Genomic DNA, 72089 nt, shown 5'->3' with positions numbered 1-72089 from the left:
CCGGTCGGTTACGGTTTCATCTTTGAATTTTTCACATGAAACCAACCAACCATTAATATTATTAACCAGCTGGTTTCTCCTCACACCCTTCATTCAACAACCTCTTCTCATAACCATCCATTTCGTGACGTTTCATTTCATATATATATCCTCCGTATTTTTGTCCTCTTCTTTAACTGTTACACATTTTTCTCTTTTTCATGCATTTCTGTACTTTAATACTATCTCTCTTTTGCATCTACTCCAGATTTTATTTAATTGCTTTTGTTTTTTTACATCAGCTTTTTTTACTCTGAAGAGTAAAAGTAAATTTTCTGAATTTTACTTAATTTAGAAAGCTAGCTAGTTTAAAATACTAGAAATGTTGAGAATATACTACTACTACTAGTAGTTTATTTTTGAGTATGTGTACAAAGATCTTTTATTATGTGACGTTTGACAGTGATTTTTTCGTACCTGTGAAACTATGAAAGTGATTTTTAACATTGAAATGGAATCAAAATAATTAAAGAATAACTTGTGAATTAAGTTATTACCGATCTAATACATAGCTAGCGTAGAACGGACAGAAGCTTAATATAGGTATATGAACTTTTATGGATTTTTTTAATATTTGTTTGTAAGAGATGGAAGAAAGGCTTTGAGAATTGAGCTAGAGTAAAAGTAACTGGCTCTTCATTTCATGGTTACAAATTTTTATTATTGATTTGGAAAAGATCTCGTAAATATTTTATTTTTTATTTTAAAAATAATTTATTTTTGTAAATTAATTAATAATTTGTAAATAATTTATCCATCTAGATGACTTTATATACTTAAATTGTTTATCAAATAATTTAAAACATGTCATTGATTTGTTTTTCATAAAAGATTTTTTTTTTCAAAAGAAGTAATTAAAATTACTGACTTTTAAATGATGGATAAAAACTGAATGAAAGAATAAAAGTAGAGGGTAATTTTTTTAATGGATCAAATCTGTATGAAAGAATTAAAGTAGAGGATAATTTTTTAATTAAAACTCAAATTAAAATATAGTTGAAATTTTAAGAGAAAATAAGTGATGTTTGTCAATCAATCACAGTCATATATCTAATTACTTCACATTTTAATTTTAAATTTTTTTTAATGACATGTCTGATTGTTGGTTTACTATTGACTTGAATGACATTATAAAACTATTTTACACTCTTAGTGTTTGTTCCTTAAATTCAAATTTTAATATGAAAGTGTAAATTATTAATTTAGAGTTTAATTTTGTTGACTGTATTTATTTGTTGATATTTATAAAATTAATAAATATATTTATGTATTAAAATAAAATATTTATATATTAAAATATATGAGTAAAATATTTTTTTTAGATAATAATATTGATATGGTATAAAAATTAATGATTTGCTTTAGATATTAATTTAATTTAAATATTAAAAAATTTATATTATTTATTTGATTTTCAAACTTAAGAAACATTTTTGTGATGGTAAATTTACTTACATGGTATGGAAGGTAAAATTGAATGAATATTTATATTTATATTTTATATAAAATGTAAAAATATAAATTAATAAACAGCATTATCCTTTTCCTTGATTTGATACTTTAGTTCAGTGAACTGAAACTGAAACTGTTCCCCAGCAATCTTTTTGCACTTTTCATTTCCCTACGCTATAAAACCTCACTTTCAAACCCATCCACAACACACAGAAACACCAAAAACTTAACCAAAAAAACAAACGGCTCACACAATGGCTAGCCACGCCTCATCTTTCTCGAGCCTCCGAGCCTATCTCCGAGCCGTCTCTCAAACACCGTCTCGCTTCGCTCGGCGCGGTTTCTCCGTCTCAACCTCTTATGAAGAAATGAGCCGCGTTCGAGCCAGGTCAGGCACCAGCATGCGGAAGTCTCTCCGATGGTTTGACCTAGTCGGCTTCGGAATCGGCGGAATGGTCGGTGCCGGAGTGTTCGTCACCACCGGTAACGCTACGCATAATTTCGCAGGTCCCGCTGTTGTCCTATCTTTCGCCATTGCCGGTTTCTGCGCTCTTTTATCGGCCTTTTGTTACACTGAGTTCGCCGTCGATATGCCGGTCGCCGGTGGTGCTTTTAGCTACCTCCGCGTCACATTCGGTAACTTAACTTCCTTGACTTCCTTTTGACTGCACGTCTTCATCGTCATTGATTTCAGCAAATTTTCATTACTCACGTTACGTCATTTTCAATTTTACAGGTGAATTTGCGGCGTTTTTAACCGGAGCGAATCTCGTTATGGACTACGTTATGTCCAATGCCGCCGTGGCTCGAGGCTTCACGGCGTACGTCGGCACCACAATCGGTATCTCCTCCGCTAAATGGAGGATCGTAATTCCTTCTTTTCCGAAAGGTTTCAACGAAATAGATATGGTTGCTGTTGCGGTTGTTTTACTCATCACAATCGTTATCTGTTACAGGTTCATGATCATTGATCCATAATTCATAATCAATTCATTAATTAAGCTTAATTTCTCTTTAATTACTAACGTTTATTTTTTCTTCTTCTGTCAATTTTTCAGTACGAGGGAGAGCTCAGTGGTGAATATGATATTGACAGCTTTGCACATATTGTTCATAGCATTTGTGATAGTGATAGGTTTTTGGAAAGGGAGTTGGAAGAATTTTACACAACCGGCTAATCCGGAGAATCCTTCTGGTTTTTTTCCCCACGGTGCCGCCGGTGTGTTTAACGGCGCGGCAGCGGTTTATTTAAGCTACATTGGTTATGATGCTGTTTCAACAATGGCAGAAGAGGTTAAAGAGCCTGTGAAAGATATTCCAATAGGTGTTTCTGGATCTGTGATTATCGTGACGGTTCTTTATTGTCTTATGGCAGCTTCTATGTGCATGCTTCTTCCTTACGATATGGTAAATTGAAAATTTGTCTTGTTCTCAATTATATAGTCTATGTATCATCGACACCTCTGATCCTAATCAAATGGTGTTAGTGTCATGTATTTGTACGCATATGTATATGGCATATACATAACACTAACACACGTAATTATATTTATTATTAAAATTATAATTGATGTCGATGGATCAATAGTGCTGTGTCTAGTATCTGTGTCTAAGTAGTTTCCAATACGAGGTGATATTGATTTTGATCATGTGTGTAGATTGATCCTGAGGCACCATTTTCAGCTGCTTTTAAATCAGACGGTTGGGGATGGGTGTCAAGAGTGATAGGAGTGGGGGCCAGTTTTGGAATATTAACATCATTGATAGTGGCAATGTTGGGTCAGGCTCGTTATATGTGTGTAATTGGACGTTCTAATGTGGTCCCTGCTTGGTTTGCCAAGGTCCACCCAAAAACATCTACTCCTGTCAACGCCTCTGCTTTTCTTGGTATGTTCCAATGTGCTTTTTTTCTCTTGTTATCTATGATAATAGTGATTGATATCAATTCATTGTATAGGCTTTTTCATTTGGTTGTTGTGTTTTAAGTTTCTTGGTAACTTGTGTGGATTGTGTGAAATAATGCTGTGGGGATATCATTAGTGTTTTCTGAATGGTTTTTCACCTTCCTTCCGAAAGGAATGGGACCCACTTCAACAATATAGCTCTGGCTGAGATTTTTTCAGGGGATTTGTGTGGCTTTTCTGTTGGATTGTGATAAGATTTTATGTTTCCTCATTAATGTGTCTTAATGGGCGCACATGAATCACATTGAATGTCATTTTGTATCGACAGTGAAATTGAGAGAATCACAATGACCTATATCATGTCGTAAAATTGTTTGACTGAATCATAAATTACATTGAATGTCATTTTGTATTGACGGTGAGGTTGACAAAATCACGATAACCTATCTGAAGTCGTAAAATTGACATAATCACGATGAGTATGACCCTGTGAAATTGTCCGAATTGCTGTGAAATATTAATATGTTGTGGACACACCAAATGTGGTGTCTCTTTTTGATAGAAATTTAGTAAAGATTAATTCCTTTCTTTAGACTTAACCATAGTTAGTAGATTGGGGCTTTAACATTTATCAATAAAAGGTGGCTAAAAGAGAAGTGCTTTTAAGAGTCAAATAAGCTACTTTTCACATGGATAATTGTGAAAAACTGTAGTTGCCATAGTATAGAATTACTACTTTTATTGGAAGTGAAACTGGGTAACGCACTTCAAAACAGTGGTCAAGTAGAAAACGTTATCATTTCATATAGTGTCACATGTTTTCTAGTGTGTTTTCCTATTTCTTGTAGTATTATAATATGGTACAGAACCCCCTCCACCTCGGTACAAAAACAACTGTGTTAAGCATGTTGCTGTGAATCATTCACTGATTGTGACACTTTCTTTCTTATCTCATTAGGAGAATAATAATAAACCATTTGAGGTGGAAGATAAAGATATTGGTGCTAGTTTTTAATTTTAAATTGATTCTATACCTTCACTTGATTTATTCCTCTTGATTAGAATCATTGACGAATGATTTTGACCTGACCTTACCTCTTTGATGTACTAGCTACTTAAAGTTACCTCAATCATGGACTTGAATTTCAATGATTTTATGCTATGTTATACATTTTGAGTTTTGACTTTTCACATTCTACTGTTATGAGTGGTTGCATTATTGTGCTTTTTTATGATGGTAACATTTTTCTCATATCATTTCAGGGATATTCACTGCAGCAATTGCACTTTTCACTGATCTTGATGTTCTTCTCAACCTTGTATCAATTGGAACACTTTTTGTTTTCTACATGGTTGCAAATGCTGTTGTTTACCGACGCTACGTGGCTGCAGGGACAACGAATCCATGGCCGACCGTGTCGTTTCTCATATCATTTTCCTTCACTTCCATTGTGTTTACTCTTATATGGAAAATTGTGCCAACAGGAGTAGCAAAAGCCGGGATGTTAGTTGCTTGTGGTGTGTTTGCTATAGCAATATTACAGTTTTTCCATTTCACAGTTCCTCAAGCTCGAAAGCCGGAGTTTTGGGGTGTACCTCTAATGCCATGGATACCAGCTATGTCAATATTTTTGAATTTGTTTTTGCTTGGATCACTTGATGGAAAATCGTATATTCGATTCGGAGTGTTTTCGGCTGTTACAGTGCTGTTCTATGTCTTATACAGTGTTCATGCTAGCTTTGATGCAGAAGGAGATGGTTCTCTTGATCAAAAGAGTGGTGAAATCCATGTGGAATCAAAAGAAAATGTGGACCAAAGTTTCAAAGTGTAGTTGAATAGAATTATATATAATTTAATAATAATTATTAATTATTATTATATGTTTATGAATTTTAATTCAAATTGACTTGAACCTTTTTGGGTGGTTAATCTTCACTAGGAACAAGTGGGAGGAAGAATTATGTGACATGAATATTAAATTGATTAGAATATTAGCATAGGCTGCAAAGTTTATAGAAGTGGCGAATTGTATAGTTAAAAGGCAGCTTAGGTGATAATCTCTTTTGTAAATTCTTTGGTTTATGTCATCATTCCAAAGAAAAGAAATCTTTGCATATCTTATGAACACTCTGACTGAGATATTAGAATCTTTGTAACAGCTTAATTTATAAAAGAAAATGGAAATAAGAATAGATTATCGTCTATACACGAGTCTCTGGTTATCTATGATTTAATCGTGACCAGACAAATTTTAAGCATTATACAATCCGTTTTGTACGCTCTAAAAAACGGTTATGTTTACTACAATAATAAAATCACAATGCAACCATGTTAACTTTGATGGTTTCTTTCCACGTGTATCTTGGTTTCATTTTTGAAAAAGTCAAAAGTGATTTTAGAGATGTAAATTGATTTTAACGTGTTTGATTTTTCTTTGAAAAATTGATTTTACCTTCTTCAAAATTGCTCCACTTCACATTATAACTTCTAAATGCTAGTTTAAAAGAACAAATGGATTGTGCAATCTATTTCCTAAAAAACAACATTGTGCCACATTGAATGCAAGTTGTCATATAGATTTCTATGGATCTTCTTCACCATGATTAAAGATGTAAATGTTATCTTAATAATCCTAATAGTGGAGAAAGGATTTGTGCCAGATGAACACAAATTGTGATGCTAGATTATGTAATCCTCATTAACATGATTAAGGGTCTAAATGGTATCATATCATAATAATCTCAATAATTGCATTTGGAATTTATATAAAGGACCATTATGCTAGGGTCATGTGGTCTATTTTAAGTTATAAAAAAAATCAATTAATATAACACAAAGTGGACTTGATGTCATTCTTAAAGAAGAAATATATTTAAAGGGATATACTACTATTTAACAATTGATGTATATTCATTCCTCATTAGCAACATACATTGTGAAAATTGAAATTTAAAGAAGAAATTTTGATAAACATGAATTATGTTTATCACATATTGTGTAGTCACATCTTGTATGTAATGGCAAGCATTCATAAATTATTAGTTATATTAATTATGATTTGTCATATTTTCTTTGATAATTTGAGGATTAACACAAAAAGAAAGAAAATCCCACTAAAATATTTTCATAACTTTTTCTTGTGAAAACTTTATTATTTTAAATAAAATATAAGTATTTGACATAATAATAGATTAAAGGCAAAAAATGGGAACTTTCTCCATCACTAATGAGATGTGACTCCTTCCATTAGTGTCAAGATTTTTCAATTATATCAATTTGTGCTGTAAACCAGAATCTTGAGAACGAACAGAAAGGAAGTTGAATGAAAATTGCATACATATCATTAACATGATTAGCTATTGGCACTGATTTTTCATTCACCAAATGATCCACTAATCTTTCTCTCCAATTATTTTACCCAGATTTCCAAGATTTCCAAAAAAAAAATAAATTGTTAAATATGAATCTATCATCACAAAGGTGAATGATTCTTTCCAATTCAGGATTGGTCAACTTAAATATTGTGTTTACTATTATTGACTTAACGACTAATACATATTTAAATAATTGCTCGAAGAAAAAGAAAAAAATGATGATAATCCGATTTAAATTTTGTAAAATTGTGTTAGACTAAAATGTTATCGGAATATATCTAAGAGTATTTGAATGAGATAAAATTATCTCTTTTACCTTAATCAGAAGTCTTCGGTTTGAATTCAAATATAGACAAACTGCAGTGTTAAACTCCCTTAAAGGAGATCTTTGTCACCCATTATAATTCTCTCAGGTTCGAAAAATTAGTCTATACAATTATACAGAAGAAATATTGTTTCGTTAAGTCGACTTAATTAGTATTCTTGTAAGAACATCAAGTTACACGTAATTTCTAAGAGAACACAATATTATCAAAATCTACCTAAAATTTGTTATTATACGTAATTTCTAAGAGTAAAAAAAATGCTAATAAAGGATTATTAAAATGAAAAAATAAAAGTGTAAATATAACATAAAATCTACAAAATCATGAGCACAAGAGAACCACACCTTATTTAAGTACTAGTTGGTAAGTTGTATGATAGTGTTGTCTAACAAACAAAGTAGGTATAAGGACAAAATAACATGGGCCAATATGTTGGTATCATGTTTTTCTTTTGTATACTAATTGAGAACTCTCTTTGTCTCCTGCACCATTTGTTTTGTCCCTTCCATTTTGTTCTTTTTTTTTTTTTATCCTAATTTTACTTTTTCATCTTTCCATGGCCCCATCTTTGGCCGGTGGCATCTTTTATTTTTGAAGCCGCATTCATGTCTGCTATTCCATCACACTGTTACTCCAACCATCAAAAGGAACACATAGGGATAATTCCAAGTAAGGATCATATAATTTAATGGGACTAAACTGTTGCTTGTGGAGTAATCCACATCAATTTTCCATTCATGTTGTGAACTATTGGAAGAGATCAAGAGACTTTTTTCTTCTTGATTTGAGAACTATTAGTGTTGGGTTTGTGAGGATATAAAGACTCTCATCTTTGTTTCTTTGTTCCTTTTTCTTTTTCAATTGATATGTCAACACTTTTCATTAATCAAAAGTTGTACTTTAAACGCCACTATTTAGCTATTATTTAGTTTTACTTCAAATTGAGTTAAATGTAATTTATGTTAACATTATTCATATAAAATTGAATTTAACAATAAATTCAAATTAAAATATTAATGGTAAAAGAACAACGTTGAAATTATTTTTTAATTTATAACTAAAGAGGAAAAATATTTTTTATTTATTTAAGTAGATTTAAATTTAAATATGTTAAACGCAAATGTTTTGTCTTCCATGCGAATCTTGTAACCTTTTTCAAGCAATTGGCCAATGCTTAGAATGTTTCATTTGATTCTAGGAATGTGCACTACATATTTGATCAAGGAATGTTCACCATAATTTTTCATGATCAAAACATCTCTGATCCCATCGATCGCTAAAGTGATGTCATCCACAAATTTCACTTTTTTCTCTGTGGCTTGATTGGTTTTGATAAACCAATCATTCTTCCATGTCATATACATACAACAACCAGAATTCAAATATCATTCTTCACTGCACTGAACTCCTTCTCTCACAAACATTTTCTTTCGCAAACATTTCTACGGTGTTCTCGAAACTACTAGAGGAGTTATGGCCAAATTAGTTCTTGGCCAATTCTTGCCCCTTGAGTTAGCTTTTAAGACACCCACACTTGTACATGCTCCGTGATAGTAAAGTAAATTTTTGCTTCTAGCAGGCATGATCTGGGCCTTATTTCTTATAGCACCACATAATAGTGGCAAGGCAAGATCATAGAAGATGGTGTCATTTTCTTACCATGTTTAAGTTATAGGAATTATGAGATAAAAGAGGAGAGAGGAAAAGTAAATGAGAGAATAGGGACTTTGTATAATGGAACTTTATAAATATTGTAAATATAATTCTAACAATAAGTGATGTTTATTTTTTTCAGGTTGGCTATGTGAAAACCATATGTTTTTTTTTTTATGTCTTCTATTCAAATATGTTACGGTGAGCTCTTTTTAATGTTTAAATCTCAGTGATTCCTATTGGTTGGATTTCAAATTGAGTTTAATTGTATTTGCTGCGTTAGACATTTAGATGTGATTTAATGCATTTGATAAAAATGCGGACCTTAATGTCATGGACCATCCTATTCTAAATTTTATTCATTACCTAAGTTTAATACCTAGAACATCTTGTGTACTACTCCCTCCGTTCCTTTTTAAGTGTCGTTTTAGAAGAATTTTTTTGTTCCTATTTAAGTGTCGTTTTATAATTTAATGTTATAATTTGTCATTTATACCCTTATTTTCTCAATAACTCCACCTCAAACTTTTTAATTAGTTATTGGAAAAAGAGAGTGTATGATTGAATTTATTTGGAAAGAGAAAAATAAATAAGGGTATAATAGAAAATGTAACTCTAATAATCCATTATCTTGGTTGAAGAGCTTTTTGCTAAAACGACACTTAAAAATGAACGGAGGGAGTAGTAAGTTTTGTTGTTCGATGCATAATTGAACTTTTCTTTCGCGTCGTAGGTAAAAGAGTGAAAAAATTATATGCCATTGACGTTGGATAGCTTGTGAGCTCTTCTAACTTAGTGTAATTTGTGGTGGTTTCATGTCTGTATTTATTATGTGCAAGTCTTGCATTTATGTTACTATTTACTTGTTTTTAATTTGACTGTAATACCTTTTATTTGTATATATACATATAGGATTATTTTGTGACTATAGAATTTTTTTTAATGCTACAAATTAAAATTATTTATTATATTATATATTGGTGATGTTTGAATTAATAGAAGAATAATTTTATATTGACTCACTCAAAGAAAAAAAAACTAGTGTTTTTTAGAAAAGCGATATTAAACAGAAATATCAATAACAACGTTTTTAAAAAAAAAACGCTACTAAACTAATGCACCTAACATATCGCTATATCGCCTTAAGTGGGGCAGGTGGTCCGTTTTGTCCCTCCTAATTTTATAATTCTATCTAAACCATAAAAATCAAAATAAAATAATTCAATTTAATATTTGGATTTATTTAAAATTATAAATTATAAAATAATTTATAACTACTTCATCTAAACACACTCTTAAATTTAATAAAATATTTTAAATTTATTTTATTTAGTGAAAATATTTTTTACTTTTATTATTTTAAATAAGTGCTCATTTTAACTCCTTGATAATTTAAATCATCATTCTTAAGTCATAAAAAATATCATATTTGTGCGATTCTTAAAAACAAGATAGGATGAGTTGGTTTTAATAATAAAACTAATATTATTTACTAAAGTATTCTTATTAGTCATAGTTAATAGAGTAGATGAATGAATTGAATGTTAATAAATATGAGTATAATAGTATATAAATAATAATAGATATTACATTGATATTATAAAAAGACAATTATTTTTTTTTAAAAAGTACAAATGAAATAATTTTTATGTTAATAAATATGAGTATAATAGTATATAAATAATAATAAATATTACATTGGTATTATAAAAAGACAATTATTTTTTTAAAAAAAGTACAAATGAAATAATTTTTAACTTTAGAATGTTAAATTTAGTTATTACAACTCCTTAAAAATTAGTTTAAGTGAGTTAATGGTTAAGGCATTAAAGAGTATTTATTCATAAAAAAATTTAAACATAGGAAAATTTGTCGATATATAAATTAACTCCTTACTAATTGTGTCATATAATTTGTTTATTTTTTTTAAATAAGCACAAATTATTTTTTATTTTTATAAAAATAAACGTTTTCACAAATTAAACAAATCCTTATAAAACCTGTCCGTTTTGAAAATTTTCCAAATTTATCATTTAAATTATCACATAAAACCATATTATCTTAAAAAATTAATTGATCCAAACAAACTTTGATTAGGCTGCTTTAGTAATTTCAAGTTCTTTTTTAATTCTTTATCGTACAAGATTTGTTTCACATGCATAATATGAAGACAAAGTTATCAAGTAGTAGGTCCAACTAAAAAGATCTCACCAAGAACAAAACAAAAAAAACAAAGTCACCATTGAGATAAAAATAAATAAATATATATATATATATATATATATATATATATATATATATATATATATATATATATATATATATATATATATAGGGGACGACTCAAGTGAGAACACTTGGTTATTATGAGAAATGAGAACAATAAATCACGACCATTAAATTTGATTTTAATGGATTGGATTGGTTTCTCTTTCTAAGATCCTTAATATTTAATGGACTGGATCTTAGAAAGAGAAACCAATCCAGTCCATTAAAATCAAATTTAATGGTCGTGATTTATTGTTCTCATTTCTCATAATAATCAAGTGTTCTCACTTGAGTCGTCCCCTATATATATATATATATATATATATATATATATATATATATATATATATATATATATATATATATATATATATATATATATATAATTAATCCTCACGTAGCTATCTATTTATCTTATTATTATTATTTTTGCATTTTAGTAAAGTACATTCCAAAAAATATAGGTATATAAGAAAAAAAGGAAATGAAGTTGAGAGAAAGAGAGTGAATGACTTGTTTGTTTGTTTCAACTTTTAGTTAGTTAAGATATTGTTTGATCATATGAAAAGACTTCAAAGCAACTTGAGTATGACTTGGAAATTAATTAAATAATCGATTTTAAAAATAAGTTGAAGTTGCTCATTTGTCTACTCACCTTTAAAAGATAAGGATGTGATTGTGATTGAAATTGTGGTCCACAGCTCATATACTTCATTTTTGTTTTTGTTTTTGTTTTATTTATATCTTTTTACATTTTGTCATTTTTTGGGAGTAAAATTATGAAGCTACGTATTATTCATGTCGTATATATGGATCATAGTTATTGGTTTAACATTACTTTATGTCTTTATATTAATACAAAATAGAAGAAAATAAGAAAGTCAATGATGTGCTGGATAAAAAGTTCAATGCAGGTACACCCATATTTTATAATGTTTTTGTTTTTTATAGTCCATTGTGGTTTGCCATCTAATAAAACTTTCACTATTGAAATTGTTTTCAAAATAAGTTTTAGAATTGTATTGTAAAAGATTTTTAAATTTTATCTTTGTGATTGTTATTTTTCCTTTCTTTTAAAACTGGTATCTAATTGTTTTTTAAAGTATTAAGAAGATTTTAAGTCATGTTTTCAAAATAGTTTATATAAAGTGACATCTCTCATCTTAAGAATGCGTCAGACCAAACTTTAATATGTTGTCAGAGCTTCGCAGTTAAAAGTATTGGACGCAAGGGGGTGTATTAAAAAAAACCAAATTCTACATATCGATAATTTGAGCCACTTATCGTTTATATTCATGCACTAAGCCCAATAGTCTTGGGCATGATAGGGTGTATTAAAAAAATCTCAATTTTCACATTGGTTAAAGATAGAGCCCATAAAGAGTTTATATAGAGTGACACCCCTCACCTTACAAATCGAATGTGTAAGGATAAGTTAGACTAAACTCTAATATGATCGATCGGACCATAGACCGCACACCGTTAATATCCACGCACAAGCCCAAATGAGTGTTGGGCGTGAGGGAGTGTATTAGCTAGGAAGATCCTAAGTCCCACATTGGTTAGACATAGAGCTTGAAAATAGTTTATACAGAGTGGCACCCCTCACCTTACAAGCCGATTTTATAAGGATAAGTTAGGGCAAACTCTAATTCTATCATGGTATCACGAGCCACCCACCATTTACATATGTGCGCCAAGCCAAAAAAAAGTGTTGGACGCAATGGGGTGTATTGGAAATAAACTTTTGTTTGATTTCCCTTTTGACATGCATCACATAATCTATCTTTGACAAATTTTATCTTAGATAACCCAAAGACAATATCATGTTTGACTACCTTATTCAAATGCTCCACATGAATATGTGTTTTCTTTTGTGCCAAAGCGATGCATCATTATTTTTATTTACCATAAGACACTTAAGTTTCAAATATAAGTCATCCAATGATATCATGAATATATTGTTGATTCTGTTTCCCACAAGCTTTATTTATTGTGAAATTTCACCCTCTATAATGCATTATTCCTTGTTGAAATTGATCTTTAGTCCTTTGTCACATAGTTGACGTATGCTTAGAAAATTATGTTTCATCCCTTCAACATGTAGAAAATCATCAATTGGAGTAATTGGAGGAGTCACAAATTTTCCAATACCAAGGATTTTTCCTTTGTTGTTGTCTGCGTACGTCACAAATCCTTTAGATTTTAGAGTAAGGGATGAAAACTTCGATTTTTCTTCGGTCATGAGCTTATAACACTCACTATCTAGGTACTACATGCTGGTTATGGTCTTCAGACATACCTACAAAACAAGTAAAACTTTGTTAGATACCTAATGTGCTTTGGGTAGTTGTTGGTAAGTTCCTTTCGTGACCCACACATATTCACCATTAGGAGCATCAAAGTTTCTTATATAACAAGAATTATGGGTATGATCTTTTGAATTGCAATAAAAATATGTAGGTTTTAATAAATGCTTGTTTTTATAGACAAGTGAATTATTCTAACATAGACCTTCATAGCATGAATTACAAATTGAACTTTCTTTGGATCGATATTGTTGAATTTATTTCTAACCTTAACAAAGATAATTTTACTAGTACTGAATTATCAAATTTAGAGTATGCGAGTCCACATTGATCTTTAAAGTACCTTAGTTTGCTTAGCACATTTTATAAACCAAATTGTCCTTTCTCATATTTCTTTAAGACTCTGCTTAATTCACAAAATTTTGATTTGAGTAATTCACATTGATTACATGCTAAAATTTTGACTTTGTCTAATTCCTATTTCATGTCATTAGCCTTACTTTCTAAAGATAAGATTATTTTCTTTTGTTTTGAACGTGTTTTAGAAAGAGTTAAACATTATGCATGTAATTCAAGAAAAGCATTTTACAATTCATTATATGATGGTTTACTATTTGTTTCAAAATCACTAACCTTGTTTTCTTCATCATCAAAATGGTGTGAAGCCATCAATGCGAAATTTTCTCTTTCTTTATTTTCTGAATCGGAAGATGAACTTATTTCGTTGTCCTCCCATGCATTGTTGGCTTTCTTTAGTTTGAAGTCATTTTTTCCTTTACAGTTTGAAGAGACACAAAAGAGAAGATGATGGTTCTGACTTGAAAATAGAATATACTGAATATATTTCATTCTTGGTATGAGAGAACATAATTAAAAAAAAATTGTGAGTTCATAATAATTTTAATATGGGTGCACCCTTTTTTTTTTATTTGAATTTATTTTACTCTTATTTGAGAATGTAACAAGCTTTTCTCTGTTATTTGTTGAAGAATTTAACTAGTTGTCATTTTGGTGATATGCTTTGTGGTTATTAGCTTCTATAAAATGGGCCAGGTGAATTAAACTAGATATGGGCTTGAACTGATTTCAGATTAGATTATAGTTATACTACATAAACCCGTGGTTTTTTAGTTTTATAAACACATACTTCCCTTCTTCTCTCTAACCAATTTTCAATCTGATTTTTAATGTTTGAAAGTCCATAGTGATTAGCCAGCTCCTAATAAATTTTCCATTATAGCATTATTTGTTTAAAAAAATAACTTTAAATTTTTAATTTAAAGGATTTAAAAAAAGAAGTAATTTTTCTCTTTCAGAATTATTATCTATTTTAAAAAAAAAACAACTAGTTGTTGATATTCATTTTTTTACATATTCATTTATTTAGTATTGATATCCATTTTTTAATCAAAATTTAAGATTTTTACGAAAAATTAAAATGTGTTTAGATTATGTTTTTGCTTTTCTTACTGTAAAACTCTTGATGTTTTTTATTTATGCATTGTGATTTTGCAGTGAGATGTTAGTTTATAGTCTATTGAATAATGTTAATAGACTCTATATTTTTAAACTTCAAGCAAAACAAGTCTAGGTATTATGTTTCACAATAAAAATAACAAAAATGAGAGAAAGAGACAAGGGGTTAGGATTTCAATTAGAGAACACATTCAATGTGAAAATAATGATTATATATATATATATATATATATATATATATATATATATATATATATATATATATATATATATATATCGCGTGTCACTCGCATCAAGAACCACATCATACAATCTTGGTTGTGTTCGTTCAATTCTTCTAACCACAAATTAAGATTTTAGAATGACTAATTCAAATCCTATTTTAGAATGATTAATCCAGATCCTTTGATGTAATGAAAAATGTCAATTTTAATTGTCTCTCGACTATGTATTTTAAACATCTCTCAATCAGGAATTATACAATAATAACTACAATACACATCACAACAACGATATTGGTCGCGATCTCAACACCTGCCACAACATTTGTGGCCGCAATCTCAATTTGAAATCATGTGTGACTGCTTAATTGCTATGAACTAAAGTTCATCCCTCAAACCCTTCCCTACTCGAGTCATTATGTACTTAGATGAACTACTCAATTATTTATCAACCCTTATGATTTTCTTTTTGTGAAATAATATTTAAAACATAATCAATTATGTAATTTATCAATGTTGTGTCATCTAGGACAATAAATATAGTTTTTAATAGGATTTGTTTTTCCATCCAAAAGGGAAAGCGGCACAACTTGTTGCTCGTTTACCCGCTATTTCTTTATAATCTTGATAGCGAAATGGTTGACAATTTGATTTCCCGATTACTGGTGCATGAAGATATATATTTTACACGTATTACTGTTCGCACCTACTCGTCTTAATGTTGGCATTTTGTCTTGACTTCATTGCAACCTCCAACACCTTCATTGTGTAGGATTTGAAGGATGGATTTAGTCCCACATTGCTCAAAGATATGACTTGTTTTGTGCTTATAAGTGGGAACAGTCCTCACTTTACAAGTCGATTTTACAAGGATGAGTTAGGCACAACCATATTTTTTTTATCAATTTAAGTAAAATAGTGGTATTTTGGAGGATAAAAAAAAGGAGGAGAGAGCTATTTAACAATTTGAAGAAAAAAATAATTTTATATATTTTGTAAGCATATTTAAGACAGACTCCTTAACAAAGATTAAATGTAATATTATTTTTTAAGAAATTTATGACAAATTAAAATGTACATTGAAACATGAATACATCATTTATGCGTCTACAAAGAAAATTATTGTAACACATTTTTTTAGTGTACACGTGTTGTAGGTTGAAGTAATGTGCAAGCAACAATTGTCATAGCCATATATAACAATCTAAACAATAACAGATAATAGTGCGGAAGTATAAACTAATATTTAAAGGATGCTTATGTGTTAAAAACCATTAGCTAAAACAAAATATAACAACTATAATAGAATCAAAATAGTTATATCCAAATTAGAATGCTAGTTTTATGACAAGATTACTCATTGGCGTGACAATATATATAAAGCCGGACATTCTCATTATCAATCACACACATCAATATTGATCATTTCTCTGTTTGCAATTAAATCATGAATATTTTCATTCTTTTTAGCATCACATTAACATGTATTTTTCTACAAAATGTAGTTTTAGATGCAAATTGTCTCTCATATGAAGCTTTCTTCAACTTTGGTGATTCTATAAGTGACACTGGAAATGCTGCGACTACATTTCCACCTATGTCTAGCAATAGTCCTTACGGTTCAACTTACTTTAAACATCCATCAGGGCGTTTGTCAAACGGACGTCTTATCATAGATTTCATTGGTATTTTTATATATTTTTCGAGTATTTCAAATAATTTTTCTTCAATAAAAATATAAAATAATAAAAATGCAAAACATACAATCTACAATATCATTATTTTATATATAATGTAATTATTTAATGAAATTGAGTGTATTGCATCACATATGGAGTATGATTTAATGGCTCCGCGTAAAACTTGTATATATATGTTGAAAATGAGGTGTTAGAAAGTTTATTATTCCTATCTTTTAAAACCGGTGAGTCATGATTAATGAATATATGATTGTTGATGCACTAACATGTGATCATTTTAATTATAGCTGAGGCATATGGATTGCCATTTTTGTCACCCTATCTCAATATTAGCAAAGACCAAGATATTAAGAAAGGAGTAAATTTTGCATTTGCTGGTGCCACCGCACTTGATGTTGAATATTATGTCCAAAATAGGCTTCCCGTTCCAGACACAATTAACTCATTGAAAGTTCAACTTGGATGGTTTAAGAAACTTAAACCCACCCTATGTGAAAGCAAAGAAGGTTTCGTTATGATAAATACTTGATTAATTTCTCTATGAAATACATGACACGTTTTTAATATGGCTGACAAATTATATTTTATTCTATTATAGATTGCAATGCCTACTTCAAGAAATCATTGTTTATAGTCGGTGAAATTGGTGGGAACGATGTTTTCAAACACATGGTGAAGCATAAAACTGCTATAGAAATTCGAGAAATAGTTCCCTTTATAGTTGAAGCAATTATTAACACCACAAATGTATGTTTCATCACTTTAACAAATTCAAATGTCATTGATTGGATTGTGTGCATGAATAAATGTGTAAATAACTTTGTTTCCATTTTTGTTTTAGGTGTTAATTGAAGAAGGAGTTGTGGAGTTAGCCGTTCCAGGAAACTTTCCATTGGGGTGTAATGCTGGCGTATTGACATCTGTGAATAGTAAAAAGAAAAAAGACTATGATGAATTTTGGTGTTTGATTGCTTACAATAATTTAGTCGAGTATTTTAATGAACAACTAAAAAATTCTTTAGAAACTCTGAGGCATAAATACCCTGAAGTTAAGATAATATACTTTGACTACTACAATGATGCCAAACGTTTATATCAAAACCCAAAAGAATATGGTGAGTAGTATTTTATATCATTACATTATTGGAACGATTTGACTGTTAACTTTATTATGAACTATTCTTTATTTTATTTCATCTATATGTAGGCTTTATTCGTAGTGATATCGTCAAAGTATGTTGTGGTGGAGGAGGAGGAGGACCATGTGGAACACCTACTGCAAGAGTTTGCTCCGACCCTTCAAAACGTATAAATTGGGACGGGCCTCATTTAACTGAAGCAGCTTATAAGCTAATAGCAAAAGGACTAGTCGAGGGTCCATTTTCAAATCCATCTCTTAAACCCTCTCTTTTCAAGATAGCTTAGATTCTTCTATTATAAGAATTTTTTTCATTTAATGTTTCAACAAATATTTTTTTTTCTATTTTTTAGAAGGATTTTTTTGTATGTATTGAATATCATGTGCACATAAAGTTTTTCCGCAAATCTAACACTAATCTATTCACGTAATTTAATTAATTTTAATACTATAAAATGTATCATTGTATATAATTCACTTATACTCAAAATAGCATATTTATTTTCATGCATTTTTTTTATTATTGTTATAATTTATTGGAGTAATTGTTTTTTGATTTTCACATAATAGAATTAGAGGCAGTAAATGTCATAAAGAAATAAAATTCGGGGTGGAAATGTGGTCTTGAAGATTGATATCAAAAAGGCTTTTCATACGCTAAATAGGGTTATTTCTCTTGAAAGTCTTAGAAGCATTTTGCTTCAATGAAACTTTCTGAAATTGGATTAGAGAAATTATATTTTTGATAAAATTGCTTGTTAGGTGGAGATAACAAATCTATGAAAATAACTAGGGATTTCAAAATCCAACTCATGCGGTATACATATGTTATCATGGTATTTTTTCAAAGCACAAAAGATTACATAAACAGGGTTCTCAAATTGTTCAAAGATTATGGGGTAGCCTTGGGACAAATTATTAATAAGGATAAAAAAAATTCTACTCATGTGCAATGACCACGTAGAAAATAGGACTCGTTAAAAATTGGTTAGGTTTCAAATAAGGTAAAATTCCTTTCTCATAATTGGGTTTCTCGAATTCTAAAGGAACTCATAAACATGTTCATTTTCCAGATATAGTACATTAAATAAGGATCAAACTGGCTTCTTAAAAAGAAGCCCTTTTATCAATCATGGGAAGAATGTAATTGATAAAATTTATCATTCATCATATGTTGGTGTTAGAACATAGGAAACTCCATTGATGGAGTGAAGAGCTTCTAGAGGAAGAAGATGAAGAATGCAAAAGAGAGAGTGTGAAGCTGTTATCTTTTATTATTCAGCTTAGCTTAAACAGTTGCTATGATACAACTATATATACAACTCATAACAACTAAGCAATCATAGCCTAACTAACTAACTACCAGAAATGGTAACTCTAACTGCCATGTAACAGAATCAGTTAAAGGAGAGTTTCCCAAAGTAGTAAGCTAATTATATAAAGCTATGTATTCTAACAGCCTCCCTCAAGCTGATGCATGATATATGTTGATCATGCCAAGCTTGGAAACAAAGTCATTGAATTTGGCTGGCTGAAGAGGTTTGGTCAGAAAATCTGCCAATTGCTCCTGTGAACATATGGGCAATAATCTGAACAAGCCTTGTTGAACTTTCTCACGAACCAGATGACAATCTATTTCCAAATGCTTTGTTCGTTCGTGAAACACGGGATTGGATGCTATGTGTATAGCACTTTGGCTATCACAATATAGAACCGGAGGTTTGGAACATGAGACATGCAAATCCCTTAAGACATATAACAACCACATTAGCTCACATGTAGCTGTTCCCAAAGCACGATACTCAGCTTCCGATGAACTTCGAGATATAGTCTGCTGCTTCTTCGCTTTCCATGAGATAAGGGATGATCCTAGAAAAAAACAGTAGCCCGAAGTAGACTTCCTTGTATCCACACATCCTGCCCAATCCGCATCCGTGTAACCCATAATTTGAAGCCTGGATGATCTTGGAAAGAATAATCCATAACCAGGATTTGTTTTTAGGTACCTTATGACTCTGCATGCTGATTGATAGTGAACTTGAGTAGGTTTATGGAGGAACTGGCTTAATTGCTGAGTTGCAAGTGTGATATCCGGTCTGGTATTGTTTAAGTAGATCAATCTGCCAACCATTCTTCTGTATTCAGTAATATCCTTCAAAGGCTCACTTGTGTCTTCATGGAGTTTTAAAGAAGGATTCAAGGGTGTTGAAGCTGGCTTGGATGCAAGTAGACCCGAATCATTAATCAAATCCAGGCAATATTTTCTTTGTGAAATGGTGATGCCCTCCTTAGAATGAGCAACTTCAAGTCCAAGGAAGTATTTGAGAATTCCCAAATCCTTTATTTTGAAGTGTTCATTCAGAATATATTTGATGCGATCAAATTCTGTTAAAGAGGTGCCTGCAAGTATGATATCGTCCACGTATACAAGTAAAACAGTGATATGATCATTCTTTTTAAGAATGAACATAGAGTAATCAGCATTAGACTGAGTATAGCCAAGTTTCAACAAGAGAGATGTTAACTTCTCATACCACATTCGACTTGCCTGCCTCAAACCATACAAACTTTTCAAAAGTTTGCATACTTGGTTTGGTTTGGAACAAGAGACTCCTTGTGGTACATGCATATACACATCCTCATCCAAGTCACCATGTAAAAAGGCGTTATTTACATCAAGTTGATGTAAATTCCAGTTATTGATGGATGCTAAAGCAAGAAGAGTTCTGACTGTGGAAAGCTTAGCCACTGGTGAAAATGTATCAAAAAAATCCAGTCCTTCAACTTGGCTATACCCTTTAGCAACTAAGCGTGCCTTGTACCTTTCTATGGAACCATCAGACCTATGCTTAATCTTATACACCCATCTACTACCTATAGGTTTAATAGAAGGTGGCAGATCCATCATCACCCAGGTACCATTTGTGATCAAAGCTTGTAACTCAGACTGCATAGCCATTTTCCAATTCACATGCTTGCAAGCTTCTTCATAACTCTTTGGCTCAGAATCATGAGTAACAGATATGCTAAAAGATTTATGAGCATGAGACAAATGATCAAAGGAATGGAAAGAAGAGATAGGATAGGGAATACCTGAAGAAGATGATGCAGCCAAGCTGTTTGAAGAATTGCACACATAGTCTTCAAGGTGAGGTGGTGGTTGTCTGTTTCTTGTAGGTCTGGCATGGTTAGGTGAATTGGGTGTAGGTTCATTTATGGATGTAGAATCAAGTTCAGTTGTGGTGGTTACAGGGTGAGGGTCATTTTGAATATCCTGCAATGAATCAGAACAGTTATATGGAGGAAGAGGTTTAGGATGTTCATTATCTGTGTGGAGAGGTTCATATGTCATGTTATCACTAGTGTGATACTGCCAGTTTGGTTTGAAAGGGAAAATATGGTCATGGTGTATCACATTCCTAGAGATGAAAACCTCATTATTATTAATGTCAAGTAAAACAGTGCCTTTCACTCCTTGCTTGTAACCCAAGAAAATACATTTTCTGCCACGATGATCAAGCTTAGATCTATGTGCCTGAATAGTTGAGGTATATGCAAGAGTGCCAAAGATTTTAAGAATATGTAATTCAGGGACAGAATTATGCAAACATTGATATGGAGATTTATTATTCAATACCATGCTAGGTACACGGTTCATAATGAAGACTGCATGTTGAACAGCAAAAGACCAAAATTTTTTAGGTAAGTTGGCTTGAAAAAGAAGGGCTCTAGCTATGTTCAAAATGGTTTGGTGTTTTCTCTCAACCCTACCATTTTGTTGAGGAGTCTCAACACAGCTAGTTTGGTGTAAAATACCTTTAGATGCATAGTAGGTAGGCATAACAAACTCTGGGCCATTATCAGTTCTAATGCACTTGACAGATGTGTTATGTTGGGTTTCAACCATTTTGGTAAAGTTAAGGACATTAGTTCTGGTTTCAGACTTGGATTTCATCAAAATAATCCAAGTGAATCTGCTGAAATCATCAACAGCAGTCAAGAAGTAAGAATGGCCACTATATGATTGAATGGCTAAAGGCCCCCAAACATCAAAATGAATTAACTCAAAAGGGGAAGATGCTGTATTAGAACTATTATTGAAAGGTAATTTCTTATGTTTAGAGTAATGGCATACATCACAGATAGCTTTAGAATCAGCAACAATAAAAGGAAAACTAGTTTGTAAAGCTTGTAACCTAGAAAAAGACAAATGGCCTAATCTGAAATGCCATAGAGCACTATTGGGTATGGTATGAGCAGAGACATGGTTGGTTTTGGGAATGGTTGAATTGTTGTCCTTGAGAACTAAGTGATACAATCCTTCAAGCTTCTCAGCTGAACCAATCGTCTTCAGGGATTGAGGCTCCTGAATGAAACAACCAAGAGAGTTAAAAGTGACATTATAATGAAAGGATTGACACAGTTTTGGAACTGAAATGAGATTTACAGAAAATTCAGGTATATACAAAACCTCTGAAATACTGAATTCAGGTGAAAACTTGACTGTGCCAAAGAATTTTGCCATGGCAAACTGACCATTGGGCAATTTCACATTAATTGGGGTGATAGAGTAAATATGATGAAACCAAGATCGACTGGAGCAAATGTGGTCACTTGCACCCGAGTCTATGATCCATGAATTAAGAGTAGAACATTTATAAATGGAAGAAAAAATACTACCTTGAGCACTAACAGATGTATGACCTGTTAATGAGGATGATGTGACTTGGTTTGATTGAGCAGGAACTGAAGCTTGAGTAATGGTAGATTGTTGAAGAAGATTGACAAGTTTGTCAAATTGAGCTTGAGTGATAGTGGCAGAGCCATGTTTCTCATCATTCTGTTGAACTGAAGCATGATCATCATCTTCAGTGTCATTAGTGGTGAGGTTGTTAGCAGCTGTTCCTTTGCCAAAATGTGGTGGAAAACCATGCTTGCGATAGCAAACTTCTACAGTGTGACCATTTCGTCCACAGTAAGTGCAAACTTTGGATCTTGCAGAGTTAGAATTATAACCTGAATTGCCAGATTTGTGATTTGCCTTCTTGAAATTCACAGAATTTATCAATGCTTGTGAATCATCAGATGGAATGAGATGATTTTGTCGCTCATGTTGCAATACCATAGAAAAAATTTTGTTCATAGCTGGTAAAGGATCCATAAGCAAGATCTGAGACTTTACCACAGCAAAATTTTCATTCAATCCGGTGAGAAATCTAATGACATATAGGAGATTGTGATTGCTTCTTGCAATTCGCATGGCATTGCATGAACATCGAATTCTACATACACACTGCGGAATAGGCATATAAATCTCTAGTTCCTCCCATAGGATCTTTAATTCAGAAAAAAATCAGTGACAGATTTGGAATCTTGTTTTAAAGCATAAATTTCTTGATGTAATTCAGAAATGCGAACAAGATCACCTTGCGAGAAGCGTTCTTTCAAATCGTTCCATACATCCAAAGCGTTTTCCATGTATACAATCGACTGTGCAATGGATTCTGAAACTGAATTGATGATCCAAGAAAGAATCAACATGTTGCATCTACTCCAAGCTCGCATGGAGGGATCAAAAGCGTCATCTGGAATCGTGATCGATCCATCAATGAAATCAAGCTTCATCTTGGCGCCAAGAGCACGACGCATGGAACGTGCCCAAGAGTGATAATTGGAACCGTTCAGAAGAGGTGTAACTTTAACAGAGCTTGGTCCATCACTCGGATGAACGTAGTAGGGACTCGTAGGATCGAGTTGAGGATCGGTGGGAGGATTGCGTGGTGGTGCCATCAAACTAGAAAGAAGAAGAAGAGAAAGAGAAACTGGATCAGAAAGGCGTTGATACCATGTTAGAACATAGGAAACTCCATTGATGGAGTGAAGAGCTTCTAGAGGAAGAAGATGAAGAATGCAAAAGAGAGAGTGTGAAGCTGTTATCTTTTATTATTCAGCTTAGCTTAAACAGTTGCTATGATACAACTATATATACAACTCATAACAACTAAGCAATCATAGCCTAACTAACTAACTACCAGAAATGGTAACTCTAACTGCCATGTAACAGAATCAGTTAAAGGAGAGTTTCCCAAAGTAGTAAGCTAATTATATAAAGCTATGTATTCTAACAGTTGGTTTATTCATTTCATACACACTTAATGATAAAAAATGTTCTAGATCAATTGGATACTTTGTTCAAAAATTCATTTTGAGTGGGGACTTCATGACTAGAAATATTTGTACGATGGCATGGACATCAGTTTGTATGATGTTGGATGAAGGAGGAGAATTTCTTAGGTCAACTAGGAAGATTAATTAATTCCTAATTCTTTAAGGTTTTGATTGCGAGTTTGGAGGAAGATGGGGTTTTTGGAAAATAGGAAGAATTGGGTGAAAAGAATAAAAGAATTTTGTATAGGAGGGTTTTTGAGAGTTTGATTTTATTCATAACACCAAAAACCTTATAAAATAGGGTAACTAAAAAATTGCATTAAAGGGGAATTTTGGAGGGCTGACATAAATGTTTTAAATATCTTTTAGTTTGTTATACTATTCTGAAAATTAAATATTTAGTAATGATAATGACTCTTTTATCATTTTAAACAAAATTATTTTTTTTAAAAATGTCAAATATTTTTTTATAATTTTTAAAATTTTCTTTTCGGAAGTCTTTCCGTCCCCTCCCCTTCAAACTCGCAAACATAGCCTAAATAATTTGGATGTCAATTTCATCTCACAAGGATTAGGAAACGATTTTTAAAGCACAATATATCTCCATAAATCAACCCACGAAATGATTTTTAAAGCATAATAATAATAATAATAATAATAATAATAATAGGCTAAATTGCAACTTTACTCCCCCTATTTTATCTTTTTCTTGATTTTGATCCCTCTATTTTAAAAACCACTATTTTTGTCCCCTTTTTAAGTTTTCTGTGCAATTTCCGTCCCCCTATTTTGCTTGTTTCTACAAAATTAGCCCCTATTTTGTCTTTTTTTTCAACAGAAAATTCAGAAGGGGGACCAAAATCGTGGTTTTAAAAATGGAATGACCAAAATCGAAAAAGAGACAAAATAGAGGGACCAAAGTTGCAATTAAGCATAATAATAATAATAATAATAATAATAATAATAATAATAATAATAATAATAATAATAATAATAATAATAATAATAATAAAAAAGTTGAATGAAACACTAAACATCAATTATCAAGTGGTGTAGAGGAAAGTCGTTATTGGTCAAATGCAAGATGGCTTGGGGACGTAAAAGATGTTTTGTCTGATATTTATTTTGTTTTTATTTTTATAAATTATTGTAATTATTAGGCTAAATTATAAATTTGATCTCCCAATTTTTGTATTTTTACGATTTTAGTCCTCTATTTTGTTTTTAAATACTTTTGGTCCATTATCCCCATTTTATGGAAAAAAAACACTTATGCCTCACTTTTAAAATACGTAATTCATCCTCAAGTGAGGATGTGGACCAAAAATGAGGATGAAAGACCAAAAAAAACGTATTTTAAAATGTAACACATAAGTATTTTTTAACCAAAGTAGAAATGAGGAATCAAAAGTGTTTAGAAACAAAATATAGAGACTAAAATCGTGAAAACACCAAAATAGGGGACTAAAAGTATAATTTACCTAATTACTGACCAATAATTCTACTAACTCTCGATACACACAAAATTGACAACATACGAAAGCTCACATGAACCCCTTGAAAAGGTTTCAGAAACTATATAATTCAACTTCTTCCATTCCTTTCACAAATTTCTCTGTTCTTTCCCTTCCCAATTCAAACCTTAATTTTGATGTTAATGCCGATTCTACCCATGTATCAAATTTGCAATATCTCTTGCAATTATGTGCTAAAACAAACTCTTCCATGGCTGGAAGAACATGTCATGCTCAAATCATTCGTGTTGGATTCCAAACAGACATATTAACATCAAACATGCTGATTAACATGTACTCTAAATGTGCATTAGTTAATGATGCTCGTAAAGTATTCGATGAAATGCCGCTTAAAAGCGTTGTTTCATGGAACACAATGATTGGAGCAGTTACCAAGATTTCCGAGGAGCAAGAAGCACTCATGCTGTTTATTCAAATGCTAAGAGAGGGAACATTGTTTAATGAGTTTACTATTTCCAGTGTTTTGTGTGAGTGTGCTTTTAAATGTGCTATACTGGAGTGTATGCAGTTGCATGCTTTTTCGATTAAGGTTTCTGTTGATTCAAATTGTTTTGTTGGAACTGCTTTGCTTCATGTTTACGCGAAATGTTGTTTGATAAAAGATGCGAGTAGGATGTTTAAGAGTATGCCTGAGACAAATGCTGTTACGTGGAGTTCGATGCTGGCGGGGTACGTGCAAAATGGGCTTCATGAGGAGGCGTTGTTGCTTTTTCGTGATTATCAGTTGATGGGTTTTGAGCAGGACGTGTTTATGATATCGTCTGCTGTTAGTGCTTGTGCGGGTCTTGCAAATTTAATTGAAGGGAAGCAAGTGCATGCTGTTACTTGTAAGTCGGGATTTGGTTCGAATGTATATGTTTCTTCATCCTTTATAGACATGTATGCGAAATGCGGTTGTATTAGAGAAGCTTATTTTGTGTTTCAAGGTGTGGAGGTGAGAAGCGTTGTTTTATGGAATGCTATGATTTCTGGGTTTGCTAGACATGCTTGTGCGCTAGAGGCTATGATTTTATTCGAAAAAATGCAGCAGAGTGGCTTTGTTCCTGATGATGTAACATATGTATCTGTACTAAATGCATGCAGTCACATGGGTTTGCATGAACAGGGACATAAATATTTTGACCTTATGGTTAGACAGCATAATCTTCAGCCGAGTGTTCTTCACTACTCGTGTATGGTTGACATCCTGGGCCGTGCAGGACTTGTTCACAAAGCTTATGAATTGATAGAGAGAATGCCATTTAAGGCTACTAGTTCTATATGGGGTTCGCTCTTAGCTTCTTGTAGAAATCATGGCAATATTGAGTTTGCTGAGATTGCAGCCAAGCAGTTGTTTGAAATGGAACCTGATAATGCTGGAAACCACATCTTGCTAGCAAACATTTATGCAGCAAATGAAAAGTGGGAGGAGGTTGCAAAAGTGAGGAAGCTTCTTAGAGAGAGTGAGTTGAAGAAGGAGAGGGGTACAAGTTGGATTGAAATTAAGAATAAGATTCACTCGTTTACTGTTGGCGAGAGAAACCATCCACAAATCAAGGAGATTTATGCTAAGTTGGATGATTTGATGGAAGAATTGGAGAAGTTGAATTATAAGGTTGATACCAATAATGACCTGCATGATGTAGAAGAGAGCAAAAAACAGATGCTTTTGAGGCATCACAGTGAGAAACTTGCTGTCACCTTTGGATTGATGTGTTTGCCGAGTGATATACCTATAAGGATTATGAAAAATCTTAGAATTTGTGGTGATTGCCATAATTTTATGAAACTTGTGAGTCAGTTTACTAGCAGGGAGATTATTGTTCGAGATACAAACCGATTTCATCACTTTAAGTGTGGCTTATGTTCTTGTGGAGATTTTTGGTGAACCTGTGGATTCTGATACGTTTAGTTCTTTCATTTAACTCCAAATAGCAGGGAGTTCACATCCATTCCCGCTTTCTTAAACAATGTCGAAGAGATTTTTAGAGGAAGGCTTGACATTGGTAATCATCAATTCATCTGTTGTACATTACATAGAAATTTTGTTTTATTTTTTACGCAAATGGGTGCTTTCGGTTTGATTCAAAGTATAAAAAGTGAAATCTGTCAACTTTGAAGTAAAGTTGGGGGAACTGAAGTGAAAAACACCAAGGATCTTGTGGGAAGCAGAATGTCCATGTATAGGATAAAAATAAAATGCATAAAAGAAAGGTTCCATGACTAATGATCTTACTCTTGCACTAATCATAGGACTGAACTTCATTCTAAGGGAATGGATTTCAGTTTTGCCTTTGTTGCATTAAGAAAATTTTCTTCCCATGGGTTTCACCCAAATTTGGACATTTTAGAATAATGTCCAAAAACAATATATTTGCATGGTGGTTCTTTGGGTTTTTTAAGAGTGAAAGTTTTATTCAAAATGAGGGCAAATTCATGTCTTGACTTCTAAACAAAAGTTGTAGATCCATATCTTAAACTTTATCTCCATTGATGCATAAGAAGAAGATAAAAGAATTACAAAGAGAAAGGGAGAGAAAAAACGTAACTAACATTTAATATCAACAAACTTTCACAAATGCTCAATATGTTACCATTGCAACTAACTTTGAGTTTATATACATTAGCTCAAACTCAAATACAAACCAAATGAAACTGAAATTAAACAACTTGAAATTTTAATTATACTTAACATCATTCCTTAATTCATATTCAAGATTAAAAATCAACAACACCAATTACATCCCTCAAATTGATGAAGTGTTCAGTTTTGATTGCCTTGGTCAGCACATCCGCAAGTTGCTTATGAGTGCTAAAGTGAACAACCTCAAACACTTCATTTTAAAGCGCAGAAAATAGTACTTAGTATCTATGTGCTTGCTTCTTCCATGAAGCACTGGGTTCTTAGCAAGGCTTATTGCTGACTTGTTGTCAATCATCAGCTTTACTGGTTTACTCACCTTGAACTTCAGTTCCTGCAGCAAATTTATCAGTCAAACAACTTGGCAAGCATATAATGCACTAGCTATGTATTATGCCTCACAAGTTGACAGTGCAACCACGGGTTGCTTCTTGGAGCATCATAAAATGGAAGCTCCAAGATACATAAATAGGTACCATGTAGTACTCCTTTTGTCCACTCTATCACCACACCAGTCTGATCCTGATAGCATATCAGCTCAGCATCATATGGCACTCTAGATGAAAACATAATTCCATACCTTATAATTCCCCTTATATACCTGGGTATCCTGACTACAACTTGGTAATGTGACCACTTTGGCTTAATCATAAACCTAATTATCATTCAAACTACATAACATATGTCGGGCCTGGTGTTACACAAATATCTTAGAGAACCAAACAACTGTATGAAAGTTGTAGCATCTACTTCCTCGTCATCCGCATGAGAATCAAGTTTATGGTTTGTCTCTGCAAGTGTAACTGCAGACTTATAATTCATCAACTCAAATCTCTTCAACATCTCAAGTTCATACTTCAGTTCATGCCCAATGATTCCGTTATCAAAGTGTAAAATCCCCATCCTTAGAAAGTATATCATGTTTCCAAGGTCATTCATATCAAACGCATTCACCAACACCCTTTTGAACTTGTTTATCTCGGAAACACAGCTCCTTGTCAACTGTATATCATCAACATAAAGACATACCAACATCATATTATCATATAGGGTATGTTTCACATAGACACATACTCAAGCTCACACTTATGAAATCCATGTTGCTTGAAAAATAAATCAATCTTCAGATTCCAAGTCCTTGGAGCTTGTTTAAGCTCGTACAAGGCTTTATGCAGCTTGTACATCATCCCTTCTTTATTCTTTATCACAAATTCATGTGGTTGTAATTCATAAACTTATTCTTGCAATGGACCACGTAAAAAAGATGATTTTACATCTAAATGTATCATAGGCCAATTCCTACTTGCACCTATTGAAATGATCAATCTTATTGTCTCATGTCTAGCTACATGTGCAAACACTTCAAAGTAGTCTAAGCCAGATTTTGTAGAAATCTTCTAGCTACTAACCTTAATTTATGCTTGACAATTGACCATCTGGATTATATTTATTTTGAAAACCCATCTCACATTGATGGTTTTCTTGTTCTTTGTCAAAACAGACAATTTTCACGTCTTATTTCTTTCAAATACCTCAAGTTCTTCCTTCATGGTCTTCATCCGTACTTTCTTCTTGAGTGCCTCACTGATGTTTATAGGTTCAGAGTCCACCATCATGGTACACTGTATGACGTCACCTTCAGATTCAATCTCAGTATCATGCAACAACTCGAAGTCTGCAAGTGTCCTTGGTATTTGTCTAATTCTTTGTGGCCTCTAAAACTACGTATGTTCACCTTCCGAGACAGGTCCACCATCAGAGGCAAGTGTCATATCCCAAATTTTGACCCTAAGATCATACATCATTCACATCTCAATCATCAATCAAGAATTTCATCTTAAAGCTCTGTTTTTGATGTTATGCTCACTTCAAGATCATCGAGCACCAATATTTATGTATTTTGTATATGTTATACTAACCAAAATACCAAAAATATTTCCTTGTGCTTTTGTATGTTTGTGTTTTGTAGATACCAAGTCAAAATATCCATCAAAAAGACATTTTTCATCATCTTGCAGCAAGCAATCGATTGCACAAAGAGAGCAATCGATTGCACCAACTTGTTTTGCACCAGATTTTCCTTCTGCCTTCTGTGCAATCGATTGCACCAACTGTTTTCGCACCAGATTTGAGCGGTGCAATCGATTGCACTAAGGAAGCAATCGATTGCACCAATGCGAAATTGGAAAAATGAAGGCAATTTTCAGCTTTTGAGGAGTGTGTCACCACTTTCATGTGTGGCGTGAAGGTTCTAGATTGCACAATCAATTTCCTACATCATTTTGATCAATCTTATCATGTACCTTCATTTGATGGCATAAACACCATTGGATCATAATTTTGACTCCAAATTAATTTACCAAACCTAATTTCATTTACCAAGCCTAACTCCAAACCACCACTAATCATAAGCCTAAATCCTATAAATAGAGGCATTCACCTCTTCATTTCACAAGATTGAAAATCCAAAGAAACTCTTGCATTTTCTTTCCCCATCTCTCCCAAATCATTCAAAGCTCTCTTCTTCCATCAAAAAGTTAGTGAGATCCACCTTGAACCTCACAAAATTGAGCTAAACCTTCATCTAAACACTATCTCTTCATCAATTGTGAATAGATTCAAGCTTTGGTGTTGTGTTCTTGAACAAGATTCAAAGTTTTGTGAAGAATTTGGTAAATCTCTAGATCCATTCCATATTCCAAGATGTGTTCCATTGTTGTTTATGTGTGATGCACCTTTGGTGCTACATTGATGCTATTTGATGATTTTTTGATGGTATTTTCTTGCATGATTTGATCCAAGATCACAAGGTGTTTGGTTTTATGTTTAAACTAGTTTTTTCCCTTTGATTACTGTTTTTTTTTCAAAAAATTACATAGTGCAATCGATTGCTCTCTTCATGCAATCGATTGCACAGTTGCAAAAAATGTCTAGTTTTTGAAAATTAAAGAATGTGCAATCAATTGCTCCCTTAGTGCAATCGATTGCACGCTGAGATGTGGTTTTTTGTCTTTTTAACCTTGTTTTTTGTATCTCTTCTTCTCTACTTCATTAATATCATTGGATCTAGGATGTTGATATGTTTGAAAGAGTCAAATCTATAATATTAGATGAATGATATTAATGATAGTGTGAGTGATTTTATTTTAATGTCTCTTTATTCTTCTTCTCCTTCTTTTTCTTTTGATCGATGAAAGTTTTCAATATCTTGAGAATTCTTATGGATTCTTGATGAAAACGAGATCGCTACCTATTTTCTTTTCGTGCGGTATTGCTTTCGGAAAACAGTCTATATATTGTTTCTCTCGCATACATTAGCACATAAATTGTTGACCGACCTCGTTGTAGGGTGACTTCTACATAAGTCACTTGGCGATCTGCTTAACATAGCGCAACATTGTCCCTAAATCGGAAAAGATCCAATATGGCAGAGAATTGTATGCGGTTGATTTAAAACTTATGGAAGTTTGTCGTGTAGTCGCTATGATTTTATCAAGCTTCTGATAAACTTCCATTAAATTTAAATTCGATATCATCCTTCACTCACCATTGATCTTCATTACTAACAATTCGATGATATACTTGACAAGTTTCAAGATGGTCATCTTGCTAACATTTAACAATTAACTTTAATTTCCGCATTTTATAATATTGTTCTTTATATTTCTTTCTTTATGCTTTATTTTATCATTCATCATGTTTATGTTTCCGTTATTTTCTCTTTGCCCATTTGGACGTTTGTTTATGTTTCTGTCATTTTCCCTTTGTCCATTTGGACGTTTTGTTTATGTTTCCGCTATTTTCCTTTTGTCCATTTGGACCATACTCTATTTTTGTGCTAAAACATTAATAATCAACTTAAAACGATAAAAAAATACCTAAGCCCCATGGACTATTGGTTGCTATCCCGAGCATTTTGGAGACCTGGACTTGTTGGACTTAGTATCTCTGGACCCTATTATTTTGTTGTTATTCTGTCTGTTATTCTGTATGAAATTGGGTTGTTGTCTGTTTATTTGTGCAGATATTTCCTCAAAAGTCCTTGATGGTTAATTTCAAGGCATTGATATTAGGATTTTGCCTATACACAACCGTTACTCTACCCGATTTTCGTCAGAATTTTATGATATATTCCAAAGGCTTGATACAAGTTGTGCTAAATATAATAAGTTCACCTGGATCCCCAAGTGGTAATGCATTGGTTTAGTGTTGGTAGTGTCTAAAGGATGGGAAATCTACCTTGACTCATAATGTCAAGTGTTGGCTTCTTATTTTGGTTAGACCGTTCTTTTCTTTAGCTTTTATTTTATGCTCTAGGGTAGTCCCTTCATCTCCTCCCCTTCTTAGATTTTCAGAATTTTCTCCGTTTTTCCAAAACCTTCTTATGTTTGCAACCTCTTTCAAATATCTTTGTTTAAAAAAATATCTTTTGCCCTTAGTGGCTTTTCTTCAAAAGTTTAGACACGATTAATTGTTTTAGTGAGTTGCATACCCCACGATTTTGATATTGATTTATATGATGGAATCTTTTCCACTTGAGAGAGCTAGTGACATACTTTCTGATTTTATCCAAGTTGGAGCCCTTCTCTCATTTATGATACAAAGAATCCATTTGTTTCTCATGTTCAAAATTAATGGCTGAGTATTCTCTCCGACGATGATAAAGTATTTATTCCTTTTAAAAATATTCCCTTTTAAATGGAACTACATTAGCTCTGACTTTTCCATTGCACCGAGGAGGTATGTAGGCACAAGATGTAATGTCTTGCCGAGCTTATTTTAAAAATCAAACAAACCTTTTCTTCTCGCACACAATATCTTTTAATAAACACAAATTTTCAAAAAGGTTCCTGTGGAGTACCACTGACATGAGGGGTGCTTAAAACCATCCCCTTGTATAATCAACACTCGTACCTATGATCTCTTTTGTTTTAAAAAAAAACTTTGAGTTTTTTTCATTCTTTTCACATTTCCTTTGGAAAAAATAAAGCGTGGTGGCGACTTTATCTGAAATAATGAGTCGAGTCAGTCTAATGGCTTTGATCTCAGATTTTCCCCACTACAGCATGATCACCTTTAGAGGTAGGAACATTTTTAGAGACAGGATTTTATTCAGAGGCATGATCACCTTCAGAGGCAGGACCACCTTCGAAGGTTGGATTATCTTCAGAGTCATGATCACATTCAAAGGCATGTCAACCATCAGAGGTAGGACCCCCTTCAAAGGCAAGTCCTTCAGAGGCGTGCTGAGACTTGTTCCAGCCTCATGTTTTTTATTCTTTCACTGTGATATCTCTCTTTACAGCGATTATGTTGGTGACTTGACAATAGAGCTTATAAGCACGTGTACAGTTGTAACCTATAAGCAACATGACTTTGCTTCTGTTATCCAATTTCCTTCTAGTAGCATCTGGTACGTGTTTGTAACATACAAAACCAAACACCTTGAAATGTCTCACATATGCCGACGTGGCAATAGTTTCACCATAAAATATGTAAGGCGTATTCTTTTCTTTCAACATATTTTTGGTCATGTTGAGAAGAGTTATATTCCTTCTCTCAACAAAACCATTGTGTTGTGGAATGTATGGAGTAGTCACCTCATGCTCAATATCATGCTTCTCACAGAACTTCTTGAACTCTGCAGAGTTAAACTCACCTACACCATCGATTCTGAGGATCTTCAACCTTTGTCCATTATGATCTTTAGCCTTCACTTTGAACTTCTTAAATTCAGAAAATACCTCATGTTTGAAATTTATGAGTGCTACCCATGTCATTCTTGTGAACTCGTCCACAAATGACACAAAGTACTTATTTTCTCAAAGTGAGGGTACTTCAAATATCCCACATACATCATAATGCATCACACCCAAAGCATGTGTTTATCTTTAAGGCATTTCTGATGAGAATGGCAATCTTGGTTGCTTGCCTTTCATGCATATATCACATGATTTATCTGGTGCCACAATCTTTGGAATTTTACGTACCAGATTCTTTGAGCTCAGATGTCCTTAACTTTTGAAGTTCATATGTCACAATCTCTTGTGCCACAATTGACTTTCCTTTACAACATTAGTTGCATTGAGGCATTGGGTGTATGTTGTTTCAACATTCATCGTGAATGTTTTGTTTCTTCCCAGTGCAGACTGCATAATCAACTTCTTGTTACAGTCATACAACTTTAAGAGATTGTCCTTCATGGTTACTGAAAACCCTTTTCATGATGCTGACCTACACTAATCATATTTCTCTCCATGCCAGGAATGTACCATACATCCTTAATCACTAGAATTTTTCTATTCTTCAGTTTTACTTTGACATTTCTCATTCCTTCAGCATTCAGATACTTACCATCAGCACATCGGATCTTTATTTTTCTACTATAGTCAAAATCAATCAGCCATTGCTTGTTTCCAATTAAGTGATTTGAGAAGCTAGTGTCCATATACCACCAGTCCACCATTTTCCCACAATCATTCTCATATGTCATCAATAGCAAGGATTCATCCTTAGAGTCTCCTTTGGCTATGTTGGCTTCTTCACTTCTTTTTCTTTGTTTGACTTGCAATCAGCACCAAAATGACCAAACTTGTTACACTTGTAGCACTGAATCATTCTTTTTTCCCTTTTGAACATTCGTATGTTTCTTCTCATTTGGATTGGAGACTTATGACTTCTGAACACCACCACCATTCTTTTTCTTATTCTCTAGCCATGCTTGCTTCTTGTTCTTCTTCACAAAAGAAGCTTTCGGAGTTTGTTCTGTTTCCTTTTTAGAGTTTCTTCCAGTCAGACGCAATTCTTATGCCTCTGGAGTTCTTCAATTCTCATGGTGTTTGTGTCTTTCGAATGTTCTATGGCTACAACTATGTAATCAAACAGTGGAGTAAGAGATCTTAGTACTTTTACAATGATTACTTGTTCAGAAAGAGTTTCTCCAAAAGACTTCATCTCATTTGTGACCTCAATCACTTTGGAGATGTAATCAGGCACCTTTTCATTGTTCTTCAAGCTGAGATTCTCGAGTTGCTCGCGTGGGGATTCCATCTTTACTTTCTTCACTGATGTGTCACTACCATAGCACTGCACAAGTGTATCCCACGCCGCATTCGCCGTCGTCGCGCCTATAATCTTCTCAAACACCATCGTATCCACACACTGATGGATATAGAACAATATTTTTTATCCTTCTTCCTCATTTCAAGTTGCGTATTTCTTTGTGCTTCTGTTGCGCTTTCTACAACTGGTGTTTAATTGTCATTGACGAGATCAAGAACATCTTTAGCGCCAAACAACACACGCATCTGAATCGACCATCAATTATTATTCTTTCCATAGAATACTGGAAGCTTTGTATTCAAGCTACCATTTATGTCGTTCATCTTCGTTCTTATGCATATCGCTCAATCTCACCAACACCCGTGTTTCCCAAACCCTAAGAATCAAGAAATGTGATTCTCTTCAATTTCAATCTTCAATTCAGTGTGAATTTAAGGAACAAAATCAATCATACACCTCACATACACTCGTGTTTCTCTGTGAATCAAATCGGAGCTCTGGATACCAATTTGTTGGAGTTAACAATGAAACTCCATTAATGCACAAGAAGAACGAGATGGTGAAAGAATAACACGCATCTGAATCGACCATCGATTCTTATTCTTTCCATCGAATACTGGAAGCTTTGTATTCAAGCTACCATTTCTGTTGTTCATCTTCGTTCTTATGCATATCGCTCAATTCTCACCAACACTCGTGTTTCCCAAACCCTGAGAATCAAGAAATGTGATTCTCTTTAATTTCAATCTTCAATTCAGTGTGAATTTAAGAAACGAAATCAATCATACACCTCACATACACTTATGTTTCCTTGTGAATCAAATCGGAGCTCTGGATACCAATTTGTTGGAGTTAACAATGAAACTCTATTAATGCACAAGAAGAACAATATGATGAAAGAATTGCAGAGAGAGAGACGTAACTAATTTTTAATCTCAACAAATTTTCATTTGTTACAATAACAACTAACTTTGGGTTTATATACACTAGTCTAAACTCAAATGCAAAGTTGCAAACCAAATGAAACTGAAATTAACCTACTTGAATTTGAATTACACTTAATAAATAATGGGGTGAATGCAAACTGTCGTAACGGCTAAAATATTTTACAAAAATATTTTAAAAAATTTAAAATATATATTTCAAAAAATATTAAAAATTATTTAAAATAGCTTTAAATTTAGAGAATTTCTCAATCCACCCCTTGAATTTCTTAGCCATCCGGTGAAATTTCTTTTATGCTCCCTGCTTCTGTAGATGTACCTCCGGAAGTACTTTTAAAAAAAAAGTTTTTCCGTAGGTTCACTCTATTTTCAAAACCTTTCGTAGATGTAGTTACAGAAGATTTCATGAACTTAATTAATTTGGGATTTTTTCAAGCTTCACTATGTTTTAACGTTTCCGTAGATGCAAATGTGAAAAAAATCCAAATTTAAAAAAAATATATATATTTCCTTAGATACATCTACAAAAGCATAGAGACAATTTTGGCAACTCGCATGGTGTGTGAGATCCAAGGAGTGTGAGAGATCCAAGGGGTGGGGTTAGAGATTCTCAAAATTTAAGTGATTTTAATATTAACAAAAATCATAGCAAATAATTAAATTTCTAAAATAATTGTTTAAACTAATTTTTCATTTAAAACTTATTTTAAAAATGGAGAAAAAATTAACAAAAATATAAAATAGAACAAAATAAAAAACGCCCGTGGTGTATAATTTGATAAAACCATGTAAGTTGTTTTAATTTATTGGTTTGATAATATTTATTTTAATCCCCTTCGTGAAAAAAAGAGTCGTAACTCCCCCACTTTTGTTTGGCAGGCAGGCACATTGCAAATTTGAAATGAGCTATTTCCTCTTTCCAGTTCTTGTACTCGAACATTATGACGACTTCTGCTGTAACAAAATTTAGACGGATTATTCATTAGATGACTTCAAAGTGAAAGAACAAACGCTGGTGACGATGAGGTATACAAAACCTTCTATTTATTAGTTAGTTAAACAAGAATATACTAATGAGCAGTACGAATGCATAATTCATCTGCTCAAATTTATAATATCAGAAACTTTAGCTAAATTTAAGTGTCATAAACTAACATTCAACATTTGTGCAAAGAACTTGCACAAACCTATGCCTACCAACCGCCGTGTACATTCTTTACTATTGTCCTAATTCAAGAGCCTTAAAAGATAGCAACTCCTCGCTTCATTTTGATAATGAATTTCATACATACATCAGCTTCTTCTACGATTAATAAGTTAACTATACAAACGGATACATCTTAAACAAAACTCAAGATCCTTTGAAGTAGCAGACTTGAGGATGTCTCGTAAAGAAACTCTGCAAAAATAGGGCAGGGATCATTTAATCATCTTTGCAGCTGCACTGTTTTCCGTAATGAAGCTACAAAAAAACTGCCACAGGAATACAAAAGACCAAGTCTATTGTTAGATTTATATAAGATAAGTAGTTTTATTACATCATTTTCACTAGAAGGTTTTTCTAGTGCATGCAACAGGCCAACAAAACCCCTCCCAAATCATTTAGATTGAATTGAATTAAACCATAAATAAAGAATAGAAAGAAAAATAAAAAGATCACTCAAATCCACGTCCTTTGCCCATACATATAAGCTTTGTTACTTGTCTTTCATCAAACCTTAGCCATATTGGGCAATGGTGTAAATAGTAACTTGACTTTTTTTTATAAGGGTCGTGGTAATTTGTGCTCCTAAACCTAAGGATATATACATGCTATGGAATAACCAAATTATTGACCTTCAGAATATCCAAAAGCTTACCAAGGATTAAAAGGAATCACTTCGTTATGGAGTCCAAACTCCTGACTTGGTACTATAACCGAAACTTCCGAGGCAGGAGAGCTGTAAAAGAATGCAATTGGTGCTTAGTCTATAGACAACTAATACATAAAAATGCAAAACATTTAAAATTACCTTCTGCTATATTGCAAAAACTTTGCCGAGGAAATATTGTCTCTGGGTCCATTGCCTGAGAAGAAACAGCCAGCAACAGGCTATGCTTACTGCAAAAAGCAATCAAAACTCAACGCTTTTAGATAACTGGATATAAGCCAAAAATTCATTTAAATTTTGTTATCAAGCAGTAGTTATCTATCTGTTGCATTAAACTTTGCACGATTTTCTTGGCCAACTGCATATTGCTTTTAAGGCTTTTATTTAGTTTATTTTCCTTGATTCAGTTGGACAAAAAAAAGATCCACATAAGCACATGCACCATAAAAATAACATTGAGAGACAGCGCCCTGACTTTATTAAGCGGGTACTATGCAAAAACATGAACAGTCACAAACCTTGCCCATGATGGTATAAACTTATTAGATGGTCTGTCATCCTCATCTTCATCATCATCTGATTTATATGGAGACATCTCGTATGATTGCTCTAGAGGTGAGTTTTTGATGATCAAGTCATTGTCTTCCATTGTTGCCTATAAAGATATTAAAATCTCACAATGGTTAAAAAGGAACCAAGTAACACATTTAAATATTAAAAATAAAAGATTCCAGAAGGTCATTGTAAGGCCTCATCATCAGTCAGGCCCTGCGTAGCACAAGTACAAGCTGAACTTATTACACAACAGTGAATAAATCATATTATCACTTCAAGTAATTGTTGAGCACTATATATTAGGAAACAGTTGGCTTTGAACAACTAATACTTAACAGCAGTTAACTAAAAGCATTGGCATTATTTGACTGGCCAGAAAATAAGCAGCCTGCATCGTTAGTAGAAAAGAACTTTGTATAAAACTAGAAAAAAAAAATTCTGTTCTGGACCAAACTGCTATGAAATCCTTCCATCTATGATTGTTAAAAGATAACACAGAAGAGAGCCACAGAAAACTATTTTACCTTTCCTTTATTGGCACATTCGATCTGAGATTCATACTTTTCATGACAGCTTTCCTTGGTCAAATGTTCAGTATCTGAAATTTTCTCTGCATTGTCTTGTCTATTTTCTTGAAGTAGCAATTTGTCACGATCGTCTCTTCCATCCACAATTTTCCTACTTTCGCGTACTTCTTTACCCTAGACCAGAAAATTAATTATATTAGCACTCACGCAAAATCAAAATAGAAAGAGAGACAGAATAATTTATTGACAAAAGAAGCATTTTACTGAAGTTGGTCAGTGTACTTTTAACTCTTCTTTCTTAGCAAGTATCTTCCCGTGCTCTCGCTGTTTCATGTCATTAACACGCTTCCTTTTTTCTTCTTTCTCCTTTTTCTCTTCATTTTCTCTTGGTCTCTTTTTTGCTGTCATTTTGGCCTCCTCTTTCTTTCTTTCTTCTTTTTTCTTCTGCAGCTCCATCAACACCTCCTTCTTCTTTTTGCGCTCATTCTCCTTCATTTCATCATTGCGCTTAGCTGCCTCAGCAGCCTTCAGCGCCTTAATTTTGATAACTTTCTTGCCTAAATTGTCACTTGTTAGGGTTATAATAATTGTATAGTAGAAAAATAGTATTCACTTTTTAAATAACTACTAAGTACCTGGCAAAACTGCCGCTGCTTGCTTTTGCTGCACTAATGGAATAAAGGAAGTAATGTTAGATACAATATTCTTGCGCGTAGACTTCCTTCCAGAAAAAGTGGGGCGTTGTAGTTTCATACTATCTTTTCCAGATAACTTTGGCCTACTGGATCTTTTATGGACTGATTCAGAGTTCCTCTTGGCACCATTTGCTCCAAGAGATATACTCTTGTTATCCTTCCCCTTACTTGTTAATCTTGTCCTATTTCCATCCTGCTTGTCAAGTTTCTTTTTTACTTTATTGTGAGTCCCGTCAAAGTTATATTCTGAGATCACAAAATCCTCCTGTTCACTAGCTAATGCATCTTGTAAAACTGATGTAGAGGGGTTTGCATTTTCTACAATCTTGGTAATTGACTCAGTCATTCCTTCTGGACCAATGCCTTGTTGGAATGTACCATCAAAGTTAGATTCTGAGTTCAGAAAATCCTCCTGTTCACTAGCTAATGCATCTTGTAAAACTGATGTAGAGGGGTTTGCATTTTCTACAATGTCGGTAATTGATTCAGTCATTCCTTCTGGACCAATGCCTTGTTGGAATGTACCAGCAATCTCATCCACATTTTCATTTTCTTCACTTATGCAGGGTAGCTCTGGTTTTGAACTCATACGCTTTCCAGAACTGCCAAAGTTAGAAGTAAATCTATCCCTAAGAGTTTGGACCGAAGATTTTGGTCGGTAATCAGAAACGGACCTTGGACTCCCGTCGTTTAGAGGACGGGAAGTCCTTAAACCATATCCTTCCAGAAGACCATCAGGTAAAGACCGATAAACGTTCGTTATGCTGGGCAACTTGTATGGAGTTGAAGAATAGCATGATGGAGAGCACGTGAATCTTGATCCATCAAGTGATGAATTATCGGCTGAGTTACTGGGAAGATTTATACTTTTGAAATCCATTTCATCTCGAGCAGTGTATGGTTCATTATCTGTTTCAATAATAAATCCTTCAAACTCTGGTAAAGCTTCCCCTGTATCAATCGAATCCAAATCTCGGAATCTTGGAGAAACAGACAAACCATCTACGAATTCAGTATCACCTTCGGGATAGATTCTTCTACTTGGGGTGGTTCTTTCAACAGAAGTCAGATGCTCTGCATTATTTTGTCCAGAATTAACCTGGAGGTACCATGACCCTGCCTTCCCATCAAAGGTGAACCTCGCTGATTCACTACTAAAATTGAACGGCTCTGCTTCTGGCAATATAAGGGTGTCCGATTCTCTGCCTCTACCATCTGAGATAAGTTTCTGCTGACAAGTAATCATTGAATCACAAACTACTCAGACAAATCAAGTAAAATGGAAAAATAGCTTTTACAAATATATATCTGCACAATGCACATATACACTTATCTATTAACTTTTATGCAGAGTAGGAGATTACAGATTTCTTTCACTGTTCAGTTACCAGTGCAGTTCTGGTTAAATACAATGAATTTTTAAACAAGCCAATGACTAATAGAGAGCCAGGAAAAATTGGAAGATCCTGAAGTGTAACATTTATGAATCAACAGTAAAATTCATTTTCATTTGCCAGAATTTTTATTATTCACTGTAGCTCAAGGAAGATGATCTTTCACTGATTATCCCCAAAACAAAGTATATACTATATAGTTATACAAACAATTAGAAACTAGCCTATTCATGAAACTTTCTGATCATACAAGATATGGCTCATGCCATAAGGCTGTGAAGTGTCACAATCTATAGTATTATTGGATAGAACTACTATATTTCCATACTAAATGGCAATCAAAACTTAATTCAATTTTTCCCCTAGTTCAATTGCTTTACAATGTGTTGTTTGCTCTCATTAATTTGAAACAAAAAAGAGACCAAAAGTTAGAAGAAAAATAAAGCAATGTAAAAACATGTATAACAATTTTTCAATTCAAATTAGAGAATTAGCTTACCAAAGTTAATGAGAAACAAACATCAGCTAAAAATGTTGTTCCCCCTCCCCCTAGATGGGCTTACTAGAGTTATTATTGAGAGTTTTGTGGGGCTTTTAGGATTTATTCTTCATTTCTATTGAAATCAGTTTTATTTAACTAGGATGATTTATTTCATTTTCAGTATCCTCTATCGCATAAATACTAAAGGTATTATTATTGTTTTTATATTTGCTTAAGAATAAAATGAAGAACACTACTACATTTTTTAATTTGTATAAAACAAGGCTGCGCTACAATGTATGTAGACTGAGATTTAATCTTGTATTATCAATTAACTGAGCTAACTTTCCACCTCTCCTTCTGTTTCATTATTCTCTATCCTGGAAAATATTTCAAATAAGAGTAAAAACCTTAAAACCACTACTTTTTATTTCCCACAATTTTAAGAACAATTATTTTATCTGAAATAGTTTTCTAATGATTGTGTGATCATCCAGTAAAGTAAATCTGGCAAAGTCTGTCAAAACAACACTGCAAGACAATTACAGTAGTAAAGATGTTAACCAAGACTGCTTGGCATACAATTTGATATTCAATATTGAATGACACCAACTTCGTTAGCACAAAGATATATAGGAAATCCAAATCTACTGTTGAATGCTTAAAATATTAAAGATTTACCTCGTCTTTTCTCACTGTAGATGAAGACCCTTCCATTTTTTGGCTTTCCCTGGTGTCTTTTATCACATCTATTGGGCTTTTACTGACACGTTCATGTCCTATATCATCCGCCTGATCAAATGCAATATGTTGAACTTCAATGACAGTCTCGGGATTGTCTTCTTTGATACTTGAGGTACCACTTGCAGGCCTTTGGTTGTTAGAATCAACTAGCTTTTCCATTAAGTGTGTAGAGTCTGGAAGAAATTTCTCTGATTCAATCTCAATCTTTCTTTTCTTATGCTGAGAGCATGAATGCTCCAAATCATTAGTGAAACCCTCTGGGGAACTATTGAAGTTATGGACATCAGTTGAAAAACTGGTAACTTTTCCATTGCTTGCCTGCCTCAATAACTCACCATTTTGATCCCAGGAAATGGCATCTGGGGCCTGTTGTGCCAAATCAACATTCACTTCATCAGTAGGAACACTAACTGAGAACACAGCATTGGATTTTGTAACACTTTTGTCTGTATGTCTAGGGAGACCATTTTCAGTAACTGCTTCTGAAAAAAAATCTGCCAGAACTTCCTGCGTGTCATCATCAGGTGACTTCAATGGTTCCGATAAAGCAAGAGGTTCTTTATCTGGTGACTTTCGCTGGCTTCCTTTCAAATCAGGGCTACATATTCCATCCCTATTAGTCTCTTCACCATCATCAAAAACAAGTTCTTTAGGCATCTCAGACATAACAAAATCAGGGGAAAGCCTCGAGACGGAAACCTCCTCCCTAACCTTGGGATTAACAGAAGTGAGTGTTGACCCCAAACAAGAAGGATCTTTATCAACTATTCCATCAAAATCAAGATGAACTTTGGCAGTAGTTGTAGCAGATTTGTGTTTAGCATTATCAGTAGAATTGGCATCAGATGCTATATTTTCTAGGACATCAAAGTCCTTTTCAGCCACTATTTTAATGTAGAAAGATTCTGCAAGAATAGACCCACCATCTAAATTGGAAGACCTTGCTGGCCTCACTGAACTTTTTTCTGTGCAACTAGTCTCAGCCCTGGTATTTCTAGAAGCATCAACTTCTGCAATGTTCTCCTTCTCTGCAGAATTCACTGAAATTTGTAAATCTACTTTGGAATACTTTGGACTTGAAGATAACCTTCTAGTCTCCAGTTTTGTAGGCTGTACATTTTGAGACTTCTTACCCGCTGATTCGGAACGGGCAGCCCTTTGCCTGCGAGAATTGGAATTTGGAAACATTGATAACTTTGAATTTCGGGTTAAGTATACATTTCCAGAAGCACTTCTACTTAAATATTCTTTTGTTTTTAATGCAGAAATGTGAGGTTCCTTTTGGCTACATAAAGACCTAACAATGTCCGCTGAGGGGTCCTGCAAATTCTTCAAAATTAAAGGTTGAGGAAATTGCACAGATTTATCAATAGACTTTGCAGAACCATTGGTTGAGAAAAAATCATCCCCTGGTGATGGATATGAACTTCTATGTAGTTTTAACCTACTCTGAATGTTACTTTTTTGTTCAGTTTGGCAGAAGTCACCATCTTTAACAATATTCCTCCTACTTCCATTGATACAATCAGAGGTTTTGCTTAAATCGGTTAACTCAACATGAGAACATGGTTGATTCAAATCAGATACTTCAACCACTTTGCATCTTTCTGAGGTGCTGTCTAAGTTTAATAATTCACTACTATGTTCTGCCTGGCTAGAACTTCTAGGTTTGCTTAATCTTTTATCATAGACACTGCTTCCAATATCCTTCTTCTGAAAATCTATTATATTTGGTTCCTGAACCCCACAGCTTCCATTTATAAAAGAAGGCCGGTTGATAAGCTCCATTTCCTCATTCAAATCATTAAGTGGAGGACCAACTTCCTTCTCTACAGAAGACCTACCGATACACAAAGAGTTGAACTTCTGGGATGAACTTTTAGATCTTGTTATACGGCCAGTGTAATTAGAACTGTTATCTTTCTGAGTTAGACAGTCCCCTCTTCTCATTTCTTCCGTCAAACACCTCCGGTTGTTTGGATGAAACTCATTGACCAAGCTTAACTCCTTGTTATGATCTTCTTGTAGAGATGGCGGTGCAGAACGTGTAGCTGCAGCAGTACAATCCCCAGCATTATCACCATCTCTTGACAACAGTTTGGACGCTTTTGCACTGTTACGTTGCTCCAGAGCTTTCTGCCTCGACCTTGATCTATGCAACTTGGACAATGACACTGCTGGGTCAAAGAAGCCCTCCGAGACTCTTTGTCCTATCTGAGTCTGAGGTGAAACAGCAACTGAATCCAATTCTGGAGGACCACTTGAGGCACATCCAGCATTACTAACCGAGCAATCCGGCAAATTTGAAAGCCTTCCCCCTGTATCATGGTCTTTATTAAAAGCATGGACTTCATTATGCAAATCGTCAGATACAGCATCCAGATTGTTGTACAGACTGCAATGATCACCAACAGAAGGAACTCCAAATTGTGTTTGTGATGGTTGGCCTTGATAAACAGTATCATCTTTGAATAAATCTGCATACATGGAAAAATATTTTTGATAAATCAGGATCAAAATTTTTTAAGCATAGTGTTGGTTCTACGATGAAAATAATTGATTTTGAATGAATTGATTATGTAATATTGATTCTAGCTAAAAGTTAGAAGAAGTTAAAGTAATTTATGTTTGCATGACTTTACGTAGACATGAGTTTAATATAGTAAATTTCAATGCAAAAATCATGTTTAAACTCAAAAGCTTCAAATTCTAGTTTCAAGTAAAAATCAAGTTTAAACTCAAACGCTACAAATTCTAGTTTAAAGTAAAATCACATTAAAGCTCATAAGCTACAATTTCTAGTTTCGAGTAGAATCAATTCTAGAGGCAGAATAAATTCTACTTTATAAAAACCAAACACCTCAAAATCATTACAAAATCAATTCTACATCGCTTTTGGCTCTTGCAATCAAACATTTGCTAAGTAAATTTGGCTGAGAAGTTGTTACATTCTTCTATTGATACATAAAAGGATATAGAAGAAAAAAACAGGAAAATCCACATATTAACTGAAAATTAAAGTCTGATTAGTATTTATGTGCATAGATTTTAAAACCACAATTTAAAAATTAAGCAAAATCTAAAAAGCTTCACTATACATAAGCAAGGATCTATCAGAAAATAATAAGAATTAGAGTTAATTACAGTCCATATCATTATAATTATAACACAGGTAAATGCTTCCAAACCTAAAACGAAAAGAATGGCGCTATTTTCTCTCTCGTACACTATAAACCCTAATTCATGCGAAGGAATAAAGAGAGTCACAGAGATAGCGAGAGATAGTGAGAGATAGTGAGAGATAGCGAGAGATAGTGAGAGATAGCGAGAGATGGAGAGAGTACCTTTGGGATCTGAGGGGAAGGAGGAGTGAAGAGCGGAGTTAGCGAGCCATGGAGGAGGGGGGATTCCGTTGAAAATGAGTAGGGGGATAAGATTGTGCTCCCAGAGAAGCGATTCCTGACGAACTTGCTCGACGATTTGCTTCTTCTTGTCGAAGATTTTGACGAGGTCCGTCTCCGTCGCCGACATTGGGAACGTTTTCAGCAGCACCGGACGGTGGTGGAGTGAGGAGAGAGAAAGGTGTGTGTTTGGCGCATTTGGAATTTTGAATTTGGAGATATACGTTGAACGCTCGTGATTGTGAGATTTGAAAAGTGTTTTATCAGAAAAAATAAAATAAAATAAGAAAAGAAAAAAGAAAAACTCGTGAGGTTATTTATTTGATAAGAGGATGGTGTAGCAGTCAGTGTTGGATTTATGATTTTAAATGTTTTTTTCATTCGAATGGTGAAATATTATATACGATTTTGATTTTAATATACTTAAAGATTTTAAAATTTTGAATTCCAAGGAATTTATCATTTGATTTATATGGTTTAAAATAATATTTAAAAAATGATTATATTATAAGCTTTAATACATTATTCTTAATACACTTTTTTTTGTTAAAATTAAAAATATTACATTCATGACTCCCTATTGGATGACAGTGTAAAATAGTTTTACACTGTCAGTGCACTACCTTTTACTCTTTACAAAATTTAGTTGTACATATATAAAATTAAGAAAGTACTTATTATTCATTTCTTTCTCTTTTTGTTAAAGGGGGTATATTATTATTATAAAATATTTGTTAAATTATTTTTATTTTGAAGACGGTTACATTAATATGTACTATTTTTACTGAAGTATTTTCAATCAAATATTTAAGAATATATAGATGTAGATTAAATAGTTGAAATTTTTATCATGTAAGTTTTTAAAAATCATTTTACAGGGAAGAAATTTTTTTTAATAATTAATTTTTAGAAAATACAAAAAAATTTACTTTTTTAAAAAATTACCTGAATAACTAAGTTTGGGGGTGCCTTAAGTATAGCTGTCACCCCTCATGGCGCCAATGCTCAATTGAAACAACATTTACGTCATCCCCATGGCGCCTTCCAAATTTAAAATTTATATTGTTTTGATGTTTTGTTGTGAATATTGTGAATTTTGATGTTTTGTTGTTGCTGTTAGAGGGTGTGTGGCCTTATTTGGGAGGGTAGTACCCTGACTTAGATATAATTAGAATAATTAATTAATTAAGTTGAGTGTTAATTATTTAATTAGAATTAAGTATTAGTTGGTTGAAATAAATAATTAGAATTAATATTTTGTTAGATATAAATAAAATTAGCTTGTATTTAAATACGTTTCGTAAAGGTTATAGTTGAGTCAGATTCGCAGGTTGCAGTGGACATTAGTAATAATGTTGGGAACAAGAATCTCGTTTATGGTAATATAGCATGTCATATTCATAAACGAATGGAAAAGATGGATAAAGGGGAGGTTACTCATGTCTATAGGGAAGCAAGTGGGTGTGTTAACCTATTAGCCAAACATGGCAAGAATTTGCAAGGCGAGAATATTGATTATCTTGGTATTCCGAGTTGGCTTGGTAAAAGCTTTGCTTTCTCAAAAGTCTTTTTCAAACCTTCACCAATCCCCCATAGCTCTACCATTAGTGCGCTACACCGACCAACATTTTTGGCAAACCCTCCAACCCAACTACCTTCGTCAATTTTCATGATCCCTCCACATCCAGCTTTGCCATCCAAATCCTGTGCACCATCCACACTAACTTTCACGAAACTCCTTTCCGACAACATCCATTGAATCACCGTCTCCTCTGTGTTTCTCTCCATAACCTTTGAATTGATACCGGCTGCCTCCTTATACGCCTTCAGCCTATTGTCAGTATTTTCTTAAGTTTTATATGGCCTCGCGTAATCTACATTACGCAATTCTTTGTTCCGCTATTCCCAAATTGAGTGACAACTAATAGCCCAATAACAGCACCAGTCGCAATCCCCATGCATTGCTCCATTTATATTAATATTAATCCACTCATGCAAATTCACTGAGAAAAAAGTATGCATTAACCTCGCAGGAATTTTATTTTGTCAAACCTCTTTGATGTGCCTGTAGTCGCGCATAGCATGAAGAATTGTTTCGTCGCTTGCACCACACAACTTACAACTTGCTCCATTTCTATTTAAATAATAACTATTTTTATTTTTTTGATATGGATAAAAGGGGTTATCACTACTCTAGAGAAATTGTTGTTTAGTTTTTTTTTTGTCTTGCTTAGGCCCTCTATGTAACCAACAAAAAAATAGAAATTGTGTAAGGTTAAGTTGAGGGCAAAGTTGGTAATGCATATAAAGGATCCTTTATAAGGAGAGAATAGAATTAGAGTTGTAGTCTTTGCAATTGTACGAGAAAAGGAAAGCGATCGTGAGAAAGAGACAAATAGGCTAGGGCTTGAGGTTGGAGAAGAACACTAGGACATTTGGGAGCACTTTTGCCGAAGAAAACCCAAGGTAAGGGTGGGTTATCATGGTTGATTGAGAAATTAATATGAGAGAATGGTGGGTTAGGGCATTGAATTAATGAACGATGATTGATACATTTTGAATGTTGTTATGTTGCATATTTGATGTTGTTTGTGTGTAAATTAATGTTGCAAAATGCCCGTAAATGTTAGATCTTGATAGGTTTTGTTATACTAAATTGGTGCATGTTGAATGGGTTATTACATTGTTGTGGGAATTGTATGATGATGTATGATGGGTAGATTCATGTTTAGGACGAAAAATCCCTAAATTTCCATGGTTTTAAAATTGTTAGGTTTTGATGATAAATCCTTGAATATAATGAGTAAAGGTGTTATAAATGAGTCAAAATATGGCTATTGATGTATGTGAGTGAGGGTTAGAACCTAGGATGTGAAACTATGCATTATGTGAGGTTTCGGGATGTTTGGGTAGGAAGAATAAGAGATTTGTGTGTCAAAAAGTTGTAGAAAAGATTTCCAATTTGTTATTGAACTGACTTTGTCGAGTGCATTCCAGCTACACGGTCGTCAAATACTCTTCTCTCCTAATTTGTTACTGGGCTGACTTTGTCGAGTGAATCTCTTTAGGTAGTACTTCTAACATCTAGGGTGCAGCCACGGTGCCAAGATTTCCAATTCATGCCTTGAACATCCTTCCTTGAAATCCCTCGGCACTCCAAAACTTGGTGCGTCTTGGCTTTATCGAGACTAACATTGCCTTACTTCCGAGGGTCTACGAACACTCCTCTAGACACATCTCCTATTGAGTCAATCCAAGACATAGCCTAGGGGTGTTCATTGGTTCGGGTAAATCCGAACCAAACTATAGTGTTTGGGTTGGACATTTTTTCAGTTCGGGCAAGAACCTGAGCAAATTAATGAAATCCAATGACAATTACTTCGGGTATCAGATTTTCAATTTTTTACCCGCAAATCCAACTCAAACCAACCATAAGTAATTGTCATAAAAATTACTACCAAACAATCAACTTTAGGAAGAAAAAAAGTAAAATTTTGTATGTGGATAAATTATGTTATTTTAATTTGTTATTAGAAAATTGTTACTGTAACGTGGTAACTGAGCATAGAGCTATGAAACACATTCGTTATCATACTAACTCAAGTGACTAGTTATGGATTCAAAAGCCTTTGTGTTAGATATTTTTAAATCTATTAGGGAAAAATTGTTAGTCTAATATTTACAATTGAACACTATTAATACTATATTTTTTCAAATATTTTTGTATTTTTTAATCTACCCGATCAGTCCAAACCCAAACCAACCCGTTGTTTCTCGGTTCGGTTCAGTTTGGACTTTATCACAAAAATTTGCAAATCCAATCCAAATCGATCCATTTAATTTTAATCGGTTTTGGTATTAGATTCTCTCAAAACCAAAGCAAACCGGCCCGCGAACACCCATAGCCCACCTATTCAAACACTGATCACTAACATCAAAGAACATGCATACCATATGCTGACCAAAATAAACGTTCATATGTAAATTACATCTCAGGCGTTTCCGTACCAGGATTACTATCACATTGACGGATCAATAACCATCTACAATGCATAATATGGAAATATTCATGCGGTTACGTACACTTAGGGTCTCTTCATAGCGTAGCATCAGAACCTAAACTATTCCACTATCACCCGTACAGATAGTCCTCAATTATTGAGGGCGACACATGTGTCCTTATCACACCCACCTTAAGAGATTTCAGATTCGCGTCTAAGGAGTACCCAACAAGAACCATACCTTAAATTCCTGATCAACACCATCCCCATCTGACTGTAAAGGATAATTCACGCATCTCATGCACAGTGGCGATATTGTGGCGTTATACCCGTCTGGTAGTACTGACATGGTAGTCCAGCTCTGAGGCCATGTACTCATGTAAACTACCCAACAACATATAATTATCTCCACTTGTATCCTATAGTCACGAAAGAAGGTTAACTAGACAGGTATCTACTGAGGTCACCGCCTCCTAACTCCTTGCAATCCCACTCTAGGATACTAAACCTAAGAATACAACACACATGAGCTTTTATCATTCTAAACGCAACAAACTAGGTCTGAATCAATATGAGTTCATATCAAATCGTAATGCCATGTGTGGACTTACTCACATAGTGCACGCACAAGAGATTCCAAGGATAATTCCACCAGATAGGAATACCATGGTTCCAAACAATGGCACAGATTGCGGTCACTCCACTGATACTTTAGATAACCACTAGATATATTCACCTTATCACCCAACGCCTAGCGTAGTTCTATGGTCTTACTCAACTTAGACGAATCCTAACTAGCAGGGAATATGGCCTATTGTATTTTGCGTATCCATTCACTTCGACTGCCGCCTAGCGTAGTTCTAGGATTTAGGCACGTCAAAATAAGCAAAGAGATACGACAGTCCCTTTTCGCCAACTTGGTACACATGATTCCTTCCTAATCGGAAGTCACCTTCGTCACACATCTTCCCAATCCTCCATCAGGTCACTACTTACTGCTTAGGGTATACCGGATAGAGTCAGGGTCTAGAATCTCATCAATTCAAGCACTTTCCATACTTCAGAGTAACTAGAAAAATATGGCCTCTCTGTCTCAGCTCCCAAAGGTTTTTCTATTAATCGGGATCTCAATCATTTCCGTCATTGGCAACCATAATCGATAGGTGGATCCTATTGACATACCATTCAGCACTTCCGCAAAATTCTCTTGCTACTACTTCATAGTGCCTCTTGGATTTTCCTTGACTATGAGAACCTTACAACAGGCTCACTTCGTCCATTCGAAATCTTGGAAATTCTAATTGCCTTTATACTTACAATGAAACCTGAGGTTAACGACCACTCCACGTCTGACATTACACTTACATTTGTCTACTCCAACATTCCCTTACTCAACCGGCTCCTACTACTTAGATTCGAGTCACTTCAGACCTTACGCGCCCCCGTGGTGGCTCTGCCGTGATCCTATCAATCACATATATAGTCAGTAAGTTGATCAGGTGCAATAGCTGCACACTATGACTGTAGAAATTTGGCTAGCAACACACACATATGAGGGAGAAGAGAATTGCTAGTGATGTTTCATGGTAGGATCGAGAATCAACCTACTCTGCTACCAACTGTAGCACCTCATACATATACGTCTAAAATAATATGCAGTGATGTTTATAATGTGGTACATGAAAACATCCAAAAGCGAGAAAATGACATAACAAATTGTATACAAATCAACTTGACAACGCATAATGTATACAATGAATATTTCTCCAAGCAATGCACAGTAGAAATATGAGACCTGATAAGGTCTTCCTGCCATATGCTCATCAACGGTCTCCACTCCAGACCTTCTAGCATTTCATCTCTTCTAACCTGTGCCTGAAAAATGATAATAGGAATGTGGTGAGATTACTAAATCTCAGTGAGCCCCCTATCTTATGGGACTACTCGGTTCTACAGGGTACTGTTGAAAGTATTTTGGGTAAATATTTTCTAATATATCGTATCCACAGAGACTGAGTAATATTGCTTCCGTTCTATAGTCGGATTATAATGAGTTAGCGAAAAGTAGTGGTTTTGATTGTTTGTTCTCAAATTGCATATAACAGAATAATAATTGACTGATAAAAAGCTTAAAGACGAATAACAATGGTGAATGAATATGTTGAGTTCTAGGGTTCATCAACCTATTCACATACAATAATCAATTAATCCACGAGTGAACATTATTTAAGTTATTATCTTCATTCATCCTCAAAACTGATATTATGTCTAATGATCAATTTAGAACCACCTCTACCGGTATGATATTCGATCTCTCAGAATAACTATAAAGATAAAGGGAATTAACCACGATGATTTATGAAAACTTCTTCAAAATCTCATCTCTGAGTATTAATCAACAAGTCAATGTAAAAACCTAGGGCCAAAGTATAAACCCTATCTCTCAATTGATAGTTCAACAATGATATAAAATAAAAGCAAGGTTTTTCATTGATAATAAAGCTTAAACAATTGTTCACAGGAATTAATCAAAGTAATTGCATCTTCATAGGTTAACTACTACCTTAAACTCAACACAATGGGGTTTAGCTCTCCATAGCCATGAAGAACACACAAGATTTCATGGAAGGATTCATCTTCATCAAGGGAATGTCTTCAGTTGATGTTGAATTCTCCGTCGGAAGTTGTTTTCTGCTCTAGAATAGGATTGCTCTCTGAAATTCGTTCACCAAGGACTCTTCTCTTATGAGGATTAGGCTTCTATTTATAACAATTTATCTTTGTAACGCAACCATCGCGCCTCGGCACGTATTGGCGCGGCGCGAACCCAAGTCAGAAGGGATGGCGCGTCTCGCTCATTATTGGCGTGGCTCGGCCTTTGTTTCACCTTCCTTCTTTGTGATTCTTCCTCTCTAAAAGCTCTACGCCTGCGTGTTTCTTCGTCTTTACTTCTAAACTTCAATATCTGCACAAATAACACCCAAAGTGATGCAAGTTGTTCTACAATTAGCATCGAACCTCTAAAGTTCAATTCTAACCATAAAATCCTTAAAAAGCACAAGATATGTTCACTTTCAGCTCAAAAGGTAATTAATTTGACAAATGAAAACACTACTAATTCACTACTAACAGGTACATGCCTAACAAAACCGAATCCTCCAATGATTCGGGGGTAACCTCACGATCGGTACACAAACGAAGCACACAAATGAATCGTCTACCATAACAGTCATTATAACCAGAGAGAACACACGTAACAAGTCTTTGTCGCTGGCCTCCCTATAACAGGAATCACACTAACCAGAGGGTCTACGTGTTATCTGACCCCTTACACCTATATGGATGTGCAACTCGTCATAGGTGCAACGCACGCGGGGGGATTAAAAATCAATCAAAATGGTTCAACGGCTTACATCTTATGGTGGACCACGTTGCTTACCCAAGGTAAGTCTTACATGTTGCACTGCTTATCCAATATCAGTCTTACACGTCAACACTACTTGACGGACCATACTATTTACCCCAGGCAAATCTTATATGATGCACTGCTTATCCCAGATAAGTCTTACTCGTCATGTAGCACATATAAGTAGGGAACCGCTCTTCCCAACGATCCTTCACGTAAAGACGAAAAAGTATAACAAGCGCGTATACAATCAACACACATCACATACACCCGAACATTCAACCATACATGCCAAGCAAGTAATCTAGCATAACATTTATCAACATGATGCATTAAGTTGAGCACACTTATAATAGAGGCGTAACAAGTGATCACATCATAGCATTTATCAATCCATGTCACATAATATGATTCATAAGAGACAAAGGAGGCATCTGATTCGCGTTACAGAATGGAAATGCACTCAGGGGAATCAAATTATAAGATTCTGGTCAAGGAAGTTCGCTAGGGGAACTAGCAGTGAAGGGTACTTTTCTAAGTAAACTCCCATCAAACTCAAATAGAAGCAAACCCAGTTCTGGAAATTGGATAGTTCGCTAAGCGAAAGTCCTGAAACTCATAAAAACATAACTTCCAAAAATACTCCAAAACTCAATAACCACATCTTGAATCCACCAACTAGGGTCAATAGAAAATATACAACATGTATAGCCAAGGTTCGACTACATGGTATGAGATTAACTCAAGGAATGACATTCTTAAGCAGGTTATCCAACGATTTATGCTCATTCATTCTCATGCAAATTAAACACTCATATTTCCATATATCCCAACCGAAATAAAAGTATGATATCTATGCATACTCGTAAGGATCATTAAAATACCTCTCCAACGCTTTTCGAGTTATAAAACTCAAGATATGTTGATTTCAATTTTCACTATTTTGGAGACTTCGCTAAGCCAAACGGAGTTCACTAAGCGAACCTGGACAATATCAGACCACAAAATTAGGGTTCTGAATTCCCTTTTTGCATCCCAAACCATCCCAAAATGAACCCCATCATATATAAATAATCCAAGACATAGAAATGCATCAAGATAGCACATATTTCACCAATTATTCAAGCATGCAACATGTTTATCTCACCCTACACCCATAATATGCAAACTCCCAATTTTCTACCCTAGTTCCTATCTATGGAACTCATCTTATATATATTTGAAGATTTAAATGATGATGAAGTTGCTACAAGGTTCCTTCCTTGATCATAGCTCTACCTCTATGATCCTCAAATTCGTAGTCACTTTTTGCATATTTCAACATTAATCCTCCATCTTCAAACATGTTTTTCTCCCTCATCACAGAGATATAATGCACAAAGTTTATATCCAGATTGAAGGGAATTTTGTACTTTTCAAAAAGTCCAGAATCACTTAAATCCAAGTTACGATTAAAAAGTTATTACCTTTTTAGTGAAGATTGTCCAAGGAATACGAAAATGATAACAGGATGATGATGAACATGAGTTTGCTCCTCCTTCTCCCTTCATTCTTCTTACTCCATTTTCTCTTGTTATTTTTTCTAATTCTGATTTCATGTTTTAAGCTTGAAAAAAAGAATTATATTCACCTAGCAAAACAAACCCTTATGATATACCTTTGATTTGGGCCAATATGCCCATTAACCATGTGTTATTTACCACAATGTCACTTAGTTTATTTCCAACTAATCCATTAGTTTTCCAATATTTCCCTTACACTTAAGAAGAAATATCTCACAATTCCCCTCTTGATTACTCTAATAACCTTTCTTTAATTTCATTAGGTGTATAACTTAGAGTTTTTTTCTCTTAACCTTGCATACTCATGTTCAGAAAGTTAGGGGTATTACATTGGATGTTTGATAACTTTTGGATTAGTTTGATAACTCTAATAACTTTTTCCATTAGTTTTCCAATTTTGGATTTTTGTTTTGTGAGTGCATTGTTATGTTTGAGAAATTATGAGTATTTATTTTCGGTAACGCATCTTGATTTTGATTCCCTTTGGTCCTTTCATAGTTTGTTGCAATGGCTAGTAATAAAAGATGATTTTCTTTAATTTATAAGGGTCCAATTGAATGGAAAAGTTTACTCTTATTAGATTTATGTAATGAAAAAAATTAAAAGGAAAAAGGATGCAGAGTTATGGTTATGAAACCTCTATTAAGCACACAGATAAAAATATGAAGCAAAATATGTGAAAGAATTAGATACATAAAGATCCTTACTTGGATCAATAGTCGTGTTTCTCGGAAAATAGGTATACAAATGGCAAAATATGATATTGCTAAGATTTTGGACAACTAAGGACGTTTGTATAATCAGTATAATTTTGCAAATATTATCAGTTGGAATGTGATATTAGAGCTCCTCGACAAAATGATACATGTATTTATGAATTTTATTTAGCTATGACTAATTTGTGAGATCAATTGACTCTTATAGAGTCTAATGAATTAAAAGTTGTCGAAGCATATATTGACTAAAGAGAAAACCAATGTTTATTTCAATTTGTGATGGCTCTTCGTGATGATTTCAAGGCTGTGGGGGAGGGGGTATTCTATATCACACTCCTCTTTCCAATGTTTACTCAGTTGTTAATGAATTGTTTATAGAAGAAATTAGACTCAACTCTTACCCCATTCACATTCAAAAAAAGGAATTCTTACACCTTCTCCATATGTCTTTGCTCATCCTTTTAACAAAGGAAACCTCGTGTGAGGGTTGGGGTTGATATTGATGGATTTTTTTTGCAAGGAAAAGGGACATTAGAAAGCACAATGTCGAAACTGTCGAAACTGTTGAATATTTAGAACAATCTCACTTACGTATCAACCAACTCCTTCATAGCTTCGTATGTACTAACTGTATTGTGTAAGGAATCCAGAAAATATACAACTTCTCTGATAGGATTAATCACGACCAACAACCAATGTCCACTGTAAGGCAAAACAAAAGTGAGATGAAAACTTTCTACACAATGTAAAAATATGAAAAATTATAATAGATGAATTTAGAATTAAAGTCTAACCCGTTGCCGGTATTACACAATGTATCGTTCAATAATACAACCCTCTGGGCCACTCCGTTTTTTCACGTACCCTTTTAATATTTTCATAAAACGTTCAGCAGGGTACATCCATCTCATATAAGCTGGTCCACACAACTGTGTCTCTTTCACAAGATGAACAAATAGATGTACCATTATGTCAAAAAAAGAGGGAGGAAAATACATCTCAAGCTCACACAAGGTAATAACTATTTCTTTTTGCAGTGTTGGTAAGACCTCAGGATTGATCACCTTATTACAGATTGACCTAAAGAAAAAACACAATTTAGTTATGGCGCTTCTTACTTTTTTTGGCAAAATGGAACGTATACCTATTGGTAGAAAATGCTCCATTATAACATGACAACCATGTGTCTTTAAACTCTTCAACTTGAGGTCTTTCATAGACATGAGTCTTCTAATATCTGAAGAGTATCCTTCTGGAACTTTTACTTCACTTAGAAACTTGCACAAATTTTTTTCTCCTTTCTAGATAGAGTAAAAGCAGCAGGTGGTAGATATGTTCGTCTTCCTTTCTTCATTGGTCCCAATTCAGTTCTTATTCCCATCGTTAACATGTCCTCCCTTGCATTAACGCCATCCTTAGACTTTCCTTTTATATTGAGTAACGTACCAATAACACTTTCGAATACATTTTTTTCAATATGCATAACATCGAGAAAATGTCTCACATACAAAGACTTCCAATATGTAAATTAAAAAAAAATCGACCTCTTCTTCCACCCACCTTTGACAACCTTATGTGAAAAGGCTTGCCAAAATGAGTACTCACATTTTTCACCTTTTCAAAAATTTGATCACCTGTCAATATAGGTGGAGCTCTACGTTGTTCTGCCTTTCCATTGCATGCTTGTCTCCATCCACGGTAGTGATGTTTAGAATGTAAGAATCTACGATGACCGAGAAACACATTCTTCTGACAAAGGTCCAATCGTGTCGTATCGGTTTCATCTTCACAAACAGGACACGCTTTTTGACCTTTAATGTTGTACCCTGATAGATTTCCGTATGCTGGAAAATTATTAATTGTGCCAAATAACATCGCCCTCAAATTGAAACTTTCTTTCCTATATCCATCATAAACCTCCACACCGTTCTCCCACAAAATCTTTAAATCTTCGATCAAAGGTGTCAAGTATACGTCTATGTCATTCCCTGGTTGTTTAGGCCAAGAAATTAACATAGATAACATCATGTACTTACGCTTCATACATAGCCATGGGGGTAGGTTATAAATCATAAGAATCACAGGCCATGTGGTATGTGAGATACTTTGAAGACCATGTGGGTTCATTCCATCAGTAGATAATGCCAATCGAAGGTTTCTTGCTTCTCCTCCAAAATCGGGATAATCATCATCAATTTTCGACCACTATGGTGAATCTGCCGGATGTCGATACTTTCCATCAATAATTCTTTCATCTGCATGCCAAGTCAAATGTCTTGCATCGGTTTCACTACGAAACATGCGCCTAAATCTCGAAATTATAGGAAAATACCATAAGACTTTTGCTGGAGACAATTTTTTCTTATATCGAGATAAACCGCATTTAGGGCATTCATTTAACGATGCATATTAGTTTCGAAACAAAACGCAATCGTTTGGATAAGCATGTATCTTATCATAGCTCATGCCAATAGAGCACAACATTTTTTTGGCCTCATAGGTTCGATTAGGAAGAACATTATCCTCCGGAAGCATATCTCTCATGAGGGCTAATAACTCTGTGAAACTTTTATCCGACCATCCATTGCCCGCCTTTAAGTTTTACAACTTTAATACCGCAGACAGTCTTGTGAATTTACTGCAACCTTTATACAGTGGTTTCTCTGCATCGTTTACCAACCTCTCAAACATTTTGGGACAGTCCTTAAGATCTTCTTCAAGTGCTTCTGCAATCTCTTCGACTCGATCACAACCGTATGTATCCGTGTCATTGTCGTCTGGAGCATAGGTCGTCGTATTACTTTTCTCCCCCGGTTCAACATTCTCGTTAGTTTCCTCACCATGATATATCCAACACTTATAACTTCGATCAATCCCATGCGTCAGTAAATGCGATTTCAATCCATTTGCGTCAACCCGACCCCCATAACAACAACCCAAACAAGGACATTTCATTCGACCGGCGTCTTCGACGTGTTCAACGGCAAACTTAACGAATTCCAATACCCCATTCTCGTACTCTTTTGACAATCGATCGACATTCATCCAGTTTTTATTCATTGAACTTGACTTACCAAAGAAAGTCAGGGGTTATTGGTGCCGATGACGGATGAAACTATTAGAGAATAATAAACAAAAACACTTAAGGTAATAAAATGCATACAATATATTTGGTTCTGTATGAGAACCAAATATTAGAGAACCAAATATATTGTATGCATTTTTTACCTTAAGTAAGACCACAGAATTGAGAATAACACATGAAAGTATGAAACCAGACAACTTGGCAAGTCAAGTAGATTGTTAAATGAGATCAATCATTTAGTAAAACTATGAAACACTAAAGCACATATTTTCAAGAACGAATTGGCATCTCAGTAAGAGACACTTATGAAATGCATTTTAGTATGAACATGAGAACTTTGGCAAGGAACCACGAAAGTAGAGAGCTTTCACTAGCACTCAACTATCCTATAAACAACACTACTAATGTAGCTTCACCTTCAACCACTTACTGATAAGAAACTAATCTTATGAGATAATCTAAAATACTCCACGATAATAGATATTAGTAAAAACATTGTTGTATTGAATTGTACCAAAATATTTTTTGAATATTTATTATTCATTCAATTAGCATATAAATTCATCAAAAAGAGTATTGAATTGTACCAAAACATGAAAAAATGTATTCTAATAAATGCACCAATACAATTTGCAACTCCAACAATCTTAATCAACTAACCTAAAACATGTTAATCCAAATTAATAACCATTGAACCATACACTTTTTCTCTAAACATACAAAATCTCAACTAACAAAACAAACTAAAGTTCAACTAAAACTTGGTCTCTCTAGATGAAGAAGAATGCAAAAACCCAATACAATCTTCAACAGTTTCTGTTCTATGGGAATCTGTAAGGTCTGAAATTGAACTAAAAATATTCAGGTGGGGTGTTTGGTATCATTTTCCCGCATTTGATATGAGAACTAAAAATTGAACCAATTCAGATAGGAACCAATCTACTAAACAATTGACAGTTATATCACCCAAACAAATAACACAATAACATCATAAAAACTTGGTACCAGTAAAATATAATCTTCTTTCTAAGCCCTTAAAAGAATATAGAAAACACAACCCATTATAAAATAAAATTCCTACACAAATAATAATAGAGTGCCCTGATAATGAAGTAGGTTACCTTAGAAAGAGGATACCGAATTTCAGAATGTAGTAACGGAGAGGAGCAAGGAGGCGGTGAAGTTGTTGAAGAAGCGACGTTCAGTGGCAATCGTAGCAATTTGAAGGAAGCTCCAATTTTGTTTTGCAGCAGGTGAAAACCCCAAATGTGGGTTCGATTTATGAATTCGTGGCCGTGCAGAAGAAGAAATTCTCGTGGGAGAAGAGAGAAGAAATTATTGGTCGTGCTGAAGAGGAAATTTTTGTGAGGGTTTTCCGAAATCGTTGAGGATTCACGTGGATTTAGAAGATTTTGGTGAGGGTTTCACGATTTCGTTGACGATTTCGGAAGGATTAACAATGATTAATAGAGATTTTTAGGGTTTTCGTTTGGGAGAGAAGAAGAACGATAATAGGGAATAGAAAGTAAGGTTAACAGTGATAAGAATCTATTATTTATTGGTTTTAATATAATTATCCTAATATAGCGCTTTGGAGAAAAAGCGCTGGCTAAGATAAGCCTTTAGCAGCGCTTTAAAAAGTGCTGGCTAATATGGGCCTCTAGCAGCGCTTTTGAGAATATTTTTTTTAAAAGTTACATGACTTTAGATAGCGCTTCTGGGAAAAGCGCTGTCTAAGGTAAGCCTTTTCAAAAGCGCTGTCTAAGGTATGCCCTTTAGCAGCGCTTATAAAAAGCGCTGTCTAAGGTAGGACTTTTAGCTTTGTATACAATTTCCGTGTTTTATTTTTTATTTAACTTATAGCAGCGCTTTTTGAAGAAAGCGTTGTCTAAGGTGCGCTAGTAAAACTCATTTTTGGCGTAGTGACAAGCCAACTTAATAAACAAGCTAACTTAACAAATTAGGGTTTAAACACTAAAACCTAATTTAACATGCTAACAACCCTAGCATCTTCGACACAAGCATGTGAACAACCTTCAACTTCATGCTTAATCCTGTCGAACCAAGAAGCTACCATTCGACCATACTAGAGTTCGATCCAATATCTCACAAAATTCAAAAGAAAAAAAATTAAATAAACATAGCAAAATTATAAATTGACCAAATAGAGCGTATGAATTTTTTTTGATAGAATTGCTCGGTAAAAAAAGAGAGAATGGATGATGTATTGATTGTATAAAATAATTTTATATTATCAATCAATCACAATTATGTGTTCACTCTTTTATTTTTAAAAAAATTTAATAACGTAACAGATTGATAATATTTCATTGCATTAACCATACATATCCATTAAAAAAAAGTGGTCATCTTTATTTAAATGGTAAACAAAAATTGAAGTTAATTTTAAAAAATAAAAACGAAAGGGAGGATTTAGAAGAAAATACATTTGAATGCAGTAATTATTTATCATTTAATTCTACAGTTATACATTTTTGTGCTCATGGCTTGTTACGGGTACTATGCCGGAAAGCGCATTCCGTTCGGTTCTTTTAGTAAGAATGATGGTGCTTTAATTTTAATTTGGAAGTTGGAAGTTCCTTTCAAAATTAAAGCTTTTGGATTGAGATTTTTTGTGAATAGACTTCCAACTAAGGACTTACTTTTGATTAAGAATATAACTTTGTCTTTGGAAAATACTAAGTGTGTTTTCTGTGGTTTATGTCCAGAATGTCAGGATCATTCTTTCTTCACATGTAAGATGGTGGAGGTGGTGTGGAGGGAGGTTTCTATTTGGATTAGTAAGCCGTTTGGGGACTTGGAAGAGGAGTGTTTATCGTGCTTTATGGATTGGTTTTCTTTTCTTAAAAAGAAGAAAGTGAAAGATGAAAAATTAGGAGTGGTGTGGTTAGCTATTGTGTGGATTCTTTGGTTAACTAGGAATGAGATATGCTTTCGGAATGAGGTTTAAAATGTGAATAATATGGTTTGGAACATCAAAGATTTGATATGGAAATTGTCTTTTATAGAAGAAATTGTGCATCCCATTTGTAGTTTTTACGAATTTAACAAAGATCATTTGTTATTTCTTTCGTAATTGTAATTGATTTATAATTTCCTCATTTTTTTTATTGGCAGGTTTACCTCGTGTTATGTTGTGTAATCAGGTTTTAAGAACCTTTAGTTCTCTGTTTAATATAATTTTGCTTACAAAAAAATTATAATTATATATAAAAAGATAATAATTATAAATTAATAAAGTATTTATAAAAACATTTTTTTTGGAAGACGTGCATTTAATATGTTGAAACTTTGAATGTGACTTTATTATATTTAATCATTTAATTTTTTCTAATTATAATATCCTTAACATATGCCCTTAAGGCACATGTTAGCATGACCCTTATAAATATAGTATGTAGTAGTGGAGGTAATCATCTATTTTTTTCATAAAATTTGGTGGTAATGGCATGGAATAAAAGATTTTCACACTTATGAGATGAGATTAAAAAGCTATTAAACATGAGAAAAATTCATTCTTGAGTATAGTTTTTTTCTTAAAACAATTTTGTATTTCTTTCTAACAAATATAGGTATTTTTATTTCCAACATTAAATTTTCAAAAATATATTTTGTATTTATGAAACAAACACACCCGTAGTTATTGTGATCATGAGTTGGTTTCCAGCAACAAAATATATCATGATGGAAGTTATTTGTGATAGAAGTTATAGATTTAAATTTAATTGGTTTGAAGGGTTAAACTGAAAATACATAGCCGTACAAAGAGGAGTACAATTTATTTGAAAAAATGGTTTGCTTCTTATTATTTCCATTGCCATGAGTAAATTGTTACGTTTTTTCACCTTGAAAATTACTCAAGGGCAATAATAAAAGGATAAAAAGGCTAGACCAAAAACACTTATTCCCTTTATATATTGTTATTAATAGTCGGCTAAATCTATTGGTAGTTTCATCTTTGACTTTTCTGCATTCGATTCTTTTTCGATGCTGTTCAATCTTTCGAATTCGTGTATCTTATCAACAAAAAGATCCAACCACGTCTCTGCATTTACGGTAGAATGAGTCACCCATTCCTGAGTACTTGAGCAATATCTATCATGAATATACTGAATTTAAAAGTCAATTTTACAAGTGCATTCACCAATCAACCACTATTGAAGATTTTGCGTTTTACTGGGAAGCAATGATAGATAAATATGACTTGCAAGATAATCGGTGGTTTTAGAAGATATATTTTATTAGAGAAAAATGGATTCCTACTTATGTGCGTAATAATTTTTTTGCTGGAATGTCCACTACTCAGAGGAGTGTAAGTATGAATAAATTTTTCGAAGATTTTTTGAATTCAAGTACTCCATTAAATAAGTTTGTGAAACAATATGACAAGGCTCTTGATGCACGGTATAATAAAGAAAAAGAGAAAACTTTCAAGACAATGAATTCAAAACCATTTTTGCGCACTTTATACCCCATAGAAGAAGAATCTTCAAAAAGTTATACACGAAAACTATTTAGGATTTTTCAAGATGAGTTGGTTGGCTCTCAAATGTTTATTGCAGAGAAAATTTAATCTAACATTGATGTGTCCATTTACAAGGTTAATGAAATTTATAAACAAAAACCTAATTATTGTGTGACTTTTCATATCCCTTCAAAAGAAGTGAATTGTTGTTGTCACTTGTTTGAATTTTTGGGCATTCTTTATAGACATGTGTTTTATGTATTCATAAAGAAAAAAATTGCATCTCTTCCTTCAAATTATATTTTACGCCACTGGACCATTGATGCAAAGAAGGATAAGGTTAAAGGATTGATGAGTGAAGAATATCAAGAAGCGGAAATTAAATTTTCTAGCACTTTGTTGTATAACAGTATGAATCATTCTCTACAAGTATCTGAAAGAGGTTCCCGTTCAAAAAAGTATCATAATGTTGCAATTCGATGATTTCAAAAGTTAATTGAAGAACTAGATTTGTTGGATATTGAAGATTCAAATGGAGAGTTCAGTCATTCAACAACATCTGATGTTATTAGGAATAGGAAGGTCTCTAACAATGAAATAATTGTGCATGATCCTCCCGTTGTAGTAACTAAAGGGCGGCCACGAACTTTACAAATGAAAGGTAGCTTGAAATCTCTTAATAAAAGTTTGTTTACTTGTAGTAATTGCAAGAAGAGAGGTCATAACAAACATAAATGCCTAAATTTAAATATTTAAATAAAGGAAGGTATTATATGACGTTTTTGTCCTTAATTTATACATCATAATAAATTTTCTTTTTCATTATTATTATGTTAATATGAATTTCTAACACGTCATGCTCTTTAGGTGCGACATTAATAATGGCCAGTTTCAAAGCTCCAATGTTAGACCTTCTACTACAGTTGATTAGTTGATTCAAAGGTAAGAATGTTATCATTTCATTTTCAATTCATTACAATAACAAATGATCAAGAGTGAATGTTACTGATCCAGAATAATGGTTTTGTTTCAGGTTGTATTCACGGTGCATTGTTCATATGCGATGGTGTTATGTTGCGGTCAATGTGTGGTTAGTCGGAAATTTGTGTATTAGCGAAGATGATTGAACTATTTTTCTCCGTTTTATGTTTCAGTTTGCTGTCTGCCTGCATTGGTTCAGAGACCGGACTTGTAGGTTAAGGTCTTGTGCTAATGTTCAGTGGTGTGTTGTGTATCTGAATGCTTCTTGGAATTTATCCTCATACAAATTCAATGTCACGTAGTGGAATTATTCTTAGCAATTTGTATTTGATTTAGAAATATTTTGGAGACTCATGTGGCATTTTTATGCTGTTTGTTCTTTTAATCATAAGTTTCTGTTTTCTTTTTTAATAAAACAATCAAGAGTATGGTAACTAAAAGACAAACTGGCACATTTTATAAAATATAATAGGGGTGTTTATGCGTGCGGGTTGACTCACGAATATGTTAATCCAAACTGAACCAATTTATAAATTACTCAAACCCGTTGATTTACAGGTATATTCAATTCAACCCACAACAACCCATATAGTTTTGGTTCGGATATCGGTTTGAATTGTGTAACCCGCAAACCCGTTGACCCAACCCATTAATGTTACATAAGTAATTTCTTATTTTTTTATTATTATTTTAAATAGAAATATAAAATTATTAATTCAGTACTAATTATCATTTTTTTCAAAAAACTTTATTCTCCATCAATAATACTACTAATGTTGTTTCTTATTTTCTTTTGTATCATTTCCAACTTACATATTTTATAAAAATAATGTGTCTTGTAGAATTTTATACTATTATCTAGTTTTATGTCACGTTGAAGAATATTATTAGATATTATATGATGTGCTTCATCTATTGTGTCTTAGAAATAAGTATAAATGTATTGAATTGTGTTACAATATTTTTAAATTGAAAAAAATTATTAATTATTAATTTGAAACACAACCCACAAACTCAACTCAATCCAACCCATAAATGAGCGGCGGTTGATTTTGATAATGAAATTGTGGATTGGACGACAAATCCAACCCATTAAAATTTAAACAGATTGGGTAACAGATTAGGCCAAACCCAGTCCAACCCAATCCATATACCCTAGGATATAATTCAACAATAACTAAGTCAAAATCTACTATTTTTCAAGTCTGTATTTAAACAAAGTTTAAACTACATCAAACAAATAAAAGTGTACATAAGTATCCAAAGGTAGTGTTTTGACAAGTTTACTCTTTGTTTCTCTAATAATAATAATAATAATAATAATAATAATAATAATAATAATAATAATAATAATAATAATAATAATAATAATAATAATTTTTGACCAAATTCTTATTGCTATTATTATTTCTATAATAATTTTTAACGTTTATAGATTTACTATTTTTAATTTTTATAACATTATTTTTAAAATTTTATAAACAAGATAGATCCAAAAAATACTCAATATAAAAAATAAGGTTATTATCCTTTTATCCCTTTGCCATGTATGTCATTTCTAATTTATTCTCTGTAAAAACTTTTTTTTGAAAAACAACCTTGTCTTTTTAAAATACTAACAATTTAGCTATAAAATCAAAATCCGCAGAAAAATCTGCAAGTTTCATGCGGATTTTGACTTCAAAGACTAAATGATTAGTATTTTGAAATAACAAGGTTGTTTTTCAAAAAAAAATTTACAAGGGTAAATAAAAAATGGCCTATATAACAATTGACAAATGGGTAAAATGGTAATAACTCTAAAAATATCAATATCCAGGATACATGTTTAGCTCTTGCTATATCGGTTTAATTATAGTTTTGATCTTCTTATTTTATTTGATTCACGAAATTAGTTCCCCTATTTTAAATTTAAATAGTATTGGTTTTTATATTTTAAATTTAAACAGTTTTGGTTCATCTCTCATACTTATGCACTTAAAATTAACAATGTTTTCATTTTTTAAATGACAAATTATTTGTAAAAGAAGACAAATCTTCGTATATAAACTTACTATTGAACTTTGTAGACAAAAATATAAGTTTAAAAATAAAAAAAAAAACATAGATTTTCTATAAAAAAAATGTGAGAGAGGGATTAAAACTGTTTGAATTTAAAATAGAGGGATCAAAATTATTTGAATTTAAAATAAGAGATTAATTAATTTTGTGAATGAGACAAAATTGAAAGACTAAAAATATAATTTAGCCTTGTATTGTTTTTAGTTTTATAATTAATGAAACATACAGTGCATATAATAAAATACATTTTTGTTATACAAATATGTTTCTATATAAATATAACGAAAATATATAAATTAATTAATTGTTTTAATTGATTTATTATACATTTAGATTTGAATATTAAATGTCGGTTGACCAAGTTTTTGAATATAACAAAGCCTTAGTGTTTCTTTGAAACTGTACATATTAAAAAAAAAAAAAAAACAATATGAATGATTGTATTTTTTAAAAAATTGTTGCATTATAAATATCTTAAAAGCATTAAAAATAACTTGTTTACAAAGTATAAATAAATATTTATCTCATTATTAAACCCATAATTAACTACTACATATCACATACCATATATCAAGCAAGCTACATCATCATAATGATTATATACTAGTTTTAATTATTATTATACAATTATGATGGATTAATATATATATATACAATTATGAGTTTAATCTATAATGATTTACTATATCATCAAGATATCCAAAGATTAACGTCAAAATTAGCTTTCATATAACGTTAATTTTAATGTAATTCAATGACATAGTAAATCATTATAGATTAAGCTCAAACTTTATAGGTATGATCTATATGATATTATGTTTCAATCCAACGGTTGAATTTAAAAAATATTAATTCGAGATGTAGTTATTGAACGAGTGTAACTCGTGGTGTAACTCTTCAGGTGTAATTTGATCCCTCCTCTCTCTCTCTCTCTCTCTCTATATATATATATATATATATATATATATATATATATATATATATATATATATATATATATATATATATATATATATATATATCATACGAGAATGTCTAAGTTATATGAGAATGTGATAACAACCATTGAATTTATATTTAATGGTAGAGATTAAAAGTTTTTTAAAAAAATTTGATTAATAATTTATCGTTCCTCTAATGACACATAATTTAGTAAAGATCACAATTTAATCTCAATCGTTCCTTTTTAAAATTGATGGTTCATATTCATTCTCACATTCTCATCTATTCTCACTAGATATGCCCTCATATATATATATATATATATATATATATATATATATATATATATATATATATATATATATATATATATATATATATATATATATATATATATATATATATATATATATATATATATCATTTGAGAATGTGAGAATGACTCTGAAGTATTAGATTTTAAAAGGAATGGTGGAGATTATGTGTGAATCTTTTATTATCTCTTCTCCATTATTAAAATAAATGATGTAATTTTAATAATGGAGGGGAGAGAAAAAAAGATTCACACATAATCTCCACAATTTATTTTAAAATCTAATGGTTCAGATTCATTCTCATATTCTTATATAAAAAAGTCATTCTCATATATATATATATATATATATATATATATATATATATATATATATATATATATATATATATATATATATATATATATATATATATATATATATATATATATATATATATATATATATATATATATATATATATATATAAAAGATCAAATGACATCAATGTGTCAAAGTTTAATTTGACACCAAATCTCAATCGTTAAAAGAATTGATCAAATGGTGATACTAAATAAAATAAAAATTATATAGCCTATTTTTCTCCTAAAAAATAGACTATTTATATGATCGAGTACTATTAACGGTTGAGGTTTATTAAATAGGCTATCCCATATATATATATATATATATATATATATATATATATATATATATATATATATATATATATATAATATTCTTTTTGGTCCTGTAAGTTAACCTCGGGTTCATTTTAGTCCCTTAACTTTAAAAAGTTTCATATTAGTCCCTTAATTCTTCAAAAGGTGTCATTTTAGTTCTTTTTGTCATATTAGCGACGGAAAAACTCAAAATTCGGTCGCTAATATGCCAAAAATGACTAAAGTGACACCTTTTGACGAGTTAAAGGACCAATATGAAACTTTTTGAAGTTAAGGGAGTAAAATAAACCCCGAGGTTAAAACTTACAAGACCAAAAAGGATATTTTGTCATATATATATATATATATATATATATATATATATATATAAATAATATATTAATAAAGTGGTGAGAACCACCAAATTATAATAAAGGGTATCATTTAGCACAAGGAGTGCTAAACTTAACCACAATAAAGAAAAATAAAAGGCACTAGAGCGCCTAAATACCTTAAATAGATCTCACATAAAAATCCAATCATTTAGAAACTTCGCCCTAGGATTCATGCTATAACTCAGATTACTAGAACCACCATCAAGAGATCAGAGGACACAAAGAATCAAAAACCATAAACCACTATTAACCTCAGAATCAAGACAAGCACTCGATTCGCTATTGGTTATGGCAAGAGATAGGATTCTGAATCCATTCAGAGAAAGTACATGACCTCACCTCTCCCCTACCAAGAAACCATTTCTAGGAAATAAATACTCTTCTCTTACACTTCTTTCACAATTATTAAAACAATATTAAAGATACCGAACCCTCCAAATAGACAAGACAACCACATGCCAAATCATAGAAAAACCATCTCTAGACTTAGCCCAATCAACTAAAGAGAGGAAATACTCAAACTTAAGCATATAATAACTCAGAATTACCATCTATCAACCTAACAACTAAAAGATTTTATATTAATATGATAAAGCTAACTCACAAGTGACAAAGAGATGATAAAACAACTCAACCAAACCTCCACACATGGGGCAAGATATTTCATTAGAATAAAAAATCACCACCCATTTGAACAAGTTTTCCCTGGAAGGTAGTATATCTTACATAACTTGTCAAGAAAAGACCATTACCTTAAAAGAGTCCTAACTAACCCAGATTAGGGGGTGGATCGAGTTTTCAACCAAATCAGATGAATGAGAAGGGATAAGGAGGTCCATTTGAAAATGATAATTAGAGGCACACAAAAAAATACCACCTCCAATATTATTCTAGTTCTACTTATCTCTATCTAAAAATAGTAGAACTATGAAGCATAAATAGAAAAATATCAACCACGGGAGAACCATAAAGTTTCAATACAAATGAAAGTGAAAAAGTAATAAAGAGAAGCACTGGAAGTGATCTACTTTGGAAAAAAGGAGGAATAAAAACATCAAACAACAAAAGATAGCACCAAACAAGAACTTGGCTAAGAAGCAACAAAGAAGTCAATCTCAAGAGCCCTAATAAAGACAAAAGAATAATAAAGAAGCCTCTATCACGTGCAGAAAACACAATGTAACATATCGATTATCCAAATAAACTACTCCATTAACCAAAGCCAAACCCTCGGGTCACTGGCGGTTGAGGCACCAGAAACAATCTCTACCTTTTAGAGAAAGTGAGGGAGCAACAAGTTATTTTACTTAAAAACCATTTCGAGAAAGAGAAGATATCTTAGTCCACTAACACCTCAATATTCGTTATCTTGTAAAAAAATTAATTTGATACATAATTTTCAAATAGTCCACACCACAAAATGCAATATCATAGTCTACTAAAGCATATCCTAGCGTTATACCTAAAAATCTCAAAAATAATATTAAGCTCACTAGGTAAGACTAACTCTCAACCAACCCACCTACAAATCGTATATCAGCTGCAGATCGACACTTTACAAGTGACTAACATGCTTAGTAAAATCCTAACAAAATACATAGGAAATACCTCCATAGCCGACTTTCACTTTTGATCCTAAAAAGATTATCTCTTGTAGGCACCTTATAGTTAAGTAAGTGCCAATAGAAAACAATAACCTTAAACGATGCCTAGCTCTTCTAGATCAAAGACAAAGTACAATCAATCCCCTCCGAGCCAAATTCTAGTAATCTAGCCACAAAAAGGGAAAAATAACTAGAACTAATAGAGAAAATGCCATATGTAGCATGACCCCACCACAGACCATTCTCATCCAAGAATATGATAATACCTTGAATTAATGTGGCCAAACAATGCCCTAACTCAAATCCTCAAACAAAAAGTTACATCCCTTAACTGAGGTCTCAAACCTATTCTCTCCACCATCTCTTTCTGATGTACCGAGACCTAGAAAAAGGATCCTAAAGAGTGTGAGCTCAAACCAAAGATCTTCTTTTAAAAAAGTAAGAAGTCCACCATCTTTTCCCACTTCACTGAGACTAAAAAAAGAATTCTAAAGAGTACGAACTCAAATCAGAGACCCCTCTAAAAAAATAAGAAGATAATTACCCATATTTCTAGATGAACCCTTCAAAATCAAACGAAAGTGAACAAGAAATTAGTAAAGAGGGACAATCATTTAAAATTTTAAACGAAAAATATTATTATTAATTAAAAAAGATATTAATGTTGATTTTACAAATGTAATATTTGATGTCAAATCCTAACTTATTCTAAGTGTAAAATAAATCTGACTTGTCATTATTTTTTTTTGTAGGATTGACTCAAAATTTAACAACATTTATCATTTGATTTTTGCACTTTGGACATTTAGGTTCAGCTTTGACAACCATCACATACATGAGACAAGTAACACATCCCATGAGAATCATTGATGGTAGCTCATCTTTTGCAGTCCCCCCAAGATCAGAATCCAATATTGAAGACACATATGATGGTAATGGAGCTGAAATTCTTGCATCATTGTCTAAGTTTTCAGATTTAATTGTTATACCACTCAAGCTTTTGTTCCTTCCTTCCAATGATGCTGGCTCAACCTTTAAATGTACCAAAACCAAAATATGAAGGAAAAAAAACATAACCAAGATCAAATCTATAACCATTGATGAAATATCAATAAAAAATAAATCATTAATTAAATATCAATCTATTAAATAAATCAAATTCATAGAATAAAGCGTGATTTTAAATTGCAGATGCGGTTGTGAGTGATGTGATTGTGGTGATTACAATTACTGCGATGCGCATTGCGACCGCTTTGACGTCAATTTTTTTTGGTTTTCACCATTAGTATCCGGCCTACTGGACCATTTAATCTAGTCCATGGGCCAGTTCTGACATCAAGTGGTTCATGTTCCTACGGATCGTAGTTGTGGAAAATTAGATCGTGGTTCTCTCTATTCAATCTCATGTCAATCACCATTAGACCAACTAACGATTTTATACTCCGACATGAATTCAAATTGAAAGATGTTTGAAAAATAACACTTAATGTTTAGTGTTAAAGATTTTATGTTTGAAAAAAACACTTAATATTTAATGTTAAGACTTTTCAATATATCAAACATAAATTGAGTTTTATGTTATTAAATTTTGAGTTTTGATTAAAATTACTTTAAAAAAAATATAGACAAAGTTGTCTATGTGATACATAACGCAACTGGACATGTGATTTATATTCCCATCGCAATTGCAGTTTAATGCGGTTGCAGAGACTATATCATTAGTAATATTACGGCCTCAATAACAATTACGAAAACTACGACATCAATAATTGCGGTTGCGGACCACAATTTTAAACCATGAAAAATATACATTAAATGGAGTAAATTAAAAAAAAGTAAACTACCTCAAAATTATTTTCATCTTGCCATTCAGTTTGTGTTGGTTGATTAAGATCAATGGCAGAAATTTGTTTCTCAATATTCATATTTTTCTTTTAAAAGTTATGAGTCACTGAATTCTTTACCCTAAACTTGAATGAATTAGTGTCCTTATATATACACACAAAAATGTTTGGGATTGTTTTGAAATATGATAAA

General features: G+C 32.9%; 4 protein-coding genes across 6 annotated transcripts; 3 read left to right on the top strand and 1 right to left on the bottom strand.

Moving 5' to 3' along the window:
• The first annotated feature begins 1650 nt into the window (after positions 1–1650).
• On the top strand, positions 1651–5502 carry LOC131628545 (cationic amino acid transporter 7, chloroplastic-like). Its single transcript, XM_058899373.1, has 5 exons — positions 1651–2127; positions 2228–2447; positions 2550–2898; positions 3150–3378; positions 4659–5502. The coding sequence occupies exons 1-5, from the start codon at positions 1746–1748 to the stop codon at positions 5225–5227; spliced, it is 1749 nt and encodes a 582-aa protein (XP_058755356.1). The 5' UTR covers positions 1651–1745; the 3' UTR covers positions 5228–5502.
• A 10968-nt stretch (positions 5503–16470) lies between these two features.
• On the top strand, positions 16471–18148 carry LOC131628544 (GDSL esterase/lipase At5g45910-like). The gene is made up of 5 exons (XM_058899372.1): positions 16471–16708; positions 17011–17229; positions 17322–17470; positions 17565–17838; positions 17931–18148. The coding sequence occupies exons 1-5, from the start codon at positions 16471–16473 to the stop codon at positions 18146–18148; spliced, it is 1098 nt and encodes a 365-aa protein (XP_058755355.1).
• A 7408-nt stretch (positions 18149–25556) lies between these two features.
• LOC131628542 (pentatricopeptide repeat-containing protein At5g04780, mitochondrial-like) lies at positions 25557–27779 on the top strand. Its single transcript, XM_058899371.1, has one exon. It carries the CDS (start codon positions 25578–25580, stop codon positions 27429–27431), a length of 1854 nt encoding a protein of 617 aa, XP_058755354.1. The 5' UTR covers positions 25557–25577; the 3' UTR covers positions 27432–27779.
• A 9239-nt stretch (positions 27780–37018) lies between these two features.
• Positions 37019–46111, bottom strand: LOC131628546 (uncharacterized). 3 transcript variants are annotated; one of them, XM_058899375.1, is made up of 9 exons: positions 45802–46111; positions 42395–44934; positions 39779–41069; positions 39426–39700; positions 39141–39317; positions 38580–38716; positions 38203–38291; positions 38050–38130; positions 37019–37663 (listed from the first exon to the last, which is right to left on the bottom strand). In XM_058899375.1, exons 1-8 carry the CDS (start codon positions 45986–45988, stop codon positions 38102–38104), a joined length of 4725 nt encoding a protein of 1574 aa, XP_058755358.1. In that variant the 5' UTR covers positions 45989–46111; the 3' UTR covers positions 37019–37663; positions 38050–38101. The 3 variants fall into 3 exon arrangements, with proteins under 3 accessions (XP_058755358.1, XP_058755359.1, XP_058755360.1); XM_058899376.1 differs by having other exon boundaries at positions 37019–37589; XM_058899377.1 differs by having other exon boundaries at positions 37020–37663; positions 39779–41066.
• Positions 46112–72089: the final 25978 nt, after the last annotated feature.

Source organism: Vicia villosa, unplaced genomic scaffold (assembly GCF_029867415.1).
Source record: "Vicia villosa cultivar HV-30 ecotype Madison, WI unplaced genomic scaffold, Vvil1.0 ctg.000463F_1_1, whole genome shotgun sequence".
NCBI lineage: Eukaryota > Viridiplantae > Streptophyta > Magnoliopsida > Fabales > Fabaceae > Vicia > Vicia villosa.
This window is presented reverse-complemented; position numbering and strand designations above follow the sequence as displayed.

What these genes read in the sequence shown, in the direction of transcription:
- LOC131628545 (XM_058899373.1), top strand. Translation starts at nt 1,746, where the DNA reads ATGGCTAGCCACGCCTCATCTTTCTCGAGCCTCCGAGCCTATCTCCGA. An exon ending in CTACCTCCGCGTCACATTCG is followed by an intron (nt 2,128 to 2,227) that starts GTAACTTAACTT and finishes TCAATTTTACAG; the next exon opens with GTGAATTTGCGGCGTTTTTA. An exon ending in CAACGCCTCTGCTTTTCTTG is followed by an intron (nt 3,379 to 4,658) that starts GTATGTTCCAAT and finishes ATATCATTTCAG; the next exon opens with GGATATTCACTGCAGCAATT.
- LOC131628544 (XM_058899372.1), top strand. Translation starts at nt 16,471, where the DNA reads ATGAATATTTTCATTCTTTTTAGCATCACATTAACATGTATTTTTCTA. An exon ending in TCTTATCATAGATTTCATTG is followed by an intron (nt 16,709 to 17,010) that starts GTATTTTTATAT and finishes TTTTAATTATAG; the next exon opens with CTGAGGCATATGGATTGCCA. An exon ending in TCAAAACCCAAAAGAATATG is followed by an intron (nt 17,839 to 17,930) that starts GTGAGTAGTATT and finishes ATCTATATGTAG; the next exon opens with GCTTTATTCGTAGTGATATC.
- LOC131628542 (XM_058899371.1), top strand. Translation starts at nt 25,578, where the DNA reads ATGAACCCCTTGAAAAGGTTTCAGAAACTATATAATTCAACTTCTTCC.
- LOC131628546 (XM_058899375.1), bottom strand. Translation starts at nt 45,988, where the DNA reads ATGTCGGCGACGGAGACGGACCTCGTCAAAATCTTCGACAAGAAGAAG. An exon ending in CTTCCCCTCAGATCCCAAAG is followed by an intron (nt 44,935 to 45,801) that starts GTACTCTCTCCA and finishes CCATGTATGCAG; the next exon opens with ATTTATTCAAAGATGATACT. An exon ending in AATGTGCCAATAAAGGAAAG is followed by an intron (nt 38,717 to 39,140) that starts GTAAAATAGTTT and finishes ATATCTTTATAG; the next exon opens with GCAACAATGGAAGACAATGA.